Source organism: Molossus molossus, unplaced genomic scaffold (genome assembly GCF_014108415.1).
Source record: "Molossus molossus isolate mMolMol1 unplaced genomic scaffold, mMolMol1.p scaffold_m16_p_4, whole genome shotgun sequence".
Taxonomy (NCBI): Eukaryota; Metazoa; Chordata; class Mammalia; order Chiroptera; family Molossidae; genus Molossus; species Molossus molossus.
Window position 1 is genome coordinate 58,157,179 of NW_023425377.1, and position 53,419 is coordinate 58,210,597.

The window sequence follows — 53,419 nt, forward strand, 5'->3', positions numbered from 1 at the left end:
GGCACAATAAACTGGTTATTATTTAACAGGAAAGGAAAAAAGGGAAGACCAGACAATATAGGCATGCCATTTGTACAGCTTCACCAGGAAGCTTGCAATTAACACTCCAGGTCTGTTCCCTGCTGATCACTGGGGGAAGGGCCTAGACAAAAGGAGTCTAGACATATGCCCAGTGAGGTCTGAGTAACCTGGGAGGTGCCTACCAGTCTTGGGAGGTGCCTATCTCTCCATCGCACATGGGAGCAAGTCAGTGACCAAAATAGGTGTTGGCCACTGCAAAGTCAAGAAACCTGAATATTTAATCTCTTAAACAGAGGAAAGCCCTCTCTTGCTGCTGTTGCTGCTCCTTCTGCCACTGCTGTTGCTCTCCTTCTGCTGCTGCTGCTGCTTCTTCCTCTTCTTCTTCTCTCCTCCTACTCCCTCCCTCCCTCCCCCCCTCCCCCAACTCCCTTTCTCCCTCTCTCTCCCTCTCTCTCCCGGAGCCAGACTTCCAACTTGTATGCCCTGCGCCCACCATGTGGCCCACAGCCAGAAGGGACCCATGTAATAGATTCATGCACTGAATCTGGGCTGATCCTAATCTGGAGGCAACTGCATCATGGAATGGACACTCTGGACTCTGGCTTTATTTCTGGCCTTGCTAAACTCATGGCTGCCCCTCTTTCAGGACTGGACTGAGGGACATAGGACTTTAAAACCCTAGAAGTGTAATTTCACACCAATAAAAACCATCCATTCTTCTGTGAGAGTCTTAGAAAATTAGTTTTGTAAAGATGTCAAAGGAGCCTCCTGGCCACTAGTGTTGGAGACATCTGGCCCCCTCTGCCCTCCACCAACACTATCACGTGCTAGGTGTGTGAACACGGGCAAATTACTCAACCTCTCTCTAAACTCCAGTTTGTCCATCTGAATAGTAGTGAGGATATCTACTTTTTTAGGAAGAAGGAGTAAATTATCAGAAAGAACTAAATACAGAGCGTGGCACATGGGGATCGTTGTTATAACTATTTTGCTGTTGATGAAATTGTTAATATTAATATTTTGTTTCACCCAATGGGAGGTCCTACAAAGGGAAATGTGGGTGAAAAACCAAGTGCCAAGCCTGGGGCCATGTTCACCTGTGACATAGGGAAGAAAGGAGTCCAGCAGGGCAGCAGGACAGCCCAGCACACAGCATGGGCTCCCACCTCCGCCAATATTGCTCCACAGGTGAACAAGGGTAGAAATGAAAATCTCACCCTGCCAGTGTGGCCCAGAGGATTGAGCATCGTCCTATGTACCAAAAGGTCACCCATTTGATTCCCAGGTTGCGGGCTCAATCCCCAGTAGGGGACGTGCAGGAGGCAGCCAATTGATGTATCTCTCCTTCTCCCTTCCTCTCTATCTAAAAAAATCAATAAAAACATATATTTTTTAAAATGAAGATCTCACCTTCTTTACATGGACAGGCCTGGGTTTTTTTCTAACTCTGCTGGCCTATGATTAGGGAACTCAGAATAAGCAACAGAGAAGGGAGGTTAGGTGGAGGGAAGTGGGGCAGTTTTCCAGGTCAGATGCCAAGAATGATAGCAGTGGGATGTTTATGTAGTCATGACCCAGGTATGGACCTCAAGATGATTTTAGCTTGTTGCTTGCCTATGCTGGGAGAGGTAGGAGCAGGCAGGTCTGGAGCACTAGACAGATAGGGGGCTCCCTGCACCCCAAGGAGGGTATGGTGCAAGGAGCCATGCCTAGTGGCCAGCCACCCTCAGTGTTGCAGCCCTGGAGGCACAAAACAGTAGAGAAATCATAGGCACTGAGCCCAGTTCATTCACTTGGGCAACCTTGTTTACTAGCTCTTCTCTCCTGTGAGCAGGTGAGAACATGGCAGCAAATGTCAGATTCCTGAACAGAGTCAAGTAAGTGCTCAAAAGATATGCCTCCATCAAAACCACATGAACAGTAAGTCAGCAGAGGCAGTGTCTGTCCACTGTGTGTATGGCCCACGCAGACAAGATGGCCAGGGAGAAGCTTGTGTTTCCAGTTGCAGCTTTCTCTCCCTGCCCACATTTGGGTAGCGGCAAAGAAAGAACATTGCCTGGTGGCACTTTGGAAATCATCCCCTACATTCCATAATCCTCTTCAGCTGTCATGATTTAGGCAGGCTGCCTCTATGCTCCAAAGGATGGGCATGTGGGGAACTGCCACAGATTTGGGTGGAGATCTTTTTTCTGTGATTACCTCTGTAAACCTGGATGGAATCAGGGTGGCAGGCGAAAGAGCTTTTCTGAGGATGAAGCAACTCTGAGGACAGCAGAGTCACTCCCTTGTGCTTCGAGTTGTGCAGGTCTATAAGTTTATCTACCTCTTTGGTTACTTAGCACTTTTAACTAGAGCAGACCTAATAAATTTGGGGCAGGCTGAATTGTGTCCCCCCAAAAGGTACGTTCAAGTCCTAACCTCTGGTACCTATGAGTAGGGCCTTATTTGGAATTAGTCTTTGCTGATCTGATCAAGCTAAGATGAGGTCATACTGGGTTACGTCGGGCCTTACAAGACGAACATTTGGCCCTGGCTAGTTTGGCTCAGCGGTTAGTGTCGGCCTGTGGACCAAAGGGTCGTGGGACTGATTCCCGGTCAAGGGCACGTAACTCGGTCACAGGTTTAATCCCTGGCCCCTGTTGAGGTCGTGCAGGAGGCAACCAATTGATGTGTCTCTCTCACATTGATGTTTCTCTTCCTCCCTCCCTACCATTCTATCTAAAAACAAAACAAAACAAAAATCAATGGAAAAATATCCCAGGATGAAGATTAACCAAAAAAAAAAAAAGACAATGGAAAATGAATCGCACAGACACACACAGGGGAGAAGGCCCTGTGAGGATGGAGGCAGAGATTGAAGGAGGCATCTACAAGCCAAGGAACACCAAGAATTGGTGGGAGCCACCAGAAGCCAGGAGAGAGGCAAGGAATTCCTCTCAGATTCTTTCTCAGAACCTCCAGAGGCAACCAACCCTGGTGCCACCTGGATTTTGGACTTCTACCTTCCAGAACTTGAGAGAAAAAATTTCTCTGGTTTTAAGCCATCCATTTTGTGGTACGTACTTCATTATGACAGACCTAGGAAACTGATACAATACAACAATCCTTAACAGGTGGTGCTGAGTGTAATACCACCTCCTACCCCTTTCTTCCAACCAATATGTGCAAGAGACTTGTACAAAGTGGTATCGGTGGGGCACCATCTTTTCCCTGAAGATGAAGTTTTGGCAGTTATTTTCATCAGATCCATGGCCTCTTGATAACCTGCCCAATTCTTCCCCCAGCAACTATGCCAAATGAAATCTTAGTGTAGGCCCTCATCATATTTTGCCTGGGTGGCAATAAATTGTCATCTTTTTTCCATCTTGATTCACCCTCTGATAAACTCATTTCGTCTTTCCTCTTATACTACAGAAAAAGGGGTGAAAACAATATATCTTTGTTTGCAACAATAGGTCTTGACCCTGGCTACATGTTAGAATGGCCCAGGAGCTTTTTATTTTAATCCTCACTCAAGATTATTTTTCCATTGATTTTTAGATAGCGTGAGAGAAAGGGAGGGGTGGAGGGAGAGAAACATCGATTTGAGAGAGACATATTGATTGGTTGCCTCCTGCAAGACCCCTGACCTGGGCCAGACCCAAAACCGAGTTACGTGCTCTTGACCAGGAATCGAACCCATAACTCTTCGGTCTGCAGGCCAATGTTCTAACAGCTGAGCCGAACCAACCAGGGCTGGCCTGGGAGCTTTTAATAAAGACAAGTGCCTAGGTGCTATCCCTGAAGAGTCTGATTCAAATGATCTGGTGCCCACCCCTCTTCCCCATCCCATCTAATTTTCTAAAGCTCCCTAGGTGATTCTAAGATACAATCAGGGGTGAGAACCATTGATTTAAATGAGGATCCATGTGGCCTGGCAAGGGTTCTAGGATGTGATGCTAGTCTTGATGTAGAGGGGAAATTTGGACACATGGAGTAGGAGTGAGGAAAGCTGAGTACAGGGCAGGAATAAAATGTCAGCCTGGCTGTCAGCCAGTCAACCAGACAAGTTTGAGAAGAAGGTTCTAATAGGTTAGTACAGGGAGATGCAGCTAGAAATATAAGAGGGCCTGTCTGAGAAGGGCCTTGAATGCCACAAGTTTAGATAATCCTGAAGGCAAGGATAAGTCACTGGCAATTTTTATGCTAAGAAAGTAGCATGATCAAATAGGAACTTAAGATAACTCCATGTGCAGGGGTATATAAACTATCTGAATTATTAAATAATGATCCAGTCTCTTAAGATAATTACACTTGCGCTAAAGCAGCCACCAGTGAGGCTGTCTGTGGATCTGAGGTTCTCCCAGGTTAACCTTTCTTCCCACAACCTCAACTTAAAAGTTTTGCACAGTGCAGACACGTTCAGAACTCAATGATGTTTCCTAACAGAATCCCAGATTTGTTTGGAGTTCCTTATAATCAGCAATCATGTTTCTTTCAATCATTTCTGCCTAATGCCTATCAAAGTAAGTCATAGAATCTGGTGCCTTTCAGGTTCTCAAGAAAGGTTTATAGAAAGGAAGAGACAAGGGACGGTGAAGTCTCCATAACTCAGGTAGGTTCAGCTGCAGGGCATGGGATGATCAGGAAATGGAAGAGAAGGTCAGACCCAGTCAGAGCTGAAAGAAATAACTAGTGTAGGGCTAGCTTCACATAATGTGGGTTAAAAACAGTACAACACATAGTACTGGAAGTCTTAGCCACAGCAATCAAACAGGAAGAAAAATAAAAGGAATCCAAATTGGAAAGGAGGAAGTGAAACTGTCATTATTCCCAAATGACATGATACTATACGTAGAAAACCCCAAAGACTCCATCAAAAGTTTACTAGACTTAATAAATGAATTTGGCAAAGTAGCAGGATACAAAATTAACATCAAGAAATCAATGGCATTCTTATACACCAATGAGGAAGTCACAGAAAGAGAAACTAAGAAAACAACACCATTTACCATTGTGGCAAAAAAATTAAGATACCTAGGAATAAACTTAACCAAAACAAATAAAGGACCTATTCACAGAAAACTACAGGTCATTGAAAAGAGAAATAGAGGAAGGTGTAAAAAAGTGGAAGCACATACCTTGTTCATGGATTGGAAGAACTAACATCATTAAAATGTCCATACTATCCAAAGCAATCTATAGATTCAATGCAATCCCTACCAAATAACAACAACATACTTCACAGAACTAGAACAAATACTTCAAAAGTTCATATGGAACCAAAAAAGACCTCGAATAGCCACAGCAATCTTGAAAAAGAAGGACAAAGTAGGAGGGATCACATGACCAGATTTCAGGTTATACTACAAAGCCACTGTAATAAAAACAGCCTGGTACTGGCACAAGAACAGGCATATAAACCAGTGGAACAGAACAGAGAACCCAGAAATGGACCCAAGACATTATGCTCAATTAATATTTGACAAAGGTGGCAAAAGCATACAGTGGAGTAACGACAGCCTCTTCAATAAATGGTGTTGGAAAAATTGGACAGCTACATGCAAAAAAATGAAACTAGACCATCAACTTACACCATACACAAGAATAAACTCAAAATGGATAAAAGACTTAAATGTGACTTATGAATCCATAAAAATTCCAGAAGAAACTGTAGGCAACAAAATTTTCAGACATCATATGCAGCAGAATTTTCACGGATACATCACCTGAGGCAGCAAAAACAAAGGAGAAAATGAACACATGGGGCTACATCAAACTAAAAAGCTTCTGCACAGCGAAAGATACAATCATCAAAATGGAAAGGCCACCCACTGTATGGGAGAGCATAATTGCCAATATCAGATAAGGGGTTACATTCCAATATAGAGAGAGTGCTCATACAACTCCACAAAAGGAAGACAAAGAATCCAATTAAAAAATGGGCAGAGGAACTAAATAAACACCTCTCCAAAGAGGACATACAAATGGCTAACAGACATATGAAGAAATGCTCAACATCACTAATCATCAGAGAGATGCAAATTAAAACAACAATGAGGTATCACCTCACACCTGTCAGAATGGCTGCCATCAACAAATCATCAAACAACAAGTGTTGGCGAGGGTGTGGAGAAAAGAGAACTCTAGTACACTCCTGGTGGGAATGCAGACTGGTGCAGCCACTATGGAAAACAATATGGTGTTACCTCAAAATATTAAAAACTGAACTTCCATTTGACCCAGTGATCCCACTTCTAGGAATATACCCTAAAAAGCCTGAAACACCAATCAGAAAGAATATATGTACCCCCATGTTTGTAGCAGCACTATTTACAATAGCTAAGATCTGGAAAAAGCCCAAATGTCCATCAGTAGACAAATGGATAAAAAAGCTGTGGTACATATACGCAATGGAGTACTATGTAGCTGTAAGAAAGAAAGATCTCTTATCCTTTGAGACGACATGGAGGAACCTGGAAAGTGTCATCCTAATCAAAACAAGCCAAAAAGAGAAAGACAAGTATCATATGATCTCTCTTATTTGTTGAATATAATGAACATAACAGTCTGAGGAATGGAGTAGTCCCAGAGACATGGAAGTGTGGTACAGACTGACAATCCCCAGAAGAGGGGGTGGGAAGAGATAAACCACAGAACTTATATGCATGTATGCATGAACTATGGACATGGAGAACAAAGCTGGGGACTGGGCGGGGAGGGAGGGGGAAGGGGGAATCAGTGGGGGAAAAAGAAGAAACATCTGTAACAAAAATAAATTAATTACATTAAAAAATTAAAATAAAAAATAAAAAAAAAAAAACCAATGAGCAGTTGTCAGGGATTAGTGAGGAGGGATAAGTAAGTGAAACACAGAGTTTTAAGGCAGTGGAAATACTGTATGATACTCTAATGTTGTAGATGTCATTATACATCTGTCCAAACTCACAGAATGACCATACCTACAGTGATCTCTACAGAAGCTCCAGACTTTGGGTGATAATGTGACAGTGTTATCAACAGTAACAAACACACTACTGGGGGGTGCTGGCAGTGAGGAGAATATGCACGTGTAGGGGTGGGGGTATTGTGGGAAATCTCTACTTCCACTCAATTCTGCTGTGAACCTAAAATTGCTCTAAAACTAAAGTCTATTAAAATATTTTTTTAAACGGTTAAAATTTTTTAATTATAATTTAAAATATACTCCTTTGGTCTCAGACTCATCAAACTTCATCTATGGTTTGCTTAGAACAGGTTGGTGCAAGCTTCTTACACCACCGTTTAAAGCCAATAAATACTGCTTATAAAGGGATTTTTAAAAAGCATGTTTGTACCCTGGCCAGTTTGGCTCAGCGGTTAGAGCGTTGGCCTGAAGACCAATGAGTCGTGGGTTCGATTCCAGCCAAGGGCATATACCCCGGCTGTAGTTTGTCCCTGGCCCTGGTCGGGTCATGCAGGAGGCAACCAGTCAAGGATAGAGCCACAACGATGTTTCTCTCTCTCTCTCTCTCCCTCTCCCTCTCCCTCTCTCTCTCTCCTTTCTCTCTCTCCCCCTCACTCCCACTCTGTCTGATGATAAATAGAAAATTATACTCAGATGAATAAAAAATGAAAATAAAAAGCATGTTTGCAAGTACATCCAACACTTTTAATTACGATGCCGCACCATTTAAAAATATTTTTTAAACAATTTTGTCAGGTGACAGCTTAAGCATCTCAAGCTATCTCTGATTGAGGCTGTTTCCAGTTTTCCTCAGTATTTTGTTCTTAATATGAGAATAATATGAATACTATGAGGATGTGGGAATTTGGGGGACAGATGATCAAACTGTTCTGTATCTTGATTTTGGTAGTGGTTATACAACTGTATACATTTGTCAAAACTCCTAGAACTATATTCTAAAAGGTTTTTTATGTAAATTAAGCCTATTTTTTTAATGGGAAAAATAAGTTATTTTGTAATTTCACTTTTTGGTATTTACCCAAATAAGTTGAATTATAGCTTTGACCCAGTTGTGAACCTGATATCTTTACATGCCCCCAAAATAATCCACTTAAGTCTTTGAGACAAGGCAGATTTCACTGGAGATTTAGTTTGGGAAGAAGAGATTTACATTCCAAATCCTCAGCTAGAGAATTTCTGTGGCCTCTTTCCCCTTCTCCACTCCTTGCTCTGACCCCTAGAAACCTACACTGACCCCAAATGCTTCTCCCTGGATTGTGAGGACCAGTTTAGCTCTCTGCCTTGTGCCCTCAAATCATATACCAGGTGTAATTGCAAGTGTTGGATGTAATTGTAAACATGCCTTTAAAAGTCACTTTATAAGTAATATTTATTGGCTTAATGGTGTTGGAAGTAAGCACATCACAGTGCTCTGAACAACTGTCCCCAGCAGGCACTATTCATTGGCCTTACAGAGCAATCAGGGGCTTGAATGCCAAGGGTACAGGTGAGAATTTTTTTTTTTTCTTCTTCAGATTGAGTGGGAGGGAGAGGAGGAAGTGAGAGAGAGAAACATTGATGTGAGAGAGACACATCGAGTGGTTGCCTCCCACACGACCCCAACTGGGGCCGGGGACAAACGGCAACCGAGGTACGTGCCCTTAGCGGGAACCGAACCCGGGACTATCTGGTTCACAGGCCAAAGCTCTAACCGCTGAGCCAAACCAGCCAGGACCAGGTGAGAAACTTTGAGGCTTTATCGTTGTCCAAGACATAAGACATTATGTCAGAAAATAGAACAAAACTCTGTGACCTTGCATCTCTCCTTTAACTTCTCTTTCTACTAGATTCTTCTCTAAAGTCTTATTTAAATATGCTCAAAATCTGTTCCATCTTTTTTTTTTTTTTTTTATCCTCACCCGAGGACATTTTTCCATTTTTTTGTTCAGATAGAGTGATAGGGAGGGGGGGGGGTGAGAGAGAGAGAAACATCGATGTGAAAGGGACACATCGAGTGGCTGCCACCCACACGACCAACTAGGGCCGGGGACAAACTGCAACCGAGGTACATGCCCTTAGCGGACACCGAACCCGGGTTGCTCTGGACCGCAGGCCGACACTCTAACCGCTGAGCCAAACCGACCAGGGCCTGTTCCATCTTTTACAAAAAATCCTCATGCCCTTCTCCCTGATATCATCCTGTCTCATTTTTCTCCTTCATGGCCACATTATCCAGAAAGGGCTGCCCCCTGCTCTTCCTCTTCACTCCAAAAGCACTCTAGTCTGACTTTATTCCTACAATCTTCTAAACTGGTTTTGGTTCTGGTCAGTAAGTTCTATGTCGACAAAAGCAGCCAATGCTCTGCAATGCTCATTTAAATGGAGCTTTAAACAACACCTGGCACTGTGGCTCTGGAAAAATGTTTCCATGCTCGGCTCACCTCTCTGGCTCAACCTTTCCATCCTCTTTTTAGCTTCTCCTCTGTCCAAATCTTGCAGTGTGGTTCTCTAGGGTTCCTCCCAGACCTTCCCTCTTCTCTTTTACTCTCTCCCTCTACACTATATCCTCCATTCCAAGCTTCATCCACCAACCCTTTGCTGTTTAAGACCAAAATTTTTATCTGCGGCCCAGCTCTTTCCTCTGAGTTCCAGACTCACCTATCCAATGATTGTCTGACTTCTACCTAATTATCTGACAAGCCCTGAATCTCATTCTGGACCACTAGACAGGTCATCCCTCAGAAAATAGAACCATGATCCAGTACCCACCTAAGAGGAGTAACCCTTTTCACATTTGGGTGACATATCCCATCATTCATTTAGCCCTACTGATTTGGCTTCCTGGATATTTCTCAAATCCATTTTTCCCCATCTCCACAACCACAAACTTAACTGGTTATCCTGCAGTCATTCTTGCCCTTCTCAAGTTTATTCTGAGTTTGAAAGAGTGACGCCTATTGGTTCTCCAAGGCCGTACCTAGTGTTTGCTGTTTGCCTATCGTTTCTCCAGCTCTCTAAGCTGCATCACTCTGACCTGCTTTTGGTTACTCGCACAGGTTTTTCTTTACCTTCAGAGCAGATGCTGCTCCCTATGCCTAGAATGTTCTTCCCTACCCTTTCCCTCTTGCAGCTGCCTGCTTCTCAGCTTCGGGGCTGGGTTTAAGCTCACTTCCTGTGATCCCTCACATTTAATTCCCCATGTGATAGTCTATCCAAGTTTTCTTTACTCAGCACTTACTGTAATAATCTGCAATTATTGGTTTACTTTCCTGCTAGATGGAAAATTCTGTATCTGTTTTGTTCAGTCACAGATATTTGTCTTTCCTTTTGGTGACACAGCATTTGAACTTTCTATGCGAAGTATCAACCACTTTATGAATGCTGGTGGAAGGGGCAGGAAGGCAAAAGACCACCCTAATCCCTCCTTTTCCCAGCCTCTCTTTCAGGTAAGACATGAGCAATCCCCCAATTAGCACATCCTTAAAGGATTTTGACTCAAGAACCGATAGAACAGTAGGAAAAGGTTAGGAAATTCACTCCTCTCCTTCAGGCAGAGTCGTGGTGGCTCCAACGGTGGGTGAGCTACTGGGACAGAAGCAGCTTTGGTGCTGGCTGCCTTGTGAGGTCCTGTAGGAACTAAAAAATGTCATGTCTGGTGTTTAGCAGTTTTCATCAGTTCTGTAAAGTGGCTCTCTAGCCCTCTTAATGACTGTCACTAGCAATTTACTTTTTTTTTTTTTTTTTATCCTCACCCGAGGACAGTTTTCCATTTTTTGTTCAGGTAGAGTGGGAGGGAGAGAGAGGAACAGAGAGAGAGAGAGAAACATCGACATGAAAGGGACACATCGAGTGGCTGCCACCCACACGACCAACCAGGGCCGGGGACAAACTGCAACCGAGGTACATGCCCTTAGCGGGAACCGAACCCGGGTCCCTCTGGACCACAGGCTGACGCTCTAACCGCTGAGCCAAACTGGCCAGGGCGCAATTTACTTTTTAATGGACCCTGAGTGTATCAGAGTCAGACTACTCGAATCTACTAGTCAGAGCTAATACAAAAGCTGTACTCTTGTGTCCCAGAAGAGTCCCTGGCATGCCACATGTACACGATGAATGTTTGCTGGTTAAAAGAATGCATGAAAAAGGGTCACATGTGCTTTTGTGGAATGAAGATCCCTTACTCTTACACAGAATTATTTTTTAAACTTGCATCCACCTGACATTTAATTGGCAAAAATCACAAATGTTAAACCAAAGTTTGGAAAACAATGCATTAGTTGATATTGGAAATTCCTTTAAGATTCTTCACTGCATTCATGTGCAATTTCTTTTCCTACTAGGAAAAACGTCACATCCACCAAAGAATAAACTCAGCTACCAGGAGGTGTGCATTTTTTTCATGCTATTCTCACTATGAATTACACCCCCTAAAATATAAATTCTTTGTCAGGAATATTATAGCATTTATAGAAGCAAAGATGATATAAAAACTTAACATTCAGAAATGGTTAAAATAATATGAATTTTCTTTTTCAGATTTGTTCATGATGAAGTTAGTGATGCCCAAATGGATAGCTTGAAACTTAAAATCTACTTTTACACAAGGATTATCAGTGTTGCCGAATATAATAAAATATGTACTCTGACAACACTGCCTGGTGTTTGATCCAATTCATTTATTTCCCAGATCTACCTTGAGAACGGTTGACAAGTATTTTCAAGAATATTAACTATTGCAGAAGTGTAATGTTTTAGTTAAAAGCTGTTTCAGGATATAAACTGACACTTAAGAATTATTTCAGAAAAACTAAGAAACCCTGAATGCTTCATTTCCTACCATAAATGGTTGTGTTTTGTGAATTTTTTTTTTTTTTTATCCTCACCTGAGGATATTTTTCCATTTTTTGTACAGATAGAGTGGGAGGGAGAGAGAGAAAGGGAGAGAGAGAGAGAAACATCGACGTGAAGAGACACATCGAGTGGCTGCCACCCGCACGACCAACCAGGGCCGGGGACAAACTTGCAACCGAAGTACGCGCCCTTAGCGGGAACCGAACCCGGGTCTCTCCGGACCGCAGGCCGACGCTCTAACCGCTGAGCCAAACCGGCCAGGGCGGGTTTTGTGAATTTTTAATGGCTCCAAAAGTCCCTCTCCCCCTTTCCGAGGTTAATTTTCCCTCCAAGTTTTTAATACATCCTACTCCTGCCAGAATTTTATTCCATTATTTATCTGTTCCAGCATACCTTTCCCATTTCCTCTGCACTCTCCTCAGCCCATGTATTTACTCCTACCTCTTATCCCAGCCTAAGTAAATGATCCTACCATCCTGTATCTTCAAAATCCTCCCCATTTTCGTTGTCTCCAAATTTACTGAGAAAAGCCAACATTTGCTCACTTACAACTCATTCATTAACCTAATTACACTTTCATTCAGGTCCCCCTTTCTGCTCCTACAGAAAATGCTCTTGCAAAGATGAGCAGTGACTCAACTGTCAAGTTCAAAAACTTTCTCTTTAATTCACCCTCCTTAACTACTGAATTTGACAGGATTGGTTGTCTCCTCCTATTTTAGGGGGTTCTCCTACAATACTCACTTTTTTGAGCTTCTCCTCTGCTCAATCTTCAAATGTTGAACACTTCACTACTAAACCTTTCTTCTTTCCCTGTGTTTGAATCTTTAAATACTGCATAATATATATGCAAGTGCATCTCAAATTTTCATTTCCACTCCAGACCTTTCTCCTGAGTTCTAGTTCTACGTAAGAAGTGGTTATATTCAAACCAGATTCAATGGATTAGAAATCTTTCTCTCCCCTTACCACTCCATTCCTCTTTCTGTCCTCACTTTCTCAGTTAATGGCACTGATAAATATTCAGGCTTCCCTGATCCTGCACCACCAAAAAAAAAAAAAAAAAAGAGAGAGAGAGAGAGAACACACATGCCTCTCTAAATCATTTTCCCATCACTGACTTCAGCTTTGTGTCTCATACCTACATACCCACCCTGGTCCACCTTTCCCATCCCTAAGGTTACAGCCCTTCTTGGTTACCTAGAGAACTGACTGATCTTGCCTCTGACACTTTCCTTCATCCTTTCATAACTGTCTAAGACTTAAGTCTTCAACCCCATTTCCCTGCTTTAAGTAAACCCCTCAAAGGTTCAACTCCATACATTTCAGTTTGATTCAACACTAAATTACACTTTGTTTCAGTTCTACACAATGTTTTCCAGCCACACTGAACTTTATGCTATTTCAGGAATGTATTTTCACACATCAGTTCCTGCCATTCCCTTCACAGGGATGCTATGCTCTTAATTCCCTTTTGCACTTGCTGGGCACTAACTTGCCTTTCAATATGTCACCTCCTCTATGAATAATGTCCTCACAGTATCTGGCAGAATAATGCTCTGAATACCACAGTCACATCGTACTTCAAACACACTTCTCCAACAAATTACGTAGTGTGGTGAGCAGGCGTATCATTCCCTCCTACAGTGCTTGGTACACTGTTAGGCACTCTAGGACTTGGGGAACTCAATGATAAAAATTTTCTCATCTTCTCAAACTCCCAGGCAACACACATGACAGAAAATGATATACAAACAGAAAGAGTTTTGTGAGAGCTTTAATGGCACAAAATGATTCTAGCTACAAGTTACACATGTATTGTAAACTGTATATAATGATACAAAGATCTAACTAAATAGATGAAGAATGCATAATCACTTTGGCTCAGTTAATTCCAATAATTTCAACACCTGGTTCACTTAAAAATTCATCTGCCTGGCTAAGTCTTCAATTTTCATTTTTTAGAACAGTAAATATTTGTACTGCAAAGTAACTTGCACTTTTCAACAAGCAAGTTTGTACAGTTTTACCCTGGACTCTATTTGTAAATATTTTAAGCCAGTTTTCATCACACACTAGAAAAATGAAGCCTGTCTTTTCATCTCCAAATTATAAACAGGTGTAAAGCTTTTTTAAACATTATTTTTAAAATAACTGTTAATTTGTTAGATTCTCCTTTCCAATTACATAATCTGTTTCTGTTCAACACAAATCTGGGAAGGAGCATAAACATTTGTCCCACATGTTAGTGCTATCAATAAATACTGCATGATTCCATCTTGTGAGAAGTTCTACTGTGACCATGTAATAAACAGTCCAAAATCTCATTAGTATTTTTAAGAAAAAGGGCAGAACTAAATTTTTTTTAATGTTGAAAAAAATACCATAAATATACCCAAGTTCAATCACTGACAGAACTGTTTCTGAATTTCAGAGGGCAATGCATTGCCTGTAAAAAGTTGCTCTTATTTTAATAATAATTTTAGCTTTCTCTCCCATAATACCAATTGTAATACAAATTGGATACGATAGCAGTTATTTAGTTCTCTTAACTTTACCAGCCTTTACAATTTTATTCAGGCTTTTCAAAATAAGTGGATCATCAGATTTTCATTCTTCCCAAAGAAATTTAAATATGAACACTTGAAACAAATAAGTTACAGAAGGCAAATCAAGTGTTACCAGGTTTAAGAATAACAGAAACAAGGTATATTAAAAAGACATCCAAAATTACTCAGCATCCATTGCCAGAAAGAAAAGTAAAAATAATTCAGAAAACTATTTTATATATATCGATTTTTTCTTAAAGATAGCCAGCTATACTCTTAAAAAAGATAGTCACAAATTTTTTGTTTAATCTGTATGTTATTTTCCACTATAACATAAATTTTTAAAAACAATGTGAGAGAGAAAAATTAGATAGCTTCTGCAAACTGGCAAACCTGGTTGTCAAAGCGTTTTTATTCAAGTCAACCTGATGCACTTTTTTAAATGAGTAAATTGCTAGTTTTAAAATTAACAATGGTTCTCTAAATAGTCAATAGTGATGTCTATATCATAAACAGTAATTATTTATATATAAAACACATAATAGTATCCTTCAGAATCATGCTATATGTTCTGAAATCCAATAACTCTACTTGAAATAATTGGTAATCCTGATGCTTTCTAACAATTTGGTCCTAAAGCTTCACATTTTAGAAACAAAGTATGTTACAGAAAGAAGTTGTTGAGAGCTCTGGAACTTCAGGAGTTTAATATATCTGAAAAGATGGCTACAAGAGAGAGTGACTAGTACCTGCAGAATCACAGGAATCACCTGGGGAAGATTATACAGTAAACATTAAAAAAGGAGAGATCAGAAAAAAACAAATGGCATCTTTTCAGAATGGTGTCAAATGTTCCCACAAACCAAATCTGTTTTTCAAAGCTGCACAGGTGTTTGGAATAACTCAGAAACAATTATCTGTAGAGTTTAAAGGCTTCAGAGTGTATGTGATGCTTCCTAAAACAATAAGCCTGCATTTATATCACAAACTGGACCTCATTCCAAAGCCTCATCTTAGGGAAAAAAACAAAAACACATTTTTTTTTTAATTTAAAGAAAACCATGAAAAATTCACATGCCGCTAATAAACATAAAAATACCAAAAACATATGCAAAAATCCCAAAATAGGCCTGAGACGTTCCTTACCAGAAATAAAGATTCTACATCCTAGAAAAGACAGCACTATAACATACTAATATTAAAATCTGCTGATGTACTTTAGTTCTTATTCTATTTCATACTATCATTTATATAGACTGCCTCCTACAAATTAAAAGGTGCCATCAGGAGGCTTAGACAAAGCTGGTTTAAAATAAATTTTTATTGCCCAAGATATTTTTATATTTTTTCTTGTCTTTTTTTTTCTTGTTTTCTTTTTTAATAACTAAATTCAAGCTTGGGAAGCTTAAAAAACAAAACAAAACAAGAAAGCCTTTATATCATTTGCTAATCTGATCTCATTTTAAGAGAGAGATGGTAGTCATCTTGCAAGAGTAAAATTTATACCATGAACGATTCCGGTCTAAATCTGGTGGTACTAAAAGGAGACAATAGCATTATTGACAAATTATTATCTGCTGGTGGCATTTGCAGAAAAGAAGCCCTTGCAAATTTCTAAACAACGGTAAACTCTGTTAGGAAATTCTAAAGTGTCTTACAGGCCAGAAAGGGAATGAGGTTAGTAAAATGCCTCAACAGAGTTTGAATAAAATACTGGATTTGAGAGTTACTGGAGCTGGGATATGTAAAAATAGGGTTGTAGGTTGGATCACGCTTACAATGGCCTCAAGTTCAAATAAACTATTGTGACAATACACCACTTCACAGGTCACATGCTTTTCCAGGGGCTTTCTGTCCTTCAGTAGGTGCTGGCAGAAGGTGTGCTCAGTCGTTTTCCAATATAGATGCTGAAAGGAAACAAGAGTGCACTGTGTTTCATCTGTTTCAACAGTTCTGCACCAGCTTGCCACAGGATGAACTCTAATAAAAACTAAATTTTTCAGTCCTTATAAAAGGCTCAAAAAATGTAAGTGCCCAGTCCCCTAGCACCCTGAAATCATCACTGACTTACTTAAAACTAGTCACCAGCCAGCCAAACTTGTTTAATATGATTATGTTTTAACTCATTACACAGGACTAGACAGCACAGGGGCAGTGACTAGACAAAGGAAAGCCAGAGAGAACAGATCCCTTCAAAGAGTAAAGCAGAGTCAGTCTCCTTTGGATTATTCCTTTGTGATAGACAAAAAGTTTTACTTTCTTTGTCGATTGATATATTTCAGAGTCAAAATATGCCCAATTATAAAGCTGCCAGTGCTTTCAACAGGGCTCTTACTAACAGCTGGATTAAGAGCCTGATAATTACCTTTCCATGCGGAGCAAGTATTTTACCCTTAAATAATATAAACAGAAGAGAACTTAAAATATGGAATTAGCACCCTCCCCTCCCAGTATAATAAAAGCAATCAATTATTTAAAATCCTTTTTCCTACATTCATCTGTAACAATAGTTACACTTACACCAGCAAGAGAAACAGCCTGGGTTCATGAAGGGAAGAGATACTGCAAGGTACAAAAACCAACCTCTTGAGGGCAGATGAACTACTGTGCAGTCAATACTGTAGGGGAATTTAAACTTGTCTACCACTACCCCCACATCAACCCCACACAACATTTACACACCCCTTCCTCCACAAAAAACCTCCATTTTGATGTTGTAATCACTGTCCTCAAAAGCAGATCAAGCACTCAGAAAGACAAAAGGAGCCCGGCGGGTGTGGCTCAGTGGTTGAGCATGACCCATGCACCAAGAGGTCTCTAGTTCAATTCCCAGTCAGGACATATGCCCAGGTTGTGGGTCAAATCGCCAGTGGGGGGCATGCAGGAAGTGGCCAATCGATGTTTCTATCTCTCTAAAGTTAATGAAAAAAAAAAGAAAGATAAAAGGGGTGTGTGGAAACACATATGTTCCCATGTTCATTACTGTGAACATTTCTCCAGTATGCTGAGCCCCTTAAAGGGGAGCTAAAGGATGATGTATCTTTTGCTTATTATATACAGAAAGTGACACACTGGACATGCTTAAAGAGAGTAACAGAGCCTGGTTGGTGTGGCTCAGTGGTTGAGCATCAACCCCTGCACCAAGAGGTCGCCGGTTTGATTCCTGGTCAGGACACATGCCCAGGTTGTCGCCCCATCCCCATTAGGGGCATGCAGGAGGCATGTTCTCTCTCATCAATGTTTCCATCTCCCTTTCCCTTTCCCTTCCTCTCTCTCTAAAATCAATAAAGAAAAAAAGTTTTTTTAAAAAGAGAGAGTAACATATATGTCTTGAAAAAAATTAACAGCTAGTGTTTAACTCCTGAAATCTTTCAAAAATATATTTCTTCAATTATTCAAATCAAGAAAATAAAGAATTTAAAAGACATGCATGGAAAATTAATGAATTACAGGTAAATGCGGGACTGATTTTAGAAGACAATAAAATGCTACAAAGAGAAAAAAAACAAAAACCCATCAGTGTCCTCAACCTACCAGTTTCACTCAAGGACTATACAATAAAATGGTGTGTTTTCCTAGCTGGGGGAAAAAAAAATTCGCATTAAACCCCAAATTTACACATTAAAAATTAATTTAAGGTTTAAATAATCATGAGTAATTTATAAGCAACAACAACAAAGCCCAAAAAGAAAAATCAATCACAGATGAGCCCACTTAAAAATGATCACTTCGGAAAGTAAAATGAACTTACTTTTCAAAAAAAAAAAACTCTACTATTAAAAATGCTTATTAGGCCCTGGCCAGTATGGCTCAGCGGTTAGAGCATCGGCCTCTGATACAGAGAGACCCAGGTTCAGTTCCCACTAAGGGCGCATACCTTGGTTGCAGTTTGTCCCCAGCCCTGGTTGGGTTGTGCGGGTGGCAGCCACTCGATGTGTCCCTTTCGCATTGATGTTTCTCTCTCTCTCTTCCTCTCTCTCCCTCCCACTCTATCTGCAAAAAATAAAAAATAAAATAAAATAAAATGCTTATTAGTATACCATCAGTGTACCAACCATAATAATTATTTTAAGCTCACACCCTATTTGCACTAAAACTTTAAAAGCAAAAGAACACAAACTATTTTCACATGTATTTCTTACATCTGGAAATAAAACATGAGGATAAAATGAATGGGGGGAAAAAAAAACAAAACAACTGTACGAGTTGACCATTACACCAGTACTTACCCTAGCCCCAAAGCCAAAACATGAGAAAGGAAGAGAGATGGAATGAACACCTTAAGAAATTCCGCAGAGAAAATACCCCCTTTCTTCATGGCTCCACTTTTCCTCATGCTTAAAGAAACAGAACGTTTAGGGTGCCTGAAGTGGAACTCCCTGGGGGAAGAAATTCAGAAGTAGGTATCAGAAATGCATTTACTGAAAATATCTTGGGAATTAGTAAATCTACTGCATATACAACCATTGTGTCCACTGAAAAAAATATGTGAGAACTTACTTAGGTGGAATATTTTCAGGCCTACTGGACCAGTCCGACACCCAGTCTACACTTTTTTTCAAAGCATCAACTTCTTTCTCTCCTTCTACAACTTCTTCTTCTGACTGTAAAGAAGAATTCAAACTTTAAAAAAGACAAAAAGGAAGACCCTTTTTCCAACTACAAGAGACAAATCTAGACAGAAAATACATGAAAGTCATAAGGTTGTACATCAGTAATTTTTTGTAAGAAACATGCCATTTTTCTAAAAAGGCTGACAAAATAAGATCTCTGAGATCAGACAATTTAATATCTTAAAAAGAACTTGAGTGAGTTTCATTGTTTTTCTATCTAAGCACAGAATATGAACCTGAAATAAACCTCAGTAAAAAAGTGAACCTGAAAAAAGTGTATTTGAGGATATGCTAACTAATCACTGAAAATGTTAGTAATTTTTGACTCCAGATGATGCTTATATGAATGTCCATTGTAATATCCTTTTTATTTTTGTATGTATTTAAAACTTTTCATAATTAAAAAGGGAACATATCAAAAAGTGTATGTTAACAAGTATCAAGAGACAAGCATGAGTCTAAGCACTTTACCCTGCAACAACCTACAAAAATAGAAACTATTAATATTCCATTTTTACAGATGAGGAAACTGAGAAATAAATTCAGTAACTGCCTAAGGTTCCATAAGTAGTAAGTAGCAGGGCCAGAATCCAAATCCAGGCAAAATGTCTCTAGAGCCCCCATTAGGTTTTACTCCCTGGGAGATTATGTTTCTAGACGTATCACTATCCAAACATTTCCTAATGTTTATTTAAAACTACTTAAGACAAAAGTTTTTGGAGTAACTTATTTTTGTTTTTGTTTTTTAAATCCTCACCCGAGGATATCTTCCCATTTTTTTCCAGATAGAATGTAAGAGAGAGAGCACGAAAGAGAAAGAGAAAGAAAGAAACACTCATGTGAGAGAGACACATCTACTGGTTGCCTCCCGCACGACCCTGACCAGGGCCAGGGACCAAACTACAACCAAGGTACGTGTCCTTGACCAGAATCAAACCCACAAATCTTTGGTCCACAGGCCAACGCTCTAACCACTGAGTCAAACTGGCCAGGGCTGGAGTAAGTTATTTTATGCTGAGTCAGAATCTGACATTGTTCATTTCAAATAAATAAAAAAGAAACCAGTTTTATCTTCAATAATAACCTAAAGTTTTCAGGCCAAGAACAATCAAATTTTCCAATAGTTTTTCTTTCAGTAGAACTCACAGGAATGAGAATGATAGAATTATTTATTCAGTTTTAAGGAATGTGATGCTATGACCTCAAACCAAAGAATCTCAGAGCTAAGAACTGTTTTTGATTTGTTATTTTGTTTAAATAGGATCACCTTTGACCAAAACTTTCATTCTTTTTAGAAGGTCGTTATAAAATGCAGAGCTTAATATATCCCTGTGATTCTTTTTTGACAGCTGTAGTTCTTGTGGAATAGCTGCCCAGCGAAGGTAGTTGCAGATACTTGAGATACAGATACAGTCAGCCCTCGTGTATTGCGGCTAATCAGTTCCAGACTCTACCGCAATAAATGAATCTCCATGAAGTAGGATTCTTTATTTATACACAGTGATAGAGTGAAGCCATGAAAGTTGAAGCGTGAAGTGGCGAGGGACAACTGTAGTTCCTTTTACAATCAAACTGAAAGTAAAATCCCTGTGGATTTTTGCTACATCATAGTATCATTCTTATTTAGTTTGCCTGGACTTCGCAAATTCTACTGGATGAGGCAATGTAGCCTTTAGGATTGATTAGGCTTTTCCCACTAGGTATCAAGATTACTCAGAATCATGAGTTGGCTCTTTAGAGTAAATCTAAAAAAATCCTAAATCAAAAACAATAAATTACCAGCTGGTGTGGCTCAGTGGTTGAGCATCGACCCTTGCACCAAGAGGTCGCTGGTTCAATTCCTGGTCAGGACACATGCCCAGGTTGTGGGCCCAACCCCCAGTGGGGGACATACAGGAGGCGGCCAATCGATATTCTCTCTCATCGATGTTTCTATCTCTCTTTCCCTCTCCCTAACCCTCTCTCTAAAATCAATTTAAAAAAATTTAAAAGAACAAATTATTACAATTTATTTATAGATCAATTCCTGTACACACAGTTCTGACTCTATTCAACACACTGCAGGTCTTTTCCATTACGTTTCCAACTTTGGTCTCACATGTCTCTCTCTAAAACTGCTCAAACGTTTCAGGCTTAAATTTGTGAACAAGTTAGTATTTCATACCTTCCAAGAGAATAAAAATATAATAAAGATTTTTGTTCTATTCTTTTAAAAGATGTAATTTTATCTCAGTTAACTGAAGCAAAGTTATCCTTGGACTATTTTTTTTTTAAATCCCAGATGAGTTTAAAATCAGAATCATAAGCTCCAGCTCTCATTATTACCAGCCCTGTGTGCTTCCTTTTATTCATCTTAAATTTGCAAGTTTTAGATTTTAAATTGTCTTCCAACTCTGAGAATTCCAGAAATGGTAAAAATGCACTTAATCTAATTAAATAAGAGTCATGCTTTCAACTGAATCAATAACCCTCTCTCTACACCTCTACCTATTCAGATAGTAGATTATAATCATTTTAGCCTGTCCTCAGGTAGAAGGCCCTTACCTTCTATTGATTTACACTGTCCTTCTCTGGCCCACCTCAAATTCTTTAGGTCTCTAAACATGGATAGTAAACTGCATACTATGGGGTCCATGTTCAAATAAACCACAGGTTACAAGAGGGAAAAGGGAAGACAATTTCTGTTTCTATCATGTTCCAAAGATACCCCATACCATGCTACCCAATTTGGTCCCAAAACACACTGTAAACATGCCTTCAAGAGACAAGAGATAATCTACGGCTCTGGCTGTTGTGGACAGAGCATTGGCCCACGTACCAAAAGGTCACAGATTCAACTTCCAGTCAAGGGCACATACCTGGGTTGCAGGTTCGATCCCCAGCTCCAGTCAGAGCACATCCGGGAGACAACCAATCAATGTGTCTCTCTCACATCAATGTTTCTTTCTCTCTTGTCCCCCTTCTCCCTCTCTCTCCCCCCCCCTCCTTCCCACTCTCTCTAAAAATCATTGGAAAAAATATCCTCAGGTGAGGATTAACAACAAAAAGAGAGACAATCTACAGTCTGTTTTCTGCTGCAAAACTGAAACTCTTGAGAACTATCATCCTAAAAGTATAGTTTGAATGACCTTTTGCCTAAATGCATTACACCTTGGGCTCCCCCATACTGTAACTCATCAGAGATGTTTTAATTTATTCTCAAGACCTTGTGAACTCTCCTGAAATCAATCCCATTCATTGGCTTATTTTAGTAGAAGGAGCAGGGGTCAAAGGCTCAGACAGCCCTTATTTCAATCCTGGCTTTATCACTTACTTGCTTTGTAATCTTAGATAAGTAATTTAATGAAGACAAAACCTCACCTTTTCCATGTGTTCATGGGTATATCACCTCTTTCACTGCACTGAGAACATTAAATGTGGGAAAACTTTTAAAAAAATAAATTTTTCACCAATAACACATCAATAAATATTAATACCTTTCCTTCCTCCTCCTAGAAAAGGCTGAAAATGTCATATTACTCCTATAGACATATATAAAAACATTCAGTAAGAGCAAGTACCATAATGGTCTTTTGTTAACTGTTTTTAACTGTTTGCTAACCCTAAACTTGCCTCTCATTCATGAAAAAAAACAAACAAAAAAAACAACTATCCTCCCAAGCCCTAAAGTAATTAATTTCTGCAATTTAAAAAAAGAGCAATTTGCCCTGGCCAGTTTGGCTCCGTGGTTAGAGCGTCAGCCTGCGGACCAGAGTCCTGGGTTCGGTTCCCACTAGGGGCACATAACAAAAAAAAGGGGGGGGGGGATAAAAAACAAGTCTTTAAAAAAAAAAAAAATAGAGCAATTGAAAAGGCTTTATGAAAGTTTAAGTAAATTGTATCACTGATATTTCCCTCATTAAAAGTCTTACCCTAAAAAAATATGTTTTCCCCCCTTTATTGATTTTTAGAGAGAGAGGAAGTAAGAGGGAGAGACAGAAACATCGATGAAAGAGAGAATATTAATTGGCTGCCTCCTGCATGCCCCCCACTGGGGATTGGGTCCACGACCTGAGCATGTGTTCTGACCAGGAATAGAACCAGAGACCTCTTGGTGCATGGGTTGATGCTCAACCACTGAGCCACACTGGCCAGACGATATAATGCTTCTGATATAGAACTTAGACTGCTTTTCCAAACACGTAACGCAGTTTAAACTGAGTGATCTGATTGTTAATATCACTTACCAAAGGCTTAATGATAACCAGTATGCTTTTAGGTACTTGTTTCTGAGTAGGGGTCACACAAGCAATGCTGATAGCCCAACACAGAAGCCAAAAGTCTTATATTTTCAACTCTGTAAGTCCACTTAAATCCAATTATCAGTTAAGCTAATTGTATACTTGTTCTCCATGAGCCAGGCAAGACAGCACTTACTAAAGTGTTCCATTAGGTTGTTAGACAGATTATTAGAAGAAGAAAAAAGTGTATGTGGAGGGAGATCTAAGGTCAAATATATAACTGGCAAATGTTTGGTTTAAATAACAGATGTCTTTACTGCAGGAACTGTGCGAACCTTTAATATATTACTACCTGCTATGAGTTATTGTGTGGGAAGGTGAAGAAGCACAGTTGCCCCATTATTTTCCACTTATTTGACTTCAGAACTATCTTAGGAAGCTTTCCATTGAGCAAATGTTTCTCAAAACACATCTGGATAATACTAATCTAGATTTTTCAACATGTTTGCACAAAAGACAATATGGATTGAGGACATTTTCCTCAGGACAGACTACAGCAAAGAACTAACTTCATTTCTCTATCTTAGGATTCCTTAGTATACTTCTGCCACAGAAACTTCTTCGACTTTCCTCTTCATTGTTACAGCTGACTGCACATGGCCAACTGACACACAAGAGCCAGCAATTCAACAATTCCAGTCAAACACCTTCCTATATGAGAGCCTTGCTACTATAAGCTTCTCTACAGAATAAAGTTCATCATAAAATAAATTTGTATTCAATCCCAGAGATTTCCTAGGTTTCAGAGAACAGCACAAACAGAGCATAGTCAAAGTAGGAAGAAATAGGGCAACCTTCTGAAACAGAAAGAATACTGGGTAGATCCGAGACAACATGCAAAATATTTCTAGTGCAAAGGGTTCAAGACATACTGTGAGAACCCCACAAAGCAATGTTTTTGTTAGAATTTATTTAAACATTCATTAAACATATATTCTTTAAGCACCTTAACACAAGAGTAAAGGACAATAGTTCCTGTTCTCGAGAATTTGCACTCTGACACCTTTAAGCAACCTGACACATCAATAAAGTTAAGCTCTGGCTATGAATATTCTAAATCACTAAAAATTGCCCTGGCCGGTTTGGTTCAGCGGTTAGAGTGTTGGCGTGCGTTCTGGAGAGACCCGAATTCAGTTCCTGGTAAGGGCACATACCTCGGTTGCAGTTTGTCCCCGGCCCTGGTTGGGTCGTGTGGGTGGCAGCCGCTCGATGTGTCCCTTTCACATCAATGTCTCTCTCTCTCTCTTCCTCTCTCTCCTTCCTACTCTATCTGAACAAAAAATGGAAAAAATGTCCTCAGATGAGGATAAAAAAAATAAATAAATAAATCACTAAAAATTATTTAGTTATCACAAATTTTAAAACATTACCTTTACAAGCTTTCAATACTATATCCATCTATATTTCCAACAATATCAACTCCTAGTGAACTATGTTTATCTTCTTTCACTTAAGGAACCAACATAATTTAGAGCAATTTTATCTTAGCTGTTGAAATTCATCTCAAAAGTCATTGTTTCATTTCGGACATAGAAAAGGTTTTCATTCCTGGTTCTACAAGAACCTTCCTTTTCATTTATTCTGTGACCTTAAATAAGACATTTCTCAGTTTTCTATTTATAAACTCAAAAAACTAGCCTGGAATACTGAAATGATACATCACAGACAAGAATTTTCCAATTCTTTTAGGGTGATTTGTCCCCAGATTCTCAGTTGTAAAGGAGTACAACAATCCACGTCCTCAGTGAATTCCAAAATCAGAAACTGAGTAACTTAAAACAGCTTCAAACTATTTTTTAAAGTCTTCTTATTCTTTAATATATTTTAACCCAACATATTTACCTAGAGGCTTCATTTTCCCTAATTATTTATTGTAAATCATAAAAATAAATTACCACACGCACACACACACCTGAGAGCTATGGTCCCTGCTGGTGTGCATTTCCACATCAAACATAATCTGCCCATCTTCTTGTGGGGAAGGGCTAGAAAAAAAAGAATTTAGCCATTAGTTTTAATTCTCATTTTGTCAAATAAATTAGTCTCTACTGGAAATTAGAAAATTAAGTTACACTAGTATGGCTTTGAAAAGCAGCAAATCAGAAGTATACAATTACTCATAAAAGAAAAGGTGAAACTGAGCACTTTTACTTCCAAAATGTCCTAGAATTTTTCAGTGGTGATAGATTTCTTCACAGTGATAACTTTGCAAAGGAAATGTTACCAATAGACACAAGACTATCACATTTTATTTTTACTTTTTTCCCCAATAAAGATAAAATGATCTTTACATTCAAAAACCTCATTTGGATTATGTGTCTCAAAGTTCCTTCATCATTAAGTAATTCTTTACTAGCAGTTCTCAAAGTGTGAAAGCAGTTTTCAAAGACTTGTTCAAAGGGTCCTTGAGGTTAACTGTTTTCATAATACTATTAGATTCATTTGCCATTTTCATTCTCATTCTCTCATGAATGTACAGTGAAAATTTCCAAAGGCTACATGTGTGATAGTACAACAGATGGAATACAAATGCAGATGAGAATCCAACTGTTTTCTATTAAGCCACATATTAAAGAGATTTGCAAGAATGTAAAATAGTGCCTCTAGTCCTACAAATACTTTGTTTATAAAAAGTAGTTATTTTCCATTTTAAAAAAATCAGTTATGTTAAAATATAATGGTTTATTATTGTTGAATGAGTGAATATGTATTTTTTACTTTTCTCGGTTTTAATTTCTAATATAGTAAATACCAAACTACATAACCCACATAACCAAAAGCTCTTTGGGGTTCCTAATAATTTGTAGGAGTATAAAGAAGCAAAGAGACCAAAATGTTTAAGAATCACTATTCTACTTACTTCAGAAATATTTACTTTGAGATACATAAAATGTAGTCCCAGAACTATAAAAATTTACAGATAAATTTTTAAACAGACACATGATCATGAACTGTACTTGGATACAATGGATGAATACAATATGCTAAGTTCTATTCTTAGCTTTATCAATGATTCCTTGTGTAATTCCACAGCAAGTCTCTAGGTCTTTCACTATACACCCTGTCCTCCCAAATCTAAATTCAAGTAGGGAAGACAAATGCTCCAGGCTTAACTTGCTCAAAGGAACAGATATTAACTGTTAAAATGATCATGAGCATGTGTACAATGTTAATATACAGAGATGTAAGTAAGATCACCAGAAATGTATCAGATTGATTAAGTCTAGGTTGACACAGGAGATTTTTATTTTATTTTATTTTTTTCTTTATTGATTAGAGAGAGAGAGGAAGGGACAGGGAGAGAGATAGAAAAATGGATGAGAGAGAGCATCGACTGGCCACCCCCTGCATGCCCTCGACTGGGAATTTGGCCCATAACCTGGGCATGTGTCCTGACTGGGAATTGAACCGGTGACCTCTTGGTGCATGGGTCGATGCTCAACCACTGAGCCACACTGGCTGGGCAACACAGGAGATTCTTAAATGAACATAAGAAAAGAGAAAAGCTGGTTCTGTATCAAACAAACATATTAATATATTTAAACATTTTTGTCTTGAATAGAAATCTCAGGTTATAGCACAGGCATTCTTATTGTTCTCAGTTTACTGTCATTATGCTCATAACTCTGTTTGGTTCACAACTAAAGGTCTAGTTAAGGGCCAGCTTTTACACAGCCATGACCAGGTTATGGTCTTAGCATGACAAAGTCGAGAATCCAACAGAAGCACAGTTCTACTTCAACATTCTTCTTTACCACTGACACCGATCTCACTCATTTTATTGGTAAACTGATTACTACTCCTGTTTGGAATGCATTAGAGCTTTAACCGTGGCTCATGTTAGGATTGGCTGGAGAGATTTTTTAACATTCTCATTTTTCTACCCCTCCCCTGACAACAGAATGAGGACCTCCAGGCATGGGGTTTGTGCAATGGTATTTTAAAAAGCTCCTTGGGTGAATCTAGTGTGTAGGTTGATAACTACAACAACAGGATGAAACGCAAAGCAAAACACATAGGGGTTATCTTTAACAACCACCACAGTGACAAAAAACTATGAAATCATTTTTAAACGGAAAGTATGCATAAATTAGCTTTGGTACTAATATCCAACAATCCTAAAACTTTTCCACCTACAAGAAACATTTCTCAACAACTTCAAATAGAGAGATGTATGACAATTCAAATGACATAAATTTTGAAGGCACTTTTAAATGTTCAAGTGTCCCAAGAGTATTACTGAGCTAGAGTTCTAGCCCTCCTCTGAAAGATGGTCAGTGACCCAGAGCCTGAGGATACATAAGCTGAGGGATAGAAAAGTGTTAAAAAAACATTTGCCATACCTCATTTCACATGTTTAGAAACCCAACTGAAATACAATCAGGAGAAGGTGAATTCATATTTGATCACAAGTACAAGTACAACCATAAATGAAATAAGGTGACCAGAAAAGGCAAGTAGGTGACTTTTCCTCTGCTCAATGACAGCACTAAGTGAACAATAGGTGAAGGAACACACTAGTACCAATGATCAAGGGTCACATACTTGAATGTATACTAAAAGCCTATCAACAGGGCCATAATAAGCAGTAAACTTCAGAAACCTAGCGGGGAGTCCCATGATATGAATGTAATACATTTATACTTTATTTTTTGTGCTATGTTTTATTGTGCTTTGCTTTGTTGCACTTTAAAGATGTATTTTTGCTGTTGTTAATATTCACCCAAGGATATTTTTTTCCCCAGACTTTTTAAAGAGTGGAAGGGAAAGGGACAGAGAGGGAGGAATGAAAGAGGGAGAGAGAGAAACATCCATATGAGAGAGAAATATCGATTGGATGCCTTCTGCACGCACCCTGACTGAGGCTGGGGATTGAACCTGTCCCAGTACCTGTCCTTAACTGGGAATCGAACCCATGACCCTTGGGTGAGTGGGCTGATGCTCTAACCACTGAACAACCCTCGCCAGGTCAATGGATGTATTTTTTACAAAGTGAAGACAACACCCTCTACCAGCAAAAAGATTACGACTCACTTTACTGAAATACTAGCTTTATTGCAGTGATCTAGAACCAAACCCGCAATATCTCCGAGGTATGTCTATATAATATAAACTTCATTCTGAAAGACAAACTAATGCTGTCACAACTGGAATCAAAGGCAAGTTGCTCAGAAAAGAGCTATCTGCTGTCCTTATGCTTATGACTAAAGACATCCCAGGCTCTTAAAAAGCACAGAGATAAGTCAGAAATGAGACAGGGTAGCAGGGGTGCACACTGTGCCATAGAGCCAGCAAACCAGTTCTCTGCTGCCTTGGTAACATCAGTGGATCATAAGACATGCAGGAACTTCGAATATGATTTAACCCTGTTCCTCCTTTTCTACTTTTTCTGGCAAGTAATAACATATGCTAGACACACAATTTTTACAAAGTAAAAAATATTCAGAAGAAGAAAAATCTGTAGTTCCATACCCCCTAGAGATAATCACTGTTTACATTTTTAAATGTTTCCTTAATCTTTTTCCTGGGCATTTGCATTTTCTACATGCCTGATATCAGTTAACTCTTAATTAACCAGATAATTCAGTACCCCATAGTGCTGTAAGTATGGCTGTCACTGGTGTTAAGAATTGTTAAATGATACCAGTATGTCATTTAATATCTAGTCCCTCTGAAAAAAAGAGAAGCTTATACTGAAAAATAAAATAACAGCTCCGTTTCATTTTACTTCTATATTCTCATTCTTTCACCATAAATGGTCCTTAATAAGTGGAATTACTTTCTCTAACTTGAATAGAAAAAAATGAGGTCTAAAATAAAACTTCCTCAGATAATACAGAACAGCCTTCAAAATTAACTATCTTTACAGAACTTGGTTGGTGCTTCCACCATGCAAATACTACTGCTCTAGCCCTGGTCAGTTTGGCTCAGTGGTTGGAGCATCAGCCTGTGGACCAGAGTGTCCCGGGTTTGGTTCTCGCTAGGGGCATGTACCAAAAAATTTTTAAAAATTAAAAAAAACACACAAATACTGCTGCTCTAACTTAAATCAACTTGCAGATTCTATGACGCAAACATTTACTGAGTGTCTACTACATGCCAGCACCATCACTGTTAGAGTACAAAGCAGATGAAATATGACCCCGGCCTTTTAGAGTCTCACAATCTAGAAGGGAGAACATATATACAGAGATAACTATATTCAAGGTAGAATGTAATCTGTGAAACAGGGATACAAAAACAAAATGGGATTAATTTTATAAGTTAAATTAATTTTACAAGTTAGATTAATTCTGTAAGTAAACATTTATGCCAATGACTTTTTTAAAATTCTCACCAGAGGATGTTTTTCCATTTTATTTTCAGATAGAGTGGGAGAGGGAGAGAGAGAGAAACAGCAATGTGAGAGGGACACATCAACTGGTTGCCTCCCACACGACCCTGACCAGGACAAAGGACCAAACCGCAAGCAAGGTATGTGCCCTTAACCGGAATCAAACTCAAAACGCTTTGGTCTGTGGGCCAACGCTCTAACTGCTGAGCCAAACTGGCCAAGGCACCACTGACTCTTTTTCTTTAATTTTTTTTTTTAATCCTTACCCAAGGACATTTTTGCATTTATCCTCAGACAGAGTGGGAGGGAGAGAGGGAGGAAGAGAGAGAAAGAAACATCAATGTGAGAGAGACACATCAAGTGGTTGCCACCCACACAACCCCAACTGGGGCCTGGGACAAACCACAACTGAGGTACGTGCCCTTAGTGGGAACCAAACCCGGACTTTCTGGTCCACGGGCCGATGCTCTAACCGCTAAGCCAAACCGGCCAGGGCACCACTGACTTTTTTTTAAAGAGTTTTTAAATTGATTTCCAGAGAGAAAGGAAGAGAGAGGGAGAGAGAAACATCAATGCAAGAGTGAAACATCGATACATCCCCCAACCAGGGATCAAGTCCAAAACCTGGGCAGGAATCAAACTTGTAACCCCTCAGTACACAGAATGATGCCCAACCAACTGAGCTACACCTACCAGGGCTATGCCTTTGAATTTTGAACTGATAAACATCTAAAAATAATGTAATCTGATAAGGAAATTGATTTAATCTGGGGAAAACAGTGGGCACTAAAGTACGTGTCAATTACGTCTGATTTAAATACACATGCTGTAATAATTCAGGTATCTTATTTTGTGAAATAAAGATGTAAGCCATTTGTTTTTCCTAATGGAAATTAACCTTGTAACAACATCTGTTTCGGGAATTCTACCAAAAAGTGGATCTCACTTACCTATCACAGTGAGAACTGCCTCTTGAACTACTCTGTCCTGATTCATGTTGTGCATCCAAAAGTATCTTCTCCATGTCTCCATTGTGGATAGAAGATGAGGAAGGGACGTGTTCCAGTCCCCCATTTTTCCCATTGCCATTATCATTGCCATTGCTGCTGTTCATAGGTAGCTCCACCCAGGAACCTGTTGGACAAGTCAGATAACTTAAGCACAGCAGAACTGAAATCTGTCATGTGCACACAGATGTGAATGTGGTAAATTCAGATAAGAAGTCTTATTCACCTCAAACCAAATGCAAAAAGCATTCTGAGGAAGATAAACAAGTAGCAATAAAAGTTTAGAAATCTATACAGTTCTGTTCCTGAAGAAGCTACTCAATCAACCAATTTAGAAAAAACTGGAATTCTAAAACTAGAGTCATAGAAAATGTGTCTTTCAGCCAATTTTCTCTCTGGTTAAATGTTAGTTTATATACAATAAAGACTTTTCTGAAAACTTTCAGGTTGCTTTTCAAAAAATGGCTACTTAATATCTAGACAGGCTATTTACCTTTAATGTTTTAGTTATATATATTTTTTCCCATAGTCTACCTAAGCTATTTAGTTGTATCCTCTCCACAAATGAAATAAATATATATAATTTAACTTCATAAAGGTCATCTAAATAACTTAACAATTATATCCTAATTAGTACAAACAATTGAGAATCTCCTAGAGAAGGAACTTAATGCAATCACAGAAATCTCAATTTGGGCACAAATCTGGAGCATTAAATTAATCCACCTGGCTCTCGACTAAATCAGGTTAATAGTGCTAAAAAAATCTTTTAAGTTGTACCTCTATCTCACAAATTAGTTTCTTCTTTTCCTTTATACCTCACTCTTTCTATTCTTTCTCCTTTCTCTACGCACTAAACATACCTTGTGAACTTGTCTTTTCTCTCTTCTCTCCCACGAGTTCCTACTTTCTAGGTTTTTCATTAAGCCTCATTGGTTTGGGAAAGAAACAACTGTGCATCTGCTATAGGAAACACTGAAGTTTTTTCAGGGGAACAGTCAAAGTGGGTGGAGCCACAGAAAAGGAGATGTGACCCTGGTTATGTAAACAGGTCTTAAAAATATTTATTGGCTGGCCCTGGCTGGTTTGGCCTAATGGTTAGAGCATTGGGCTGCAGTCCGGAGAGACCCAGGTTCAGTTCCTGCTAAGGGCACGTACCTCTGTTGCAGTTTGTCCCCAGCCCTGGTTGGGTCATGTGGGTGGCAGCCACTCGATGTGTCCCTTTCAGTCACTGTTTCTCTTTCTCTCTCTCCCCCTCCCACTCTATCTGAACAAAAAATGGAAAAAATGTCCTCAGGTGAGGATAAAAAATATATATTTATTGGCTCGATGAGTTTGCTGAACACATTAAGGTGCTTTAATTTTAACAAGAATTGACAACAGTAGCCAATAAGCCAACTTCACATCAAAAAGGGATAATGTATTTTTTTTCATAATTTCCATTTTTTTTTTTTTTTTATCCTTATCTAAGGACGTTTTTCCATTTTTTGTTCACATAGAGTGGGAGGTAGGGAGAGGGAGAGAGAAACATTGACGTGAAATGGACACATCAAGTGGTTGCCACCCGGGACCAACCAGGGCCAGGGACAAACTGCAACTGAGGTACATGCCCTTAGCGGGAACCAAACCCGGGTCTCTCTGGACCGCAGGCCGACGCTCTAACTGCTGAGCCACACCGGCCAGGAACATAATTTCCATTCTTTACAATACATCTTGTTCACTCTAAATGAGGTGATGACTACTCCAGATCTAGAAGTGAACTCAACATCATCCTTCAGTGAAGAAAAAGCTCAAAGGCAGAGCTGGTTGAAAATCTGACATCCATCTGATTTTCTGACCTTGAGTTTCCTTATCTGTAAAACAGAGATAATAACACAGTACCTACCTCCCAAGGCTGCTGTGAGGATTAAACACAGGACCACAGGTAAAGTGTCTACTAAACAACAGATGCTCAGTTATACACTAGTTAAAAGAGTTTATATTTGTCCTTGGCCCAGTAGTTCAGTTGGTTACAGTATTGTCCCGATATACCAAAGCTGCAGGTTTGATCCCAGTCAGGGCACATACAAGAATCTACCAATGAATGCATAAATAAATGGAACAACAAATTGATATTTCTGTCTCTCCTTTCCCCTCTCTCTCTCAAATCAATTTTTTTAAAAAGAGTTTATATTTATGTGTTTGTTCTTAATCCTCACCTAAAGATATTTTTTCTTTTATCATCAGATAGAGTAGGAGGGAGGAAAAGGAAGAGGGGAGAGAGAGAAACATCGATGTGAGAGAGACACATCAACTAGTTGCCTCCTGAACAACCTAACCAGGGCCAGGTCCAACACAACCCAAGTACATGCTCTTGACCAGAATCGAAGCGACTCATTGGTCCATGGGCCAATGCTCTAACCGCTAAGCCAAACCAGCCAGGGCAAGAGTTTGTATTTGTAAATTATTTAGAATAGTGTACAGAATAAAAATGAAGTTTCCCTTTCTTTCCTTTCCCTCAGAGGCAGTTCTGGGGTTGTCACAGTCCTATAATTACAATCAATTCTGTGGGACTATACTGCCAAGCAGCATATTTATATGCCGTCTCCATGGTCTTATTCTATGTATGCGCAAAAATGTACACAGACTACAAAGAACCCAACATGGATTAACAAATTCAGTTAGCAAAGCTAAGGCAGCTCTAACACTGAAGGTAATTTAACTAAATATTTGGAGTGCCTCTGGAGTTAAGAGATATGCCAAAAGCATCCCTAAATGTAGAGCTCTGCAAAATATTTTAGCTGGAAAGAGAGGCAGAGAAAGAGAGAGGTATTTGATAAACTGTTTTTCTGGTGTGTTGTTTTTTTCCTGCTCCCACTGTTTCGGAGATTTTCAAACTCACTCTAGGACTAGTTCTTGTACAGAAGCTCAATGTGTAAAATTAACAAAAATAAATAAAAGGCCAGAGCTGCTGTGGGAGAAGCAAAACTAAGTACTCAGGAGTTCCAGATGGGTCTCTGTGGAAGTCAGTGTTCCCTAAAATACAATTAATGTTCACTTGAAGTAGTTGATCAAAGAGGAAAAAAGGGTGTAACAATATCAGGGTTTTCTGAACCTTACTTTTTTGAAGGATTTCCACACCAGTATCTAAATTCTACTTCCCACATTAATAATATATAAGCAATCACAATCTAGGAACTTGGGGAGACATACCTAGAAAAGCTTAATAAAAGTAATCTCTGTAATTGCCTTAACACCCAGCACAACTGAAGGCATTTCTGCTTCAGACAGACAATATTTATTTGACAGATATTAGTATAGTGGTTAAGAGCAAACTGAATAAAGCCAGACTCCCACTCTATCACTTATAGCTATTACACCCCACACCTGTCAGTTTTCTCATCTATAAAATAGGAATAGTAATTGTATCCACCTCATAGTATGATTAGAGGATTAAATGAATAAAACATTAAAAAATACAAAAGGCTAGCCCTGGCCTGTTTTGCTCAGCGGTTAGAGCGTCAGCCTGCGGTCCAGAGAGACCCGGGTTTGGTTCCCGCTAAGGGCATGTACCTGGCCCTGGTTGGTCGGGCGGGTGGGAGCCACTCCATGTGTCCCTTTCACGTCGTCGTTTTTCTCTCACTCTTCCTCTCTCTCCCTCCCACTCTATCTGAACAAAAAAATGGAAAAATGTCCTCGGGTGAGGATAAAAAAAATAGGAAAGGCTACTAATAAACAGTAAGTACTAAGTGTTAGTTGATATTACAATTATACTATCTTTTAAAAAACGTTTATTACAAAAGTGTTTCTTTAAAATATAAACATTAAGACATGAAATAAAAATTAATACCTCTCCTCCCAATCTAACATTCCTATCCCAAAGGAAAGCACTTTTAAAACTTTCGTATGTAAACTTTGTTTTTATAAAAATATGAAATCAAACTGTACATATTTTTCTGTAAGTAGCATCTCTTACCTAACAACTTGCAGCTATCATTCCATGTCAATATATATTGCCTTACTTCACTCTTTTAAACAGCTGTTTTGCATCCCATCATAAAGATATATCATACTTTAACAATTACCCAAATGGTAATGGTCAGCCATCACCCAAATTACTGTTTCCAATATTGTTATTAAAGCCAAGGCTTCAGCCCAGCTGATGTGGCTCGGTGTACTGAGTGTCATCCCATGGACTGAGAGGTCCTGATTCCACTCCAGTCAGGGTACATGCCAGGGTTGCAGGCTCCATCCCCAGTAAGGGGCATACAGGAGGCAGCCGACTGACGTCTCTCTCTCACATAGATGTTTCTATCTCTCTCTCCTTTCCTCTCTCTCTAAAAAATCAATAAAAACATATTTAAAAAAACAAACAAACCAAGGTTTCAATGGAAGATAATTTGGCAATATGTATTAAGAGCCTTAAAAAAGTAGATTTCCTTTAACTCAATAATTCTCTTCCAGAAATATCATCTATGGAAAAAAAAAAAAAAAGTACTGCAAAGAAAGTTATGCTCACAGATATTCATTAAGAGGCTACATATCAGCTTTATCATTTGAGAAAAATGGGGGGAAAGCAAATTTATCTTTCTCAATAGATGAACTACACATGTCCTGAGTTTCTCATCACCTAATTCATTCCTGATTTACAGCTCAAAATGCCTTGATGTTCTAACTCTACCCTTCTCACTAAGTCCCTTTTTACTTGGAAAGGAAACAAGGCAAAATATGAGGATGGTGCTATCTAAGCAATACAAAGAAGAAAAGTTCTCAGAGTGAATTCTCTTCCTAATAATCAAGCTTTAAAATAAAAAAACTGCAGGCCCTATTATATTAAAAGCCTACTTACAAATTGAAAACTGTTCTCTCATGCCAGATTGCACATATATACACTACACTAGATACTTTCTATTTTAAATTCTTGAGAATCGCTAAGAGATTCAGAGAAGCATGCTTCTATATTCTCTAAAATGGTACATCGAGAAGGCTGGTCCAGTTACTGTGATTACATTCATGATTGTATGCTGTATATACCCTTTATAGTTTATGATCTCCAATTCAATCCTCTTGCAAGAAGGGAAGTGGGAGAAGTAGGGGGTGAGAGAGTGAGGAGAGAAGGAAGAAGAGAACTATTTCTAACTTCCCCCCATGTTTTCCTTAAAGCCTTTATTTCATTTCAAGTACCTTATGCTAGAATCCAGACCACAAACAGTCACTGATATTCTTATGAAAAAAAAAGTAACTAGTGTGTTAAGTAGGTACTTACGCACTAGTTACCTATGTATTCAAAACAGTATTATGAGACAGTGAAGTTTCACATATCATAGCCTTAAAAGCCTTCTTGCAATACTGCGGAAGCAAAAACATCATGGTTAAAAATGTTTAAAAAGAGCCCTGGCCGGTTTTGCTCAGCGGTTAGAGCATTGACCTGCGGTCTGGAGAGACCCAGGTTCGGTTCCTGCTAAGGGCATGTACCTCGGTTGCAGTTTGTCCCCGGCCCTGGTTGGGTCGTGCAGGTGGCAGCCACTCAATATGTCCCTTTCACGTCGATGTTTCTCTCTCTCTCCCTCTCTTTCCCTCCCACTCTATCTGAACAAAAAATGGAAAAATGTCCTCAGGTGAGGATTAAAAAAAAAAAAGTTTTAAAAGTTCCTACATTAAACAATAACAAGAATTATACTGCTATCTCAGTTTTCCTTATTACCCAGTGATTTTTATAACATAAATGTCCTATACAAATATTATTAAGTAACTTAATAGTTTTCTTAAGAATAAGACAACTGGAAATTAGAAAATATCCTTTTAACTTTGAAAGTAGTTCAGATATTTGTCCACTAATTTGTAGTGAAAGTGAACAGTCCTTCTATGATGGTAAACTAAAATATATATACCAGAGAAAGGTTTCATTATTCCAAGTATTTCAATAATTTACTATTAAAACTTTGCTTTGATCCCCTGAACTAAAGATAAAATCCCAAGCCAGAGATAATCTGCACCATGAGTTCATCTCCTGTTTTTCATAGTTGTGCAACTTTACCCAACAAAGAACTTCAACTTATCAGCAATTTGAATAGTACATATTAGATGCCTGAATAATGCTTTTCCCAGTGCCCAAAAATCACTTGAAGGAATCAATAAGGCTTCTTGTTTTGCTCAGTCCAGTGTTGTATAATGAGCTAAAAAACAGAGGGGAGTAATTAAATATAGCACTATCTAAAAGCTTTTCAGTAACTTAAAAGCTCACCCTACCCCAAATAAAATACTTTCTATCTAGTAGATTTCCCAAAGCAACGCTTTGATATCACACACAGGCTGTTCTTCCACTTCTTAAGAGCTAACATAAACCTAACAGCAACTGCTTGGCCAACATCATCAATTACCTCATAGGTCTGTCAGACACAGAGATAAACAAACACATATAACTCAACCCCATTTTCTTGTTAAATGGTCAAAGAAAAATTACAACTCCTTTGCTTTCTGTGAAATCATGTACACATACTAGCCAAATAGCTAACTTAAAGGTATCATAGGAAAACACTGAGTACAATTAAGAAACAGGTACTAAAAAGAGAGATGGTCAGGTCACCTCTGTACATTACATTAGGTGGAATAACATACTAAGAGAATTAGAAGCACACAATTCTGGGTCACTGAAAACAAAGTGTCCTGAAAGGAGCACTAAACAGGATGAAAGTAAAAACCTCAGCTCCAGGTCCTAGCCAGGTGTGAACTTGGACAACACACTTTACTCTAGACCTATTTCTTTACTGGTAAATAACAGGTGACAGTGATCTCTCAAGTTCTCCCCAACATTTTGTAAAATATATGACTGTCTCTAACTGCTATGCTGTACACCTGAAACTAATACAGATTAATATTAAATGTAAACTAATTGAAAAAAATTTTTAAAGAATAATAATAAATAAAATCTCTTTCCATTCTAAAATCATGCTTCTAAAAGAGAATGCTAAATACAGGTAAATAATTTAAAAATGCATTTTAATGTGTAAAGCAAATAACACTTATAGACACATACATTAATCCTAATTTACTGTGGGAAATAATATATGTCTTACATTCTAGAATATAAGACAGTTAAATGTTTTAAAAAGTCAACATTTAAGGAATTTATCCATGAAAAGATGGAGCAGCAGCAATAAGCAATGAAAACATCTTAAAATATTCAAATTCTATCCCCATCTTGTGAGGACAGGAACTCTTACCTAAAATATTTAGGCCATATTGGAACAGCTCCCTCTTATGAAAGATAATGCAATGCTTTCAAATGTCATTTACACATCCAAATGATTTTTAAACAATCTCATCTGTCCATATGCTCACTGTCCTAACCACCTTTTTCCTGAAAGGAATTACAGAAAGATTCGGCAAAAATCTTTCCAAGATTTTGAGCCTTAAAGACATCTGGGAATAGCCCAGAGGGTGTGGCTCAGTGGCTGAGCATAATCCCATGGACCAAGAGGTCGCCAGCTGGATTCCCGGTCAGGGTCAGGGCACGTGCTCCAATTGTTGCAGGCTCCATCCCCAGCAGGAGGCAGCCAATTGATCTCTCTCCCTCCTCTCTTTCTTTCTCTCTCTCTCTCCTTTCCTCTCTAAAAATCAATGAAAACATTTTAAAAAAAAAAGACATCTGGGAATAACCTTAGGACAAGATGTCTGAGCACAAGAACGTTAAGAAAAGCAAGTGTAGTTGGTCGTTAATTCAATACTGCCATTAATTTTCAATCGTCCTTGTGTATGAATCTGTTTTTAACCCTGTTTCTGAAAATTCATTGCCTCAGACTCCGTGAGTTGTGCAATCTTGTATGGTTTAAGAGGGTGTTTGTTCATAAACTGGTTTATAGGGCACACAACCCCATCGTTTAAATAAAAAAAAAAATCACTTGAGCAACTCTGAAACATCTCAAAAAAAAAAAGTAGCACAGCTTCCTCACCCCGCCCCCGCAACATGATACAAGTAACCACTAAATTACTAAATGATTTTTCTAACCAGCCTGTGGTAACAAAGGAACGCAACCAGAAGGCTCACGTTCCGGACGCCCGAGACTGGCCGACCCAGCGAGGTGGGGTCAGCCGGACCAGGCACAGCTCCGCTGCACACCTGATCTCCCATCTGCCCCTCGGCGCGCCCTCCCCTCAGCAGGCAGCCCGCGTCCATCCCTAGGTGTCCCCGCTGCACGTCCCCATCCCAGCCCACGTACCCTCCGCTGGCCGCTCCGCCCACCCTCCCCTCGGCGTTCCAAGGCCCGAAGCTCCAAGGCCCGCCCCTTCACGCCCCAATAGGCTCTGCTCAGGCACTCACCACAGGTGGGATCCGCACGTCCGCCTTCACTTCCCGCCCACGTGCCCTCCTCAAATGCAAACCAAGCAGCCCCGGATCCAAGACCCCAGGAGAAGGAGCGGAGACCAGTCCAGAGAAAAGACAGAAACAACTCATCCTGACAGGTGACGAGAGCTGTCAGTCAGCCGCACATCCTCAGCCTGGACCAATGGGCTGCCTTCTCCTCCCGCCCCCCGCGCGGAGCTCGCCGCGGCCGCCAGAGCAGCGCCTCCTCCCCCATCTCCTTCACCTAGTCTGCCCATCCAGCACTTACTGTTGAGGCCGGCTGGCGGGGGCAAAGGCTGTTCCCCTTCGTCGCAGTTGTTGTTGTTGTTATGCAGGGGCGGTGGCTGCTCTACTAAATGAGACGACATTGCCGGGCGATTGGAGGAGCTGTGGCCGCAGCTGGAATGGCTCAGGTTCTCGGACAGCAACACAACAAGCCGAGTCCCCCGCCCCCTTTTTTGCTCCTGCGCAGTCCCACCCCTGCCCCTGACGTCAGGGCCCTCCCCGGCCACGTGACGGCAACACAACGAGCGACGGGGCGGGGCGGGGGGCGTTCCCAGGCGGACTACGGAGTTGGGGACGCGGGAGTCACGCCGACGCACGTGCCAGGAATGAATTCTTGTGTGCCGCTTGTACGGGCTGGACCGAGTGAGTTATGCAGCTGGAACTGAAAGGACTCACTTCTGAAACAGGCATGGTAGTGACACAAAGGAAGCAAAGACCTCAGTGCCTCCTGTCATAAACCTAAAATAAAGCTGGTAAAACATTAACAGTATAAGGCAGACCTGACTTTTAGTTGTTGAAGAATGTCAGAAGGTTTGATTACAAACGTAACACGCGATCATTGTAAAAAATAATTGGCCGGCCAGTGTGGCCCAGTGGATTGACCAGCTGTGGACTGAGAGGTACTGGTTCGATTCTGGTCAGGGCAAGTGCGGGAGTTGTGGGCTCTATCCCTAGTAGGGGGCGTACAGGAGGCCTCCCATCCATGTAAACATCTATGTTTCTGTCTCTCTCACCCTTCCTGTCTCTCTAAAAAAAATCAATTAAAATATTTTTAAAAAATAAAGTTTGTGCCCGGCCAGTGTGGATCATTGGTTCAGCATCAACCTATGCACCAGTAGGTCACCAGTTTGATTCCTGGTCAGGGATGACCAGGTTGTGGGCCAAATCCCCAGTGAGGGACATATAGGAGGCACCAATGGATGTTCTCTCTCATTGATGTTTCTCTCTCTCCCTCTTCCTTCCTCTCTCTCTAAAATCAATAAAGAAAAAAATTAAAAATAGCCCAGCCAGTGTGGCTCAGTGGTTGAGCATCAATGCATGCACCAAGATGTCTCTGGATTGATTCCCAGTCAATGCACATGCCCAGGTTGTGGGTCTAACCCCCCAGTGGGGGGCATGCAGGAAGTGACCAATGATGTTCTCTTTCATCAATGTTTCTATCTCTCTCTCCCTTCCTCTCTCTCTCTGAAATCAATAAAGAAAAAATATTTTAAAAAATAAATAAATAAATAAAGTTTGTGCCCTGGCCAGTTTGGCTCAGCAGTTAGCGCATTGGCCTGCGGTCCAGAGAGACCCGGGTTCGGTTCCCGCTAAGGGCATGTACCTTGGTTGCAGTTTGTCCCTGGCCCTGGTTGGGTCATGCGGGTTGCAACCAATTGATGTGTCCCTTTCACGTTGATGTTTTTTTCTCTCTCTCTCTCTCCCTCCCACTCTATCTGAACAAAAAATGGAAAAATGTCCTCGAGTGAGCATAAAAAAAAAAATAGTTTGTTATATTCTTAAAAAAAAAAATTGGAAAATTTCAGGAAAACAGGAAAGACAATAATCACCCAAATCCCATCGCCCAACTTACTTCCGTAATAAGACAGGGAAAGCCTGTTCCTATATGTGGGTAACAAAACTACTCTTGTACAGAACACTCCACCTACTTCATATCTCTATGTCTTTGTCCAGTTTCCTTGGTCTGATTTATGTGTGGCATATATTTCTCTCAGTCTATCACTTGTCTCTTAACTTTGATTTACCCTGCAGACGTTTAAAAATGTTCACATAATCAAGTTCATTATTTTTATATGACTTGGGAGTAACCTTACACCAAGGTTGTGAATCTAGTCCTTATAAGTTGTTGTAATTTTCTCTTATTTATTTATTTAATCCTCACCAGAGGACACTTTGCATTCAACATCAGACAGAGGGAGAGGGAGAGAGGGAGGAAGAGAGAGAGACACATCAAGTGGCCACCACTCACACAACCCCAACCCCATTGGGGATAAACAGCAACAGAGGTAGTGCCCTCAGCAGAAACCAAACCTGGGTCTCTCTGGTCCGTGGGTCGGCGCACTAACCCCTGAGCCAAACCCCTGAGCCTAAAACAAAATTTTAGGTTTAAATTTTATATTCAGACCTTTAATCCATGTGAAATTTTTTTGATATGTTGTAAACTGCTTAACTTCAGTCTTTCTAATTGAGTAATCAGTTGACCCAATAATATTAATTTAAAAAAATTTTTTTTCTTTATTGATTTTAGAGAGAGGAAGAGAGAGGGAGAGAGAGATAGAAACATCAATCCATGAGAGCGAACATCGACTAGTCGACTCCCGCATGCCCCCCACTGGGGATTGGGTCCACAACCTGGGCATGTACTCTGACTGGGAATCAAACTGGTGACCTCTTGGTGCATGGGTCGATGCTCAACCACTGAGTCACACGGGCCGCAATCCTATTAATTTTTTTTTTTTATCCTCACCCGAGGACATTTTTCCATTTTTTGTTCAGATAGAGTGGGAGGGAAAGAGAGGGAGAGAGAGAGAGAAACATCGACGTGAATGGGACACATCAAGTGGCTGCCTCCCGCACGACCCAGCCAGGGCCGGGGATAAACTGCAACCGAGGTACATGCCCTTAGCGGGAACCGAACCCGGGTCTCTCCAGACCGCAGGGCAATGCTCTAACTGCTGACCCAAACCAGCCAGGGCAATACTATTAATTTTTAAGTCATTCTTTCCACACTGATGAAATTGGACCTTTATAGCCTTCCCACAAAAAGGGGAGTCTATTCCAAGACTCTATCATAGCTCTGTTAGAAAAGTACTAGAGAGAAAGTGTCTCTTCATTTGTCTTCTTGAAAATTTACATGACTATTCCCTGGCCAGTTTGGCTTAGTGGTTAGAGCGTTGGCCCCCAGACCAGAGAGTCCCGGGTTCGGTTCCCACTGAGGGCACATAACTCAGTTGTAGTTTGTCCTCGGCCCCAGTTGGGGTTGTGTGGGTGGCAGCCAGTCCATGTGTTTCTATCACGTTGATGTCTCTCTCTCTTCTTCCCTCTCTCCTTCAAGCTCTGTCTGAAGATAAATGTAAATGTTCTCCAGTGAGGAGAGAGTAGAGGGGAGGGGAAGGGAGAGTAGTCCTGGCCGGTTTGGCTCGGTGGTTAGAGCGCGGGCCTGCGGACCAATGAGTCTTGGGGCACATACCTCCATTGCTATTCGCACCCAGCCCTGATTGGGGTCAGGAGGCAATCACTCAAGGTGTCCCTCTTACATTTCCCTCTCTCTTTCTCTCCCTTTGTCCCACTCTATCTGTACAAAAATGGAAAAATATCCTCATGTGAGAATTAAAAACATAAATAAATAAAATTGACTTGTCCAAGATTGACCTTGTGTTGGTAATTAGTGAAGCTAGGTGATTAAATTATTCTTCTTATTTTTGTATATATTTGAAAAAATTCATACTAAAAAGTTTTTTTAACAGAATTGATTTGTCAAATCTCATTGCAAATTCTCTCAAGATTTTGGTTGGATAACTGACATATTTACAAAGTTGTTTTCCCATTCAGACTACGATATCCCTGCTTTTACTATTTTTCTTTAAAAGGTTGCTTCTTGAAAAATGTCTTAAACATTTCCTACTCTTTTTTTTAGTTTTGTATAATCTTATGCTCATTTTATAAAAAATAATTGGAGTTTCTTTTTTTATGGTCTTAAGTAGATGAAATTGAAATTACTTTTTTTTTTTAAGATTTGATCCTCCTAAAGTTCCCCTACGCAAACATACGCACCTAATATTTTTAAGGGGGTTAGCTCTGTTTCTATAGGATGTTACCTTTATTTCTTACTTTGTGTTATTTGTCCTCTGTTTTTTCTTGATTATATTATTTAATGGTTTATCTATTTTATTGACTCTTAAATCTAATTCCTTCTTCTTAATTATATTATTCTTAACTCTTTTTAGCAGCTTGAGGTATAATTCACATACTATAAAATTATTCCATTGAAAATTCACAATTCAGTTGTTTTTATTATAAACAGAGTCATACAACTATCACCACAATCTAATTTGGGAACACTTTTGTTACCCAAAAAAGAAACTCTGTACTCATTAGCCATCACTCTTCATCTTTTCCTAACTGCTTACATTGATGCTTATTTCATTCTTTCTTTAATTATTTGAGTATTAATTTTTACCTAGCAGGAGGTATTTTTGCATTATTTCTAATTTGGTGATTCTTAGGTTTTCTCTGAGGCCTAATATATGGTTCCTTTGGAGGAATGTTCCAAGAGTGTTTGAAAAGAAGGTACATAGCTTCTATGTTCAAGGTATCAGGCTTGATGTATCTATTGGAACAACCATAATAATAATGTCGGCCCACGGACTGGAGAGGCCCGGGTTCAGTTCCCGCTAAGGGCACATACCTCAGTTGCAGTTTGTCCCTGGCCCTGGTTGAGGTTGTGTGGGTGGCAGCCACTCAGTGTGTCGCTCTCACATCAATGTTTCTCCCTCTCTCTTCCTCCCTCTCTCCCTCTTGCTCTATCTGAAGATAAATGCAAAAATGTCCTTGGGTGAGGATAAAAAATATATACATAGTGTCAGTTACATTTTTATATTTTCCTCCTTTTTGTGTTTCATGGATTCCCAGAGGTCAATTAATACTTCTACTCCTAATATGTTTCTATTTCTTCTATTTGCTTCTATTGATAATATAAATGTATTTGGATTTAATAGTTATTTTATATCTTAAATATCTTTCACTGTGGGCTTATTTGTTTTACAACATATTTTATCTTAAAACTTAGGTATTTTTATTTTTGTTTAGTGGTTTCCCATTATAACTGTATATTTATATAATTCCTTTGATCTTTATTTCTTTAGTTTCTTTTAATGCCCAGAAAGGAGCAACAATGAAATTAGTGTAATTCCTCTTCTTCCACCTTTCCCTCAACTGCCCATATTTTAGTTGATCATACTCTCGCTTAATATTTACTTTTGTAGTTTTAGATAGAGTTGTATATCTGTCACTTGATTCATTAACTTTTCTCCACTACCAACTTTCGTTAATTATTCATGTCAGCATTATTAGAGTTTATATATCATAATATATGTATCCTATTGCCACAATTATGCTGCATAGCAAACCACCCCAACTCATTGCCTTAAACAAGAAACATTAATTTTCTCTCACACATTCAAAGAACAGTTAATATAGACTTAGCTCAGATGGATTTGGTTTCAAGATGAAAGGTGGTCCAGCTCTTCTCCCCTGATAGTCATCCTCTTTGGACCACAGTGCTCATTATGGGTCTTATTGCCACAAAATTGTCTCTGGCTAGCTAAACTTTTCTACCTGAGAACAGCATTCCTAACATAATGCATGTCCTGAAAGATTGTTGGTTGTGGATTTTTTTACTTGGAACACCTTTGTTGCACAATAACTGACATACAACAAACCACGTATTTAAAAGTCCACAATTTGACAACTTTGAACTATGTGTGTACACTGTGAAACCACCACCACAATCAAGATAGTGAACATATCCATCATCACTAACATTTCCCTACTTCTATGTCTCTGGGTCTATTTTGTTCATTATATTCCACAAATAAGATCATGTGATATTTGTCTTTCTCTGATTGGCTTATTTCGCTTAGCATAATACTTTCCAGGTTCCTCCGCGTTGTCTCAAAGATTAAGAGATCTTTCTTTCTTACAGCTGCATAGTACTCCATAGTGTATGTGTACCACAGCTTTTTTATCCACTCATCTATTGATGGACACTTGGGCTGTTTCCAGATCTAAGCAATTGTAAATAATGCTTATATGAACATAGGGCTACATATATTCTTTCTGATGGGTGTTTCAAGCTTCTTAGGGTATATTTCCAGAAGTGGGATCACTGGGTCAAATCCTAATGCTCCTTTTAATCTCTCCTTCCTGCCCCTACCCTCCTTTCTTTCCCAAATGTTCAATGATTTTAATTCCATCATTGTAAGATATGGAGGAGAGAAAACCAGCCAAGACCACCTGGACTTCTGACCTACAGAACGGTGAGATAATAAGTTTGTGTTGTTTTAACCCTTCAAGCTTGTGGTGATTTGCTTGGAAGCAATAGAAAATGAATGTATTACATATTATGCTTTAATATCATTTATTTTTAAGAGACCAAAGTGAAACATTGATTAGAAATGAGAAACAAATGAGTTTGCAATTTTTGACCTAATGCCTCTTACTATATATTTCTTCCTTTACATCCCACTGTTAACATATTACAAATTTTATTGTTATTGTCCAGAATTTCCACTAAAATATGTAGTTATTTTCTTGTCTGGAAAGCTTTGATTTTCTTTATGAACAAGGCTTTTTTTTTTTTTTTTTAATGTCCTCACCTGAGGACATTTTTTCATTTTTTGTTCAGATAGAGAGAGAAACATCGACGTGAAAGAGACACATCAAGTGGTTGCCACGTGCACGACCCAACCAGGGCTGGGGACAAACTGCAACCGAGGTACATGCCCTTAGCGGGAACCGAACCCGGGTCTCTCTGGACTGCAGGCCGAGGCTCTAACCGCTGAGCCAAACTGGCCAGGGCTATGAATAAGGCTTTAATATCTAGGTGTCTAAGTATAAAAGAACTATACAGTAAAAAATGTGTGCCCTGTCTGGTTTGGCTCAGCGGTTGGAGCATCGGCCTGCGGTACAGAGAGACCCGGGTTCGGTTCCCGTTAAGGGCACATACCTCGGATGCAGTTTGTCCCCGGCCCTGGTTGGTCGTGTGGGTGGCAGCCACTCTATGTGTCCCTTTCACATCGATGTTTCTCCCTCTCTCTCTCTTCCTCTCTCTCCCTCCCGCTCTATCTGAACAAAAAATGGAAAAATGTCCTCGGGTGAGGATTAAAAAAAAAATGTGTAAGTATGGGAGAAACAAGTAAATAATGCATCACTGATTGAAAAGGTGTATAAAACTTTTCTAAACAAAGTAAGTTGGAATATGAATACAACTATTTAAGTAAAATATATTGTGAAAATTACTCTACAGTGTATAATTTCATCATTATGTATAATAGTGGTAGAAATATTAAGTCCTCAAATCTATGATTTTTTTAAAACTTTTTATTTATTGATTGATTTTCAGAGAGAGGAAGGGAAAGGAAGAGATAGAAACATTGACGAGAGAGGACAACAATTGGCTGCCTCCTGCATGCCCCCCACTGGGGATCTGGCCCAGAACCTGGGCATGTGCCCTGACCAGGAATCGAACCAGTGACCTCTTGGTTCATAGGTCAATGCTCAACCACTGACCCACACCGGCCGGGAAAATTAATGATATTTTAGATAAGTCACTAGGATTGGAAGTAAAATTAAAAAGAGAATCAAAAGCAGTGTTTGGCAGACTTGATGAGATGAAGAGACAGATGTTTGAGTCCAGGGAAGTAAGATGACTAGAAGTTGTTGAACAGAGTTCTGGAGAGAAGAGAACAATGATGCTTAAAAAAAATATCTGTATATTGATTCATTTTCTTTTTTGCTTAATACTAAGCCATGCAAGCATAGAGTGAAACTCCACAAGCAAAAAATACTTGGGGAATTACATGAGGAACAATTTCCAGGGATAGAAATCACTCAGGAATGGGATATATTTAAGTTAAGACAGATTGAAATGTCATTAAAAACCTCAGTAGAGACCCCAAAAAAGGCATGACTTAGTGTAGGCCTAAAGCCAGGGGTGGGCAATGTCTAGCTCTTGGGCCATATAAGGTCCATGAAATCAATAGCAGCTAACATCACATGCCTTACCAAAATAGCCTGACCAAATATAGCAGGCTAATTAAACAATTTTTTTTTCTTTATTGATTTTTTTTTAAGAGAGACAGGAAGGGAAAGGGGGAGAGAGAAAGAGAAACATTGATGAGAGAGAACATCAAATGGCGGCCTCCTGCATGCCCCTCACTGGGATTGGACCCACAACCTGGGCATGTGCCCTGACCGGGAATTGAACTGGTGACTTCTTGGTGCATAGGTTGATGCTCAACCACTGAGCCACACCGGCTGGGCTAGCAGGCTAATTTTTAAGTTGATAATTCTATGTGGCCTGTGACTGATGTTATAAATATACAAATGGCCCTTGGCAGAAAAAAGGTTCCGTACTGTTGGAACTATCTCTAGAGTAAAAAATATTTAAAACTAGTGATTTCCAACAGAGTTGCTACTGGCCATGTGGAGCTGTTGAGTACCTGATATGTGTCTAGTGTGGCTGAGAAACTGAATGGGTATAACAGAAGAAAAGACTTGTGAACTTGAAGACAAAGCAATAGAATCCATTGAAAAAGAGGTATCCTGAGAAAAATAATGGGGAAAAAAATAAAGAAATAATTACTTTGAAGAAAAAATTCTCAAATTGATAAAAACTATGATCCTATGCTTACAAAATACTCAAAAAAAACCAAGCAGGAAAAACATGAAGAAAATCATGCTAAGACACATCACACGCAAATGAGGGGGAAAATGTGATAAAGAGAAAAATTTTAAAGAAGCAACAAAAAACAACACATAATTTATAGACAAAGATAGAATACAGCAGGTTTCTTATTGGAAACTATGGAAGGTAGAAAATACTGGTATGTCTAAATACTGGGTTTGTACTTACACAAACCCTTGCGATATAGCCTACTTTACATATATTACCTCAACTGATTCTCATTTACAACCTTATGAGTTAAGTATCATTATTAGCATCATTTTACCAATAAGGAATCTAAAGCTTAGATACATGGAGTAGCTTGGGCAAGGTTACAGAGGACTGATGAAAAAGCCAGGATGTATTTATTCAGTCAATAAAATATTCCTTGAGCATTTATTAAGAGCCAGGCATATTTTGGGGTCTATACTACTGCAGTTAAGAAAGTTAAGAAGTCTGACAAGGCCTCTTTCTTGTAGCTTCCTGTCTCATTCGTGATACAGATAATTTTGAAATGAATGATTGACATAACTTCAGTTAGTAACAAGTGCCGTGAAGAAAACAGAAGGCCTGGGGGTTGGTGATCGAGACTGACTTAGGGGGAGTGGACTAGCTTTAGTCTAGAGTAAGCTCTCTGAGGAATAGACATTTGAACTAAGACTTAAAGGAGACAGCCTTGTGATAATCAAAAGCTTAGCAAGCTCAGAGATCATGAAGTGAACTTACACAAACCCATGTGGTATATAGCCTACTACACACCTGCTAGATGGTATAGCCTATTGCATCTGAGCTACAAGCCTGTACATGTTACTATTGTGGATACTGTAGGCAATTTAACACAATGAGAAGTATTTGTGTATCTAAACATTGATAAGGTATAGTACAATTATGGTATAAAAAATAAAAAATGGTACACTTCTGTAGGGCAGTTATCATGAATTAAACTTGCATGACTGGAAGCACTAGTCAGTGAGTGAGTGGTGAGGGAATGTGAAGGCCTAGGATGTTACTAGATACTGCTGTAGATGTTATAAATGCTGTCCACAAGCCCTTCCCCTGCTTCCTTCCAACAAATTCATAAATAGAACATCAAAGCTGTCAGTTCTCCATGAACAAGGATGTAGGCTGAATTGGAAATACCGAGAAACTGGGAGGGTAGGGGTAAGGTGTAGATCACTGTAAGAGTGACCATCAGGAAGGAGTGAAAGGTGGCTAGAGGATCAATAGGAATAAGAAATCAAGGTGGAGAGACAAAGGAACATAAGGGATAGTCATGGCAATGTGGTTTTGGCTATTGGATGTTGGAGCAGTGGTCAGATTAAGAAACTTTGTGGTATTCACACAAAAACAGGGTGTTTAATGTGGAGAGGCTGAAGAACTGAGGCTTCAAAATTTTTACTTTGGAAATGTTTTTGTTTCCATTGACACTAGCACAAAGTGCTCTCTCTGACATTGAATTGATAAAAATAAAACTTACCTATGTTTTACATCATTACAACCTAAAAATATTTCCAAAGTATAGGGACAGGCTGGCTCCATGCTACCATAGAAAGGTTTTATTAAAGTGGCAGTGGCACTTAATACTTGTTAAGGTAGCTCCTGTGGACCTGTGTTCTTAGGCTGTCAAGAAAGAACTTACAGCCTGGGTGGTGTGGCTCAGTGGTTGAGCATCCACCCAGGCACCAAGAGGTCACTGGTTTGATTCCCGGTGAAGGCACATGCCCAGGTTGTGGGCTCAATCCCCAGAGGGGGGCAAGCAAAAGGTGGCCAATCAAATCTCTCTCTCCTTCTCCCTTCCTCTCTAATATCAGTAAAGAAAAAAAAATTTTGTGTTAAAGAAAATTTACAGCAGTGTGTGCTGAAGATCATCAAGCTAGACCTAGAAAGGCTGTAGTGCCCTCTGAATATGTAGTGCTGGGGAGGCAGGTTTCTCGGTGCTGAAGCAGATCAGTAGTGACTGACTGGGATGTAGTCTGTGCACTCAAAATTGAGGTGTTATGAGAAGAACTCTACTGCCAGGACCCACAGATACTGCTTCCATTAAAGAAAAAAAAAATTCTTAACAAAAAAAAAAAAAAAAGAGAGAAAAGAAAAGCCCTGCCAGCCAGTGTGGCTCAGTGGGTTGAGTGTGGTCCCAGTCCAGTAGGGGGCATACAGGAGGTACCCAAATGATGTTTCTCTTTTACACTGATGTTTCCATCTCTCTCTCCCGTCCTTTGTCTCTAAAAAAAAAAATCAATAAAAACAGATTTAAAAAAATATTCTCCTAAACCACATATCCTTCCACTTCTTCCAGGAAATTCAGCTCTGATATAATTTAATGGACTAATGTCATATACACAGTTCATCATTGTCATAATGAGGCACATGAAAATATTTAGTATTATTTTGGAATTTTTTGCAATTGAAGCAGAAAAGTGAAATAAGAGATACATTATTGGAAAAGAAATGCAATTATTTGGAGACAACATAATTATACAAAATACCAAGTAATCAACTAAGTGCTATGTTGAACAGCTAAATTTAAAATACAGTGAAACGAGTAGCTCTTATATGTAATCATTAATAGAAATGAAAATTCAATGAAAAAATAAAATGATTCATAATAAAAGCACTAAATGTAAAAAATGAACATGGTGTTGGGAGGGTTATTGGGGGTAAAGGAAAAACATCTGTAACAAAAATAAATTAATTGTGTAAAGAAAAAAAAGTGGGGGGGAAAGTGAACATAAAATACCTTTTTCTCATTTTAGGTTGGAGGACTTCCTAACCATAAATAAAATTAACTCTTTGGTTCAACAACAAAACCAACAAACATAAACAATCTATAGTATTTTGTTACAGCAGCCTGACAAGACTAAGAACAAAAGTTTATAAAAGAATGCTCCTAAATCTGACAACTTAGATGAAATGGACAATTTACTTGAAAGACAAACTACCAAACCTCATTCAGGAAAAAATTGATAATTTGCATTATTCTATGTCTATGTAAAAAAATGAATTCAGATTTAAAAATCTGAATAAAGGCCCAAATGGCATTACTGGTGAATTCTACCCACTATTTAAGGGAGAAATTATATGAAATCTACCCATTCTTACATAATACAGGAGAGGAGGGAAACTCATTTTATTTTTTGTTTATCCAAATCAACAATTTTTCTACCCTTAGCAACATCAGCACTTTTTTTTTTCTTTATCCTCACCACAGGACATTTTTTCATTTTTTGTTCCAATAGAGTGGGAGGGAGAGAGAGGAAGAGAGACAGAGAGGAAGAGAGAGAAAGAAAAAAATCGACGTGAAAGGGACACATCAAGTGGCTGCCTCCCGCACGACCCAACCAGGGCCGGGGACAAACTGCAACCAAGTTACATGCCCTTAGCGGAAACCCGAACCCGGGTCTCTCTGGACCACAGGCCACGCTCTAACCGCTGAGCAAACCGGCTAGGGTGGGAAACTCATTTTATAAGGTCAATATTACACTGACCAGACAATGACTTTGAAAGATAAACCACAGATCAATATCCCTCATAAACACTGATGCAAAATACTCAACAAAATACTAGTGAAAGTATACAATATTCTGGGAATAAGAGCCTGGTTCCACAATCGAAAATCAATATAATTCACTGTATTGACGTTAGGAAAAAAAGCTACATGATCATTTCAATAGATACAGAAAAAAACATTTGACAAAATCCAACACCCATTCATGATTAATGAACTCTCAGAAAGCTAGGAATAAAAGAATTTCCTCAGCCCGATAAAGGCCATCTGCAAAATTCCTGCAACAAACTTAATGGTAAAATGCCGAATGTTGCCCCCTAATATTGGTGACAAGGAAAGGATGTGTCTGATCTCACAACTCCTCTCAGCATCATTGGAAGGTCTAACCACTGCAGCAGGACAAGAAACAGAAATAAAAGGCATTGGAAAGAGAAACTGGAAATAAATAAAACATTTACTTTAATAATAATCTGCAGATAACATGACTAAGCAGAAAACTTTTAAAAAATCTATGTAATTTAGCAGTGTCAGGATACAAGGTCAATATACAAAAGTTAATTGTATTTCTACTTATTATAAATGAACAACTGGAAATTGAAAATTTAGAATAGTACAATAGCAACACACAAACTTTGAGGTACTAAGTTCTGTGCAAGATCTATATACTAAAAAAAAAATTGATAAAATCAAAGACCTTCATCAATGGAGCAGTATGCTGCACTCATGGGTTGCAGGACAAATATAAGATGTCCACTCTCCCTGAAATGGTTTATGGATTCAATGCAATCATCATCAAAATTGAAGCAGGTGTTTTCTTGTTAACAGGCTGATTCTAAAATGTCTATGAAAAGGCCAAGGAATTGATAGTTTTGAGGGGGAAAAAAAGAAACAAAACAAAGCTGGATCACTTGCTTATGTAAAGCTGAAGTAATGCAGTAAGGCAATGCAGTATGGGTGAAAGCACAGACATAAACAAATAGAATAGTTCAGAGAGAGTAAACTGTTAGTGTCAACTGATTTTTTTACAAAGGTGCAAAGAAAGCCCTGGTCAGTTTTGCTCAGCGGTTAGAGCATTGGCCTGAAAGGTCGGACGCAGGTTGGATTCCCAGTCAAGGGCACATGCCTGGGTTGCAGGTTCGATCCCTGGCCCCAGTCAGGGTCATGGGGGAGGCAACCAATCAATATGTCCCTCTCACATCGATGTTTCTCTCTCCCTTCCTCCTTTCCACTCTATCTAAAAATCAATGAAAAAATATCTTTGGGTGAGGATTAAGAACAACAAAAAGTTGCAAAGAAAAATGATACATATGTAATTTTATATGTACCGTTTACATAAACATACTCAAATGAATCACAGATTTAAATATAACTGAAAACTATTAAACTTCTATTGCCACTTTAAGTTAGGCAGATTTCTTAGATACCAAAAGCATAATGCATTAAAGAAAAAGTTGGTAAAGTGGATATTTTGAAAACTCTTCAAAAAGCTCTGTTGAGCCCAGCTGGTGTGGCTTAGTGGTTGAGCATCAACCCATGGATCAAGAGGTTGCCGGTTGGATTCCCACTCAGGGCACATGCCTAGGTTGTGGGCTCTATCCCATGTGGGGCATGCAGGAGGCAGCAGATCAATGTTTCTCTCCCCCTCTCCCTTTCTTTCTCAAAATATCAATAAAACATATCAAGGGGGGAAAAAAGCTCTGTTGAGAGAATTGAGGACAAGCCTCAGACTGGGAAAAAATATTTACAAAATACACTTGGTAAAGGTCTTGTATCCAGATTATACATTAATATCTGGTTATAAATATGAAAGAACAAATCAGGTTCCATTTTTTGACATTTTCTAATTGACAAAGATAAAACATGGGATTTTGTCTATTAGCAAGTGCGAATATATGGATAATACCATACATATTAAGTCAGCACTTAATGTTGATAGGTTTTTGGAACCACGGTGAAAAAACATATTAACAAAACCAGTTTTACCATAGGCTAGTTGATAAAAACAAGAGCAAAGTTCCTATGGCATACCATCTATCTTATAGTGAAAAGACATTATTAAAAACCTGCTGCATTTGTGATGGAACTTCCACTTTAGGAAGGGAAATCTGACGATATTTTTAGCAATGTATCCTAAAAGTCTTACACATCACGACTGGCATGTATGATTACCATTCCAATACTTTTACTTGTAAAAATGAAAACAAAAATCAGCCTTGACAACAGGGACTGATTAAAATAACGGATGACCCATAAATGTGAAGCTATGAAGACAGGACAATC

At 39.2% G+C, this 53,419-nt stretch overlaps 1 protein-coding gene across 4 annotated transcripts; it reads right to left on the reverse strand.

Annotated features, from left to right (window-relative positions):
• Window positions 1-13,558: 13,558 nt before the first annotated feature.
• Window positions 13,559-39,369, reverse strand: BNIP3L (BCL2 interacting protein 3 like). Of its 4 annotated transcripts, XM_036281995.1 has the most exons (7): window positions 39,172-39,369; window positions 30,524-30,707; window positions 25,152-25,224; window positions 18,847-18,950; window positions 18,576-18,725; window positions 17,881-17,925; window positions 13,559-16,253 (listed from the first exon to the last, which is right to left on the reverse strand). In XM_036281995.1, the coding sequence occupies exons 1-6, from the start codon at window positions 39,269-39,271 to the stop codon at window positions 17,922-17,924; spliced, it is 615 nt and encodes a 204-aa protein (XP_036137888.1). In that variant the 5' UTR covers window positions 39,272-39,369; the 3' UTR covers window positions 13,559-16,253; window positions 17,881-17,921. The 4 variants fall into 4 exon arrangements, with proteins under 4 accessions (XP_036137888.1, XP_036137886.1, XP_036137890.1 ...); XM_036281993.1 differs by lacking the exon at window positions 17,881-17,925 and having other exon boundaries at window positions 39,172-39,367; XM_036281997.1 differs by lacking the exons at window positions 17,881-17,925; window positions 39,172-39,369 and adding an exon at window positions 38,880-38,989.
• Window positions 39,370-53,419: the final 14,050 nt, after the last annotated feature.

Coding starts and splice junctions, on each gene's coding strand:
- BNIP3L (XM_036281993.1), bottom strand. CDS start 39,271: ATGTCGTCTCATTTAGTAGAGCAGCCACCGCCCCTGCATAACAACAAC. Junction 30,708..39,171: donor CCCGCCAGCCGGCCTCAACA/GTAAGTGCTGGA, acceptor CTTGTCCAACAG/GTTCCTGGGTGGAGCTACCT. Junction 18,726..18,846: donor CCTGAAAATATTCCACCTAA/GTAAGTTCTCAC, acceptor TTCTTCCCCCAG/GGAGTTCCACTTCAGGCACC.